The sequence below is a fragment of the Hydra vulgaris genome, chromosome 02 (assembly GCF_038396675.1).
Source record: "Hydra vulgaris chromosome 02, alternate assembly HydraT2T_AEP".
Classification (NCBI taxonomy): Eukaryota; Metazoa; Cnidaria; class Hydrozoa; order Anthoathecata; family Hydridae; genus Hydra; species Hydra vulgaris.
The window spans coordinates 17,410,546-17,482,634 of NC_088921.1; the positions used below are offsets into that span (position 1 = coordinate 17,410,546).

At 26.9% G+C, this 72,089-nt stretch overlaps 1 protein-coding gene across 1 annotated transcript; it reads right to left on the minus strand.

The window, feature by feature from the left end:
* Positions 1 to 7,016: 7,016 nt before the first annotated feature.
* On the minus strand, positions 7,017 to 51,861 carry LOC136076788 (NACHT, LRR and PYD domains-containing protein 3-like). Its single transcript, XM_065790239.1, has 5 exons — positions 51,595 to 51,861; positions 41,270 to 41,317; positions 36,643 to 36,684; positions 35,101 to 36,495; positions 7,017 to 8,117 (listed from the first exon to the last, which is right to left on the minus strand). The coding sequence occupies exons 1-5, from the start codon at positions 51,839 to 51,841 to the stop codon at positions 7,489 to 7,491; spliced, it is 2,361 nt and encodes a 786-aa protein (XP_065646311.1). The 5' UTR covers positions 51,842 to 51,861; the 3' UTR covers positions 7,017 to 7,488.
* Between the last annotated feature and the right edge of the window lie 20,228 nt (positions 51,862 to 72,089).

The window sequence follows — 72,089 nt, forward strand, 5'->3', positions numbered from 1 at the left end:
AGTCGTCGATTGAACGATGGAAGAACATACACCTTAAACTATTTTGTCGGCACAAAATCTCAGATCTTTTTTCTTTAGCCGTGTTTTATCGATAATCGATATTGCTCAGATATTGAAGTGCCAAACTATGTATCATTTTTTTAAAAAATTTATTAAGGTGCCCCAAGAAGTCCTTACGGTCTTATTACAGAGCACCTGTGATGAGCATTTAATTAGAAGCTCACTCCTCCTTTCAAATCAAAGTCGTGAAACTTGCCCGGAGGTGGGCTTTGAACCATGGATCCATTGTTTCCGAAGCAAGTGCGCTACGCCTGAGCCACCGCTGCTCTCAACATACAAAATCTTTAAACCATTTCTATAGAAATAGTTAACCCAACCGGCGCAACTCCGAAACTCTGGCTTCTGTTGCCTATTAATAATCTTTTAAAACAAAAAGAATGACACGTGCAAAGAATTGTTTTAAATCCTTGAAGTTAACTATTACTATTTATCATAAACACCAATTAAATTTACAAATTAAGTCTCAACGTTACGGAAACGTAGTAATATATTAAATTTCCGTGAGGAATGTGGAAAAAAACACGTGTTAAACTTAAGTAAAATTGCCCGTAACATACACGTGTTTTTGATCTAAACGATTGTGTCAAGATCACTGATCTCTATAATAACAGGAAAGCGTATCTCCTAATAAAACTCCTAATTTTTTGAAGCCATGCGAAGTCATATTGGGAAGCCCCAGAAATTAATATCACGTTGTTTCAGATTTCACATATAAGTGCAATTCCACTGTTACTTTCGGGGCATTTTGATTTTTCTAATGTCACATTTTTAGATCTATATTTTTTATTTTAACATATTAGATTTTTATATATTAATGAACCATCCCAAAATCATTTATTTGTTTTCCTGTTTATTGAAATTTCGCTCAATTAAAAAAACATTGCATTAAACCTGCTGTCTTCAGTCGAATATTTCAAACCAAATATTTAACCTACAAAAATCGGCTTCTTAAATTAAATTAAGTAGTTATTATTCTGCATAAAATTATTCAAAAAATTGTTTTAGCTATTTATTTATATATCTTAAATCAAATTACTTATCGTTACTTACGGGGACAATTTTACGCTTTTATCAAAATGTGGTTTAGCTACCATATGCACAGAAAGTATGACGCATGACACTGTTGTAAAAAATGACCAAAAACTACTTTGAGCTGACCCGAGAAAACCGCTTTGACAGGGTGAAACTACAATGTTTCCTGACTCCAAAAATGTAAAATTTGAAATCTAACTATTTCGTCCGAGAAAATAATTTTGATTTTTAGTTTTTAGTACTTTGCACAATAGGGCGAAATGACAGCTTTTCAAATTTTGCATTTTTACAGCATTCAAAAACTCTTCAAAATAAGCATTTATTACTCCAAAACATAACTGTCTAAAATTCGCTTGAATAATAGTTTATTCTGACACAACTGATATAGTTTTTCATTAACAAGATGGAAATAATAAACACTTTCTTAAATAATTCTTTTAGTTATTCTAAGCCAAAACACAAAAACAACCTCTTGATTCTAAACACATAAAGAGCAAATGGTACAAAAAATAAATTCTTCTCAATATTTGATTCTTCACAAATGCTTGCTGTTGTAGTCCACAACACATGAAAGAAGCCTCTTTGCATACAGGATGATTGCGGTCTCTTTTGTATCTCTGCCAATGAGAGCTGAAATTATGATGCATTGATTCTGTTGCCTGCTCACTAAAGATCCCCAAAGGAGCCCTTTTGATCTCAATGAATTGCTTCACATGGAAGAAAACAGCATGAACTTTTGGAGTCACACTGATGTTCATGATTGCCAAATATGAGTCTCTGAAGCGATCAATTTTTTCAGAAAAGTCATCCTCCAGAACAATACCAAAACATGCTGTCACCACAGACATAAACTTTCGAAGGGCATCAATGATTCCAAAGACTTGAAAAGCAGACTCAGTCTCTGCAATTCTTTGAAGGAGGTCAAGATTGCTGAGAAGCTTGTGACAGGCATTCCCTGCAAACTGCCCACCATGGTATGGTTCTTGTTAAATGTGGAGAGCTGAGGGCCACTTGACAACATTGGGCCAAACTTCTGTCATGGCTTTGTACATGTGATTGACCACACCAAGGAGAAGATGGAGTTCCATTGGTGGTATGAGCTCCAAGATGAGTTTGTTTTCAGAACCAGATAGCAAAGGCTCATGCACTACATTGCCAAAAGATCTTGTCTTTTTGATATCACCACCAGACTTAGCAAACTCTTGATAACAGACAACAAGTGAGCCTAGTGTCCTCAAAGATCCTGATTGAGAAAGATGCTTTGATTCTGTGTTGCACCAAGAGCAAGGGTGAGTACTTGCATGGCTCTGAAGGCCACAAAGGATGTTGGCAAGTTTCATGTCGCATGAGACAACAAAGTTGACTTTGTCTAACTTGATTAAAGACAAGATCTGCCTCACATTTTCAAAGTTTTCTGGTAGTCCTTCTGATAAAGCCACAAGCATTTGACGCTTTACACTACTGTCTTTGGCAGTCCTCTGAGTTAAAAGTTTTTTCCGTGGTGGTGACCTTGAATCACAGTGAGAATCCAACTCCATGATGCCAAGAGAAACTTTCAGAAATCCTCCACCTCCATCAATTCCCAACTTGACAATATGATTCTGGAAAACTCTTCGAGAAAGCAGGACTTCATTCAAAAGCTCGGCAAGATCCTTGCAATGCACAACCACAAAGTCAGTGGAGTTACTCTCTGATAAAACTTGGATGCTGGTTTGAGTAAAAAACTCAGACAACTGTTTGCCAATGGCTTCAAACTTAGCAAGAAAACAAGTCTCCACAATCTTGGTGTCACTGACTCTGTTGATGGTTGATGCCAATTTCTTCATGCCAAGGTTGGACAGTCCTGTGTTTAGCTGAACTTGTACAAGATCTTCAGTTTTGATGCTGGGTTCAGGAAAAAGAGCTCTTGCACTTGAGCTTCCTAAAAATGAAATTATATTAACACTTTTTGTAATTTTAAGTTTTAAAATTAAAGGTATTCCCTCTGAACCTGCCATCTTTATATGTATATATAAAAGTATCACCTGTTTTAACTCTAAGTGGTGGGCTGCCTTTAGGATGCGATATTTTGACAGTACCAACAGGTGTGGAAGGTTTAGTAGAGATGACTTGAGTAGCTATTTGCTCGGCAGCGAGTGGATGAGCTGTAGCTAGCTGCTTGAGATTCTCTCTAAAAGTGAATGGAGTGCACTGATGTGGCAGACCTCTTCCAACTAGACTCAAACAATCACCACATCTTTGAGGGGTACAATCTTCCACAGGTTTAGAATAGTCCACTGGGCTCTTCTCATTCAACTTCAAATGTCCAACTTGACAAATAAGACAGTTGCAACCTTGATCTCTTGTTGGTGGTCTAACTTTTATAGATGAGAAAGGAAACAAAGGTGGCAGGTTAACATCTTTTCCTTCATCTTTTCTCCGAAGAATTGTTCGACATGAGTCACAAATGCCTCTTGGCACTCTGGTATCAGTCAAATCAAGACTTGTATGGTAATGCTTGAGGCTCTTTTCAACAAGGAACTGTGTCAACTCTCGAGAGCACTTCTTCAGACACAAGACACAGACAGATTTCCGACAATCTTCATGATTTTTTGAAAAATTTGGCATTTTGAAATTTTTCTCACACAACTGATAAGTGAAACACTTTAAATAAACATGTTCACTGCCAATTCCCGGAATTTTTAGCTTGTTTACAATTTTGATGCAAAACTTAAAACAAACATGTTCACTGCCTATTCCCGGAATTTTCGGCTTGTTTACAATTTTGATGCAAAACTTAAAATAAACATGTTCACTGCCTATTCCCGGAATTTTTAGCTTATTTACAATTTTGATGCAACAAAATGTTTATAATATAGTTCAACCATGAAATTGTAGGTAAAATTTTATCTTCTGAGTTAAAATAAATACAAATTATACTTGCTATATAGACTGTTATGTTTTAGAGTAATAAATGCTAATTTTGGAGAGTTTTTGAATGCTGTAAAAATGCAAAATTTGAAAAGCTGTCATTTTGCTCTATTGTGCAAAGTACTAAAAACTAAAAATCAAAATTATTTTCTTGGACGAAATAGTTAGATTTCAAATTTTACATTTTTGGACTCAGGAAACATTGTAGTTTCACCCTGTCAAAGCGGTTTTCTCGGGTCAGCTCAAAGTAGTTTTTGGTCATTTTTTACAACAGTGAAGACATTAATTTGAAATTTAAAACAAAAAAACAAAAACACAAATAACATTATTGATCAAAATTTTAAATTTTGAAATATATGGCAATCCAATAATTACTTTGAATTTCTTTATTCATTTTATGGAAATAGCTCGCTTGAGCGTGGAATTGCCCATAAAGACAAAAATATGAGTGGAATAAAAAAAGATCTTCGAGTTTCAGAATTTTCTATTTATGTATATATATATATATATATATATATATATATATATATATATATATATATATATATATATATATATATATATATATATATATATATATATATATATATATATATATATATATATATATATATATATATATATATATATATATAGTCATAATTTAAAACGTTTTTTTTAGATTTGGAACATTTCACACGTTGTATTTAAATGGCCTCACGAACCTGTCTTGTGTAATTGTTTGAAATAAAAGAAAGCGTTTTAGGGTTTTCTCAGTTTATTTTACCATTACAATGTTGTGAATGTTCTACTATTCCATATGTTTCCCAGTTGGCTTTTGTAACATTATTTTCATGTTCTTGATTTCGTGTGGAAATCTTTTTTTCTTATTTCACCAATATAACATGCAACACATGTGCAATTAAGTTGGTACACTCCTAAATGACTATTCAGAGGTAGTTTAGACTTGTTTTGGCAAAATATATTGATCAAGGGATTACCAAAGCGGAAGACTGTTTTAACACCAACTTTACGAAACTCTCTTCTAAGAACAAGTGGGACCCGTGGTAAAATAACAAGGTTTTTGGTATCAATTTATCGAGAACAAGACGGATTTATGGAGTATTTATAATTTTTAGCAACACCTGAATACTGTTTATAGTAATGTCCATTTTCAGTAAAAATCTTAATAAGAAAATTAATTTTATCATTCATCTTCCCATAAAAAATAACACTTACTAATACAGAGATCAATTAGTTTATGAAAGTCTACCAAAGATAAATTAGTTCGCTGTATTAGATCATCACTATCATTGTTTAGCATATCAATAATTGACACAAGTTTTAATAGCTATTACAAAAAAGTTATTATTCCACATGGAATATCTTTACCTGAAACTAAATAGTCTTTATAGGTTGAATGTTAGGTATTATTGCCCCTTTCTAAACGTTTTTAGTTTTTTTTTTGTGTTTCCAATTTAGTTTATAAAGGTTATTCCTTTTGAAAAAAAAGATTTTTTAATCCCGCCCACCTCAAGCATTTGCTTAAGGTATAATTTTGAGCTTTTGCGCATAATTACAAGTGGACTATGATGGTATTGTGGTTTATCCTCCGCCAGCTAATCGCTTGTGGAGACCACATTATCAAGGCCCGCAAAGACAAGTTCTGCTCCCGAAAGAGCGTCATTACCTGCTCTACGGACCAAGTGTAAAGTGAGTTTTAGGAAGAACAAAGGTATATTAGAGTGAAAGATAGAAGAAGTTGTGATAGAAAGATAGCATAGAGAAAGCGGAAAGGAATTGAACACGATGTCAAAAGGTGCAATAGTACTTTTATTTGAACCAACGAAGACTTAAAGAATTCATGATATGAACCTTTCCTCAACTTCCTTTGTCATCCTACAAGCGGACTTTGATGGTATTGTGGTTTATCCTCCGCCAGCTAATTGCTCAAAGTAGCGTCATTACCTGCTCTAAGAACCAGTAGTAAAGTGAGTTTGGGAAGAACGAAGGTAAATTAGAATGAAATATAGAAGAAGTCGTGTTAGAAAGATAGCATAGAGAATGCGGACAGGAATTGCACACGATGTTAGAAGGTGCAACAGTACTGTTAGATGAACCGACAAAGACATGAAGAGTTCACTTGATATGAACTCTTCATCAAGTAACTTTGTCGTCCTACATGTGGAATTTGATCGATATCTAAGTGATCGTTTCTTTCGGAAACCTTTTATAAATACATCTTTTCATTTTTAAAATCAGCTTGCAAAAGATTGCAAAAATATTCACTGAAAAACTAAAAAAGAAAATATAGCAAAAACATTTGCTAAAAAATATAATCTTTTTTTTTTTACTAAAAAGTAGAAAATAAACTTTTTAATTTAATAGTTCAGTAAACGATAGATTGACAGGTATATTTCTATATAAACCTTGTGCAGACCTGTCAATCTTTAGTTTACTGAACTATGAAAGTTAAACAAAAAACTTTATTTTCTACTTTTTAGTACAAAAAAGATTATATTAATTTAGCAAATGTTTTTGCTATATTTTGTTTTCTACTTTTTATTTGGTACCTCAAGTAAAAAAAAACTTTCCTTTAATCCTTTGTATAAGAAAACTCATTTTAATTGTTTATTGAAATTAGAGAAAGATATAGTTACTAAATTTATAAATGCGTTTTATTGAAATATTAATATTTAAGTATATATTTCGGTACACAGTTATTTAATTGAAAATTCAACTTTCGAACAAAATAACTTCAAAGAAACATTCGAATATTTTTATTACGTTGACAACAAAAATCTTTTAAAGAAACAAATGGCGGACATTTTTAAATCTAAAAATAATTTTCATTAACATAAATTTAGATTGTGTAAATCAAAAACGAAAGTTTTAATTTTTCATTACAAATTTATATATCTACAAAATTACATAAAAATAAATACATAAAACATTAAACAAAAAATTTTCAATATAACTTTACAAACATTTTTTTAAGTTTTAAAACCTTAGAAAAATATTTAAAATTAAATAAATAAAATATAACAAAAATTAATCTAGTTTTTATTTATATTAATTATAATTATATATTTCACGATCAATGTAATAAACATTATAATTAATGTTAATTAAACAATAAACTTAAGAAAAAACTCAAATACCCATTTTGAAAAAATATAATATCAACGTTATTATTATTAATATTATTAAATAAAAACTATAAACAATTATAATATAAAATTATGACTAACAACGATAATAATAATAATAATAATAATAATAATAATAATAATAAATATATATATTATAATAGTTATAATTGATTATTATTAATATATTTTAAGACAAATTAATTATTTCATCCTTTAATAATAAAAATTTATTAAACTATTAAATATTATTAAAATAAATTCGTATATTTCAAAACTTATTTAATTATAAAATAATATATTAAATAATTCATTAATTAATTTATAATTATTGTTTATATTTTATTTAAGATATTAATCATTTTTTTCGTGTTATAAAGTTTTTTAATTTATCGAGGTTATGAAAATCTTTTCCACGGTAGAAGATCAACAACTCCTTGACATTCGAACAACGAATCCATTCACAAATCTCTTCAATGAAATCGATGTCGTCGTGAAGTAAAAGATGTAATATTTCACAAAGATTAATCCACGGAAGAAAATTTTCTTCAAAATCTTTTTTCGTTATTAAATAACGTGAGATGAATATCGCCAACCTTTCAATCTTATCTTTCGGTTTACATCCTTCGAATTTAATTGGACAATTAAAGGTGACTTCGCGAACATTTGTTGAACATTGAATTATAAGATTTTTTTCTTCATCACTTAAAATATTTTTATGAACAATTAACAACGATAACTTTCTTCCAGATTTAATGTAATGATTTACAAAATAATTATCACAAGAAGTTTTGTAAGAAGTTTTTCCAACGTGAATCAAAATCTTCCACCACTTTTGTTCATCGACGATAAATTTTATTTCATCAGTAAATGATGATTGACTTTCATAAAAACATTCAATGAATAAATTAACGTAATAAATTTCAAGGTGAATTTTAAGTAAATCGTTTTCATTTTCTCTTTGACGAGATAATTTAAGTAGACGATCTAAAGAAAAAATAAATATTATATTAAAATGAACAAATAAATAATAATATAAATAATAATCGAAATTATAAAACATAATATACATTAAAATAATCTAGATATTAATACATATATTTATATTAAATTATAATTAACTAAAAAATTATATACAATATATTACTATTAGATACATTACATAATAAAATTATATACATTAATATAAACACTAGGATCATAAATAAATAAAAATTAAACTAAACACATTAATATTTCATTTTACATTAATATTAAATTAGGATCGTATATAAAAAAAATTAAAATGATGAAACTTTCAATATAATAATTCTTTATTAAAAATTATAAAAAAACTTTCATTAGTTTGAACATAATTTTATCACATTTTTATAACAAAATAATTTCATTTTATCATAAATCTAACATACTATAAATAATATAAGACAAAATCATATTTATAATATTAATGAAAATAAATTTAAAAATTAATTTATGTTCAATCACATAATGTAATAAGACACCAAGAAAACAAATGTTATTTAAACACAGATTTGGAGTGAAATGAATGATTTTATAAATCGAATTTGTAATTTTAAATTTAGAACTTCGAAAATCTCCTTCGTCAATCATTTAAATTAAGTTGTGTGAATAAATTATACAAAACTCAAAGAGTGAGAGTTTAAATATTTGTTTATTCGAATTCGACGTTGATTGGAAACTTTAAAAAAAAAGCGCTTTAACAGTATATACTTTATATTTTTTTTAAACTATAACAGTATATACTTTATAATTATTGATAAATTTTATAACAAAAACATTTGATATAATATCCATACAATCGCAATAATAAACAATAATTTTATCATTAAAGCATAGCTACAAAGCTATGGTTACCAGGTATCCGATTTTTACGTAGAAGAGCAAAGTGCCAAAGCAAAATGCTGATTTTTTCGTAAAAGTGCCAAACCTATTTTTATTTTGTTCCTAAAGGCGCTCCAAGAAGCCTATACGGTCTTACCACTATTAAAATCAAGATTTTCACGATGCTACCCTACGTACAAACATTTATATGTTTTATAGTTGCTATAAAACATAAATGATTTTAGAAATAAAAAAGCAACAAACTTAGATAAGATAAAAATCGATAATATAATCAATCAAATTTAAAATTTCTTTTGTAAAAATATTTTTAAAACAAATATTACAAACATAAGTTTTATCAGTGAAAAAAATAAGCTATTTCACGACACTTACCATTTTATAAATATATTTATAAAATGGTATTTTTATGAACTTTAAATATTTAATATTAATTTGTATTCTTAAGCCAAAGTAATTAAGGCTCTAGGAGTATTTAAACATCTGTTGTAAGCAAAAAAAAAATTTAATGAACTTTCTGGAATAATGACTGAATTTAGATGAAATTGTACCAACTGTTAAATTAACAGTTGGTACATGTTCATTTAAATGGACAGTTCATACCAATAAAAAAAGAATAATATAAAAGAAAAAAGAAAGTCAATCAAAGATGAAAAGAAAGTCAGTGAAAAATACAGTCTGTTGAAAATACACTTAACACCCGAGTTATGTTGAAAATTATGTTTTATATCGATCTATATATATTATATTTATAATCGATATATAATATAAACTTTATAATTATTAATTTTATTAATTAATTTCCAAAAACAGTGAAAAACTTCAGCTTATTCTTTTTAATATATTAAGAAGAATAAGCTGAAGTTGTTTACTTTTTTTTGCACTTTTCTCTTGTTATTTTATAAAAAAAAAATTTACTTTATATAAAATTTATTTTTGTTTAAATTTAGTTTCAAAACAAAACTTTTTAAAATAAAAACAAATAATTAAATATATAATGAAATATACTCACGAAGTTTAAGAAGTTTTGTAACCAATGTCAATTAATAAACAATGATAACAAAATGACATTTTAAAACTCGATCATCGAACTTTAAAAATCTTTTGACAAATTCGAACAAAACAAAGGAAATTTGTATTGCTAATAGATATTGAAGTATATCGTAACTACCGCAACCGGTAAAAAAACATTTGTGATATTTCAGGATCAAATTTTTTGATCACATTTTAAAGTCACTAAGAGATAAGTGAAATTTTACACATTATTTTAAAAGAAAATAAATTCGCACGACTTTTTTACATTGATCAGATCCAAGATTAAAGTTTGTGTTTTTATATTGTCATTTAAACAAAATTAAATGCAATTCGCACATGACTTGTGTGAGATTTTACAAAAAAGGAATTGCCAATTACTAGGTTAAAAAAAATAGGGAAAACACACGGAAAAAAGGTTTTATAGAAAATACTTTGTATATGTGACTGCTTAAGACTGGTTTTTTAGGACACATTATAAGTGGTTAAAGCAAATTTTAAATTTAAGAATAATTTAAATTTATTGTTTTATGTTTGCTTAAAGTAAATATTTAAAACAACTTTGAGCGATACTAATTCGTTGATTGAACTTTTTTCGAACGCAGTTTGTCGTTTATTATAATGAAATTCCCAAAATAAGAAAAATAAAAAATGTTAATACTAGCCGTTTATACTTTTTAAAAATAATTATTAAACCTCAAATGTTTTAAAATTTTAAAAAATTTTAAAACATTTCATTCTAATACATTTTGCCTTTTTTTGTTCTCTCAGCTTAAATTAACATGTTTTTTTGTGATAAAGGGTCATATCATTATATTTCAACCAATTTGACGAAAACTTTGTGAGTCACCATCTCTGATTTTCCTGATTCTTACATATTGTTATGTGCATTATGTAGATACGTTATATTTGAAACTTCAGACATCCAAGTAAAACGGTTCAGAAAATATAGCTTTAGAAACATGACATGGTGGCACCCCTCGATTTACAAATGGTCAAAGTAGACTACTTTAGAGCTGTATGACTTTTTTCTCATATTCAATAAGTGTCTCATTTTTTCTAGAACTATTTTCTGGATAGTTCTCTCTTTAAAAAAGTGGTTTTTATTAAACTGTATTAAATTAGAAAAAAATTATGACCTCCTCAACTTTGGAGAAATTCCTAAATTTGCTAAAATATTCCAAAATAAAACTGTAGCATTTTACTATTCATCCAAAAGTCTTTACAGATAAGTTTTCTGATTAGGTACTACTGTCTGCAATAAGTGGGCAAAATATAGGCAGCTTGTCGCAGTTTAGAACTCAAATATATATAAAAGCAAAACATCCATTCGACAAAAAAGTTTTCTAACACTTTGTTTTGATCTAAGATTACCAGCAAATAAGACCATTAGACCCAACTATCTGAAAATGCAAACATCATAAACTTGTCAAATTCACACCAAAAATGCATTTTTAAATAACTCTATTTTTCATATATCAGCGGTTGAATGCTTTACTAGAGACCAGTGCCCCTCTAATATGCCTGCTGGCCTATTTGAAGAGTGCAACTAATAATAAGTCATTTCTTAATAAAAAAAAAGATATGGTTGGCTGCTCTCTCATTGATCTGGTCTTTGTAGAAGATAGGGGCACAAATAAAGGGGGGCAGTAACTTTTTTGCCCACTTATTGCAGACAATAGTAGCTAATCAGAAAACTTATCTGTAAAGTCTTGTGGATGAATAGTAAAATGCTACAGTAAGGGGGGCCACTATGTCATGTTTCTAAGGCTATATTTTCTGAACCATTGTACTTGGAAGTCTAAAATTTCGAATTCAACCTAACTACATAATGCACATAACAATATGTAAAAATCAGGAAAATCAAAGATGGTGACCTGCAGGACATTGGTTGAAATATAATGATTTAAAAATATAAAAATCATCTTTATGAATAAATTATTTACACTTTAAGTACAAAAATGTTGTAAACTGTCTAAATAAAAACAAAATAAGCAATGAATCCAACAACAACACAAGAAAACATATAACAAAAGAATTCAATCTCAATGTCCTTAAAAATCAAAGATAGATAAAATATATTTCTTGAATACCTCACTCTATTAATGTGAATAAAATTATGTATAGATAATCTCTCTCTCTCTATATATATGTATTAAATAAATAAATATATATATATATTTATATATATATATAGATTATCTATAATAATCTATTACAGATTAATATAATAGTATAATCATCTATATATGTTAAAAAAATAAATTTACATGTATACTGATAACATATTATATATTGTCATAATTGTCAAGTATTATATCTATATATTTACTGTATAAATTTCTTTATTCAGTTTATGTTTGCTTTTTAGCAGATATTTTTGCAGATATTCGGTTAGAAAAGAACTTGTATGCTTACCAATTTTCAGGGGAGGATCCAGCATTTTTTTTGAGATTGCGATAATTGGAGGATGGGAAAAAAAAAATATCAAAAATTTTGCCCCACACCCCTGCCCCAAACATGAGAGCTCAAAGGCTCTAATCATTGCAGTTTTTTTACAAAACATCCTAATTTGACATAAGTATAAACATATAAATGTTCGGAGTTTGACCTATGTCTGGAAGTTAGCTATCTTAAAGACAAAAAAATGCTGGATCCACCCCTGCCAACTTGTTAACAGGGGCGGATCCAGCATTTATTGGAAGAAGAAGATTAGAAAAGAAATGTTCGGAAACTTAGAAATATATTGTTTCAGTCATGCAATAAAATAAAACATAATAATATTATTCTTGTTTACACCAAAACAGGGAAAACCAAAAAAACTTAAACAACAAATGAAAAAAGTAGAAAAATTGCTACACAATACTACGTCAACCAATACCATTCAAAAATTCGTGTTTGAAAGAAATTTTTCTGACAAATATTTCCTATTTAGGGAAAATGATTTAATGGTGTGTTACCTCGCCAATATTTATCAGGTAAATTAGCTAAGAAAACTCGTGATGGAAACAGACGAGAAACAATGTTAAACGAAGCCATAAGAAGTTTTATTTCAAGTCTTTGAGCTACAGAAAGTCATTATGGTCGCAAGAAATGTGTAAAACTTTATCTTCAAACATGTTTAAAATGTATTAACAAGTTGTACAATATCTTCAAAAAGTCACTTTTGATTGATCTTTCTATTTCTTATAAGAAACATTTTCTATTTTTTATAAGAAACATTTTTTGTCTCTTACGAGAAACATTTTGTATACAAAATATTTTGCAGAGTATTTGTTGGTGAATTTAATTCATTTCTTTTCAATTCAATTTTTAATCATTTGGCAATGATTAAAAATTGCATTTGTATTGGAAAGGCTGATTATTTAACTAAGCTGAAAATTCACAAGAGTTACGATACAAGAAGCAATTTACTCAAGGCAACTTAGCTTGAATAATTTTGGCCTGTATGATTTGAATAGCAAATTAAACTCTTATACCTGGTTAGAATTCCAATCAGCTTGAGGATCAAATGATGTTGCCAGTGCAGTGTATCATTTTCTAACAAGACTTATGCCAAAATCATTGCATTTCCTTAATCATTTTGACACACTTTGTTTAGTTAGTAATGGGGGTAGAGGTCAAAATAAAAACAAAATTGTGTTAGCAATGACACATTTTTGGCTGTTTAGTTCATCAAATCATATGAAGAAAGTTAAGTTTTTCCAATGATAAAACATACTTATTTACCACGTGATAGATTATTTGACTGGATTGAAAAGATCTGAAAGGAAACAATGAAATACTAGAGCCCAGTGGTTTTTGTGCAACTTTTTCAAGTCATTGTAATACTGTAAACAGACTTAACTTAAAATAGTTTGTAAAAGACTGGAAAATGTCATCTATTTTGACATATAAACCTTTTGTTGGATTTTTACAATTTAAAAGATTTATATTAAGTAAAAAGTTCACAAGCATAGAAAATAAAGGAAAGAAACATGCGTTCAATCCAATAAATATATTGGAAAATCGTTTTATTAGTTCAGCAAAGGTAAAAGATATGCATTATTTACTAACTATTGTTTATGGGGCTGAATGGAAAACATATATATAATATATAAACATGGCCCAGGAGTTTTTACATCTCTCTGTCTGATACTGGCATTACTCTTCTTGCCAACTTAATACAAAATTTGTCATGTCATCCTGAAAACTCTTTTTTCTGGCATTTTTGTCAGGTAATTTTTTTTTGCTGCCCCCTAACAACTTGCCACCTTCAAAAGCAGTTGCTGAGCCTACCCTATTTAAAATAAACTCTTCATATTTATTATTAAAATAGCAAACAAAATCAGATAAAAATAGCATGATTTTTAAATTTTTGTCTGAAACATTCCTTCTACTATATCTCCTGATTTTTATCAGTTTAACCAATTGAAAAACTTTTTTACTAATATATCGGAATTAAAAAGAAGTGAATTATCAGGTTTTGCAAATACACTCCTCAAATGTTCTTATTTGTTTACTGCAACAACGAAAAAAGTTGTCAAATAAATAACTTTAGTTTTTATCGTAAATTAACATAAAAAATGTCAACTTATAGTGTATTAAAGACAGTATAACAAATATTCTTAGCTGTTTACCACAATAACAAAAAAGAGTAGGTTGTCAACCTTTTAGAACCTTTTAGATTTTGATTGATTTAGATGTACTAATGTAACACAGAGTACGATAGTTTATTATCATTTAGCTTGTTAATTAAAATGGAATCTCATTATGTAAAATTATCATCTAAATGAAATTATTTATCATTAACATACAATTTTAAAAGAAGCATGAACTACACAAACTAATATTTTCTTTTTAAAGAATATATGATGTTTATCCAAAAACATCATTTAGCAACTGATTTAAACAAATCCTAACCAAACATTACCTTCCTGAAAATAATAACACCAACATAATTGTGTCTCTTATGTAGATTATATATATTTATAAACAGATTTCAATTTTTATCAAAACATTTTCATCATAATTTATAAGTAGATTTCATCAAAATAAATTTTGATACTCAAAAGATACAGCTATATAAATTTTAGAACAGATTTCATATAATTTTAACACTTTTTTTTTTAAAAAAGTGTCTTTAAATTTGTTTACAAAAGTTTCTTTGATGCATAACTAAAATCAAAAAGGTTTAAAAAAAAAAAAAAAAATAAATAAATAACTTTAGGGTCATTCCATATCAAATGGCTCCAAGATAGCACCTCAGATTTGCTTCGAACTTCAACTACCCACATATTTTATGAAAAAAACAACAACAACAAACAAAACATAATCCATAAAATTTGAACTTGATCTGCTTAAAAGTTATGAATGGATGAATAATGTTTTGTAACCAAAACTTGAATATCAGAAATTTACAGTAGAATTTGTTGATTTTTGACAAACAATAACTTTATAAAAAAAAGAGGTTATCGCTTGAAATTTTGTATAGTTATAGTATTTTACCTAAATAATCCATTTCAGGTGATAATCTTTTTTATTAACAAGATAAAGTCAAAAATCTATAATGAGTTCTAGAAACTTAAATTTCTTGGAAATATAAATTTCTTAGTTAATATTGATTCAAATATAACTTTTGACAGGTTGGTAAATCAAGGTAAAAATTTTAGGATTTATTTTTTTACAAAATCTGCGATAGTTGAAATTTGAAACCATTCTGAGCAGATTTCATATGGAATGACTTTTTATCTAAAAAAATCTAAAAGAGCCAGTGATTTTGAAATTATTATTTATTCTTATCTTATGTCATCATACAAAAAACAAAAATGGTTAAAAAAAAAATCCAAAGTAAAAATAACTTTATCTAAAAACACCTAAAGGAGTCCATGTGATGTGATTTTAAAATCAATCTAATCAATGAAGTACATGGAAATTGAGTAATATTTTATGCAATAAAAAGTGATGCAATCATTATTATTATAACAACAATTATTATATACTCATTATTATTTTTACTTTTTTTAAATGCACCAATAACATACAAGATCACACACACACTAAGGTGTAATGATAAAAATTAAAAAAATAAATTAGGGCCCTAATGACAAGTTTTTTTTTTTGAAGTTGGGTTTTCATATTGGGTAAGTTGATCCATTAGGCACGGCACTGGATCAACATACCCAATATAAGAAAATGATTATGTGAGATGGATAGAGTTGTGTTACTAATGATCTGATTATTGCTTACAGTGCATATGATGGATTAAAGTCTAAACTTTATGCATAACTGATTGTGCATTAAATAAAAAAACAACCAAGTATTGTTCCATATTTTTTGTAATGTCATTGAAGATCTTAAGGAAACCCACAACAAAGAAGTATTCACTGTGGTAACAAATAATGAAAATTAGATAAAAAAAAAAAAATTTATACAAACCTTTTATTATATGGAATTATATGGGTGTTTTGCACATTATTTAAATCTTTTAAAATAGGAAGTAACACACCCAGATGTCATTAAATATGTGGTTGAAGTGCAGAAGTACTTTCACAATACACATTAACCACAACGACAGTAAATAATATTTTGTATTTGTGGATTATTAACTGCAAGTATAAAAAATATATAAAAGTTTAAGATTAACTATTAAAAAACTAGAAGCATGCATGCACATACAAAAAAAGCACGAAAGTTACATAGTTATTGGACATGTTTTAACTATTCAAATAAAAATCTGGAAACTTATATATTGTATTAAGTTGGTTCAAAAGAATAGTTCTGAAATTGCTGAGTTAATGAAACGAGTCGAAGAGAAATTGTAAGAAGATCAAAGAACATCAAGAGAATATTAAAATTTTGGAGATTAAATTAAGTTTAGTTAAAGTTGAAAACAATGCATTAAAGAAAAAGGTCAAGAATTTAGAAAAAAATTCTACAATGTCAGAAGAAAATCCAATATATAGTTTTAGTACCCTTTTTAAAATGGCAAACAAACTTAATGTTACTGCATTTGATGTTATTAGTGCAATGACAGTTGAGCCAAATGATATAAAACATAAAGAAAAAAATGTTGTTATATTTGGCATAACAGAGTCAAACAAACTTGATATTAAAGAAAAAGAATTGGATAATAAAGGGGCTGTTTTAATGGTATTTGAGGAGATTGGCACTGATAGCCAAGTTTTACATAGTAGATTAGCACTAAAACTTGAAGCATATGGGTTTACATCTGTCATTGAAGTGGATAATTTCTTTTTTAACTGATAAGAAGCAAAGAGTTGTACTTGGAAAAAGTGTATCATCATGGGTGGACATAGTAAGTGGTGTACCACAATGTTCTGTGCTTGGTCCAATTTTATTTTTAATATACATCAATGATCTTTCAAGTCAACTTACAAACCAACTGTTGTTGTATGCAGATGATTTTAAAGTAATAGCTGAAGTTAATAATGAAACGGATGCAGAGGCGTATTAATTTCAAATGACTTAAATTAGGAACCACAAATTAAAATTGCATCATCTATTGCAATATAAATTTGGTATAATATGCAAATCATTTAAGTATAAAGATAGTGAATTTATATAATTGCTGTATTGTAGTTAAATACGCCCACATTTAGAATTTGTAATACAGGTATGGAGTCCTTATCTTGAAAAAGATATAAACATATTAGAAAAAAATCAAAAACATGTAATGAAATCTGTACCTGAGCTATATCATCTATTATACAATGAAAGATTAGAAAATATTGAAATTGACATTTAAAATAACGAAAAATACAAGGAGATCTCGTACGAATGTACAACTAGTATTGTCTCTCTATATTATTGGCAAACTTAATAAAAGTGATGTCCCTTTGAGCATGTTTGACACAAAACCCTTGGCAGCCATTGCAAGAGAGGTAATGGCAAGAAAGAATTGCAGCACTTTTTTATAAGAAAATGTGAACAAACGTTTTAAACTTCAAGAGAATTTTGTATTTGAAAATATTGCATATTTTCAAATCAAAATACTCTTGAAGTTTTATAGAGATTTTATACAAAGATATATAACGATATTATAACCTTTAACAAACAAAATTTTTTTTAAAAAAGTTGAATATTCTGAAAATATCAAAAAATTGGGGGAAGTTAGTTGCATATGTGTCATGATTGAGATACTTATGTCATTTTAGTTTTACATTTCACGTTTTCTACAACTAAGTTGAGTTTGAGAAAAGGAAAATAAGTATATAACATATAATATAAAATCTATAGAACTATAAAGTTGTCTTGTTTTGCTTTTTAAGTAACAAAAATTAAAAAGTAAGCTGATGATTTGAACTTTCCACGCAGCGACCTTTACTTTTTTTATACAATAATAGGGGTTTAAAAAATGTTTTTTATTAAGAACATAATTGAAAATTTGAATTTTATATTTACAATACACCATTTTATTTAAATCAAAATTTTTAAAAATAATAAAAAGTCAACTTGGACGATTTTAACTGATAATGCACGAGACACTGCAAGTGAAACATCGCTCAATCTTCTATTATCATTACCATAAATAATATAATTTTTGAATATACTTTTATTTATAAATAGTATGCGCTTTTTAATATTTTAATCTGTTTTTAAAGTTTCTAAAATTTAATTTTTTAATGCTCGAAATTCGGACTTTTTTGACACAAAATAAAAATTACAATAAAAATATTAGTTTCAAAACTATATTTCTGAAATTTTAAACAGTAATGTACACATATAAGAGCTTTCATTTCACTCAATCCAGCTGCCTTTAGCTTCAATGACTTGCTCGATACGCTTCCTGAACCTGGAGCAGGCATGCTCCACCTCATCGGCCAACATGTTGGCAGCTGCAGTAGTAATTGCTCGCTTTAGAGATTCAACAGTGTTGTGACTTGATTTATCGGTCTCACATTCCAAAGTGCCCCAGACATAATAGTCCAATGGATTGAGATCTGGTGAGTTTAGAGGCCAAAAGTGCTTCGACAGAACATAGGGAGATTCTCTTCAAGCCAACCCTGTACCAAATTGGAGGTATGATCAGGAGCTGAGTCTTGCTGAAACACATATGGCCTAACATTGAAACACTTGTCCATCCAAGGTTTCACCACCTTAATCAGGAGGTCCAAGTAGACTTCTTTGTTGACATTTTGGCCCTTCAGGAAGAAGTGTGGTGGCATGACATGGTCTTTGCTGGAAACAGACATAAAGACATGGACAGAGGCTGGAAATTTTGTCTGGCCAATCACTGGGACATTTTCTGGGTCTTGAGCCAACCATCTGTCATTTCTTCTGTACACTTTGGCATCCACAGTAAAAATTTTCTCATCGCTGAATAAACGAAGTTTACCGGCAGTTTCATGTTTTATTGACGCTAAAAGAACGAAACACTTAGCCACTCCTTCATTGAAGCAGACAGCATCTGCCTGACTTTCAGGACATAGGACTTGTACCTAAGGTCATCACAGATCACTCTTCTCATGGTGTAATGAGACACATTCATATCTTTGCTCAGTTTCCTGATGGAGGTGCTGGGGTTTTGTTGATCAACTTCTGTACTCTGCTGATGAAGGCCTTATTCCTGATTGGTTTGTGAGCAGTCTTTTCTTTTTGTTCTACAGACTCTGCACCATCATTAAACCTCTTTGCAATATCATAAACTATGCTTTTTGGGAAGCCAAACCATTTTATAATCTCTGGGACAGAGTGCCCGGCGCGGAGGGACTCAACCACTGCAACTCTACGGTCATATTCCTTTGACATGATGTGCTAAATTTGCAATTTTTATTTTTTTTCCTGAGAGTACAATGTTTGTTTTGATTAATGTTTGAATTTCGCAACATAGAATTTAAAAACAAAAAAATGCCGGTAAACTTAAAATAGTCCGGATTTCGAGCATCCACCCTGTTAAAAGCTAAAGATGACCATGTTTTAAAAGTTAGCAAGTTGCTTTTTATTTTTTATTGGTTTTAAATAATTTTATGTTGGATATTCAATCATGTTTTATATGAATCTAATTACTTACAATGTTATTGTCTGATGGTGATAGCTAGATTTTATGAAGTTAAATTTACCTATAAAGAATCTTTTGAATTTACTTCTTAAAAAATTTATATGTTTTTATTTAGTTTCTAATTCAACATTTTGTACAAAATGTTTAAAATGGAATAACGATATTTAATTGTTATTTTAATTTTAGTAACATAGCTTATTACATATTGTTGCTTTAATTTCTAATTTATCTTCATCTTTAAAATTAATTTTGAAAAAATTTAATATTTTCTAATGTTATTCTGTTTTATGAGATATTTTACTAATGGTTTTATTGCTTTAAATTGTATTTAATTTTTGATTACCTGTATTTTTTTTTATATTTATTTTAGCCAATTATGTTGTAACAATCTCAGCAACAATCGTTGCTGCACCACCCTTATCTGTAACTGGTAAATAAATGATTTGAAGTTTTTATAGTTAAGTATGCAACTAAAATATCATTCAGCTATTTCAGCAATCATATGTGACGCATCTGACCAAAATCAGTCGAATGTCGCGTTATGTTATATTAAGAAAACCATCAAAACACCTCAAAAATTTAATTTTTACCATTATTTATTTTTTTGCATAACTGTTTACAATGTAAACAATAAATACAAAACAAAAAATAAATAATGATAAAAATTGAATTTTTGAGATGTTTTGATGGTTTTCTCAATGTAACATAACGCGAAATCCGACTGGTTTTGGTCAGATGCGTCACATATATAGAAATTAACCCTTATCTATATATCTATCACATCCTATAGTGTACACAGGGTGTGGGCCCATAATAGGGGAAAAAATTTACTTTGTTTCATTAAAGGGAAAGGGATTACCTTTACTAAGAGTAAATTGGGTGGAGTTAGAGTGGGCAGGGTAAAATATATAACTAGATCTACAAATAGAAGATGTAGGTAATGTTTTTAGTTTAATATGTATATTTTTAAAAATCTTTTTTGTTAAATTTTGTTTGTAAATATATAAATTTGTAAAAAAACTACTAATTTTGTTTCCTTTTTTTTTAATATTAAGTTATGTTTATAAAGAAATTTTGTTAAAAAAATATACCTTCTGTTTCTACACCAACACCATCAAAATTTTAGCAGAATATGTAAAATATTATAACAATTTGCTGCTGTGACGGTGTTGATGATTCTCTATGTCAAAATAAACATTTTATTGTCAGTTGAGATTTTGTGAATACTTCAAATCGCAGTTAATAATTTTCATAATAATTAACAATTATCACTGAATTAGGGGGTATCTAATAAATACTTTTAATGAAAATTTTTTTTTCAGTGTATGTACTTTTTGATGTGTCTTTACCTGTTCATAAAAACATTAATGTTTTTAATTAAAAGGATCCTATTTCTAATAAAAATAAACATTTTACTATATGCTTTTTTTATTTGTTTGTTTATATAATTTTACCTTTATTATCTCATCTTTATTATCTTTTTTATTTCTTTAGTTTTCCTTTTGGTGCTCTAATAACTATCATAAATTTTCTTTGTTAAAATGTTACTGTTAAAGTATGGTTTTAACTTAGTAAACTTTAATTTTTTTTTTAATTTACTGATGTTGATCATTAGCTAATAGTTATATATAATAGTTAAAAAGAAATTAGTTTGTTGTAATCAAAGTAAAAGTATTTTTATTTTTTGGTCAAATTACAAAATTTGCACTGATTGTTTATAAGTGTTTTTTATTTTAAGTAGCTGTCTTTGCAATAAATTTCTTTTATTTCTTTTATTGTCTTTTCTTTTAGATTTTGACTATTTTTAACAATGCTCTAGAAAAAAACATCAGCAAAAGGTAAATTAGTTTGTAGTGATATGTTATGCTTTTCATTTTTTTAATCATATAAATTTTTTCTTCAATTAAGATAAATCTTGCAATGCTTTTTTGGCATATTTCAGAGCGAATAAAACTACATCTTATTAGGTGTGGGCTAAAAGGCAAAGCTCAACCCTTTTTTTTTTTAATAGAGAGTGTGGATCCTGTAGAATGTACAATATTAGGAGAGAGAGCTGTGAGAAAATTAATATTTTTGTACTTGGTTAATCTAAACTGTTAATTTATGATGCAGCTGTAGTTGAATTTTTTTTGTAAACTTTTTTATATTTTTTTTGTTTTGTTATTATGAATAAATAAATTGATTTCCAGTTCTCCTTTGGTGCTCTAATACCTATCATAAATTTACTTAGTTTTATCTTTTAATTATCATTAACTATCATTGCGATAATAACTATCATAATTCTAGAAATTATCATAAATTTACTTTGTTAAAATGTTAAAATGTTAGTATGGTTTTAACTTAGTAAACATTAATTTTTTTTTAAATTTACTATGTTGATCATTAGCTAATAGTTATATTAGCTATAAAAATTAATATATTATATTAATATATTAGCTATAAAAGTTAAAAAGAAATTAGTTTGTCGCAATCAAAGTAGAAACAATTTTATTTTTTGGTCAAATTACAAAATTTGTTTGCATTGATTGCTTATAAGTGTTTGTTCTTTTGTGTCTTTGCAATAAATGTCTTTTGTTTTAGATTTTGACTATTTTTAACAATGCGCTAGAAAAAAACAGTGGCAAAAGGTAAATTAGTTTGTAGTGATATGTTATGTTTTTACTTTTTTAAATCATATAATTTTTTATTTATTTTTTGATACCCTTTTGTGCGCTAATAATTATCATAAATTTACTTTGTTTACTGTTAGTTTGTTTACTGTTTGTGTATTGTTTTGTTAACATTTTGTGTAACTATCTTTGCAATAAATGTCTTTTGTTTTAGATTTTGACTATTTTTTACAATGCTCTAGAAAAAAACATTGGCAAGTTTGAAGTTTGTAGTGATGATATGTTATGTTTTTACTTTTTTAATTTTTAATTTAATTTTTTTTTTCATTTTAGATAAATATTACAATGCTTTTTTAGCATATTGCAGAACAAATAAAAAGGAGCCTATTGCCGAACAGATAAAACTACCTCTTTGCAATAGCATAAACTGTGCTTTTTGGGAAGCCAAACCATTTTATAATTTTATAACCATTTTTTACATTTTATAAGCTCTTAGGCATTTCTTTTGAAACCACAATCCATAATGATTTATATTTTATTTATAATATTATTATGTGTTTATTTTTAAGGGATATATTCTATAATATCCCTTAGATATTATAGAATATATCCCTTAGTTATTATAGAATATATTATTAAATTATCTAAGGGATAAATTCCATATATTGAAAATATATAGAATATATTTTTAAGGGATTCTGATAAAGAATAAATATAGTAATTACTATATTAATTCTTTAAAACTATTTACATATTGCTTTTGTAGTAAATAAAAATAATTATCCAGGAAATAATATATCCGTAACAGTTGTATATCTTTTTGTGCAATTGTGAGCACCATAACTAAAATTAATCAAAAAATGTAAGATAAATGCAAAACCGAACTTGACGTATTAAAGTTTATTTGCTACGAAATGACTTCACTGTGCTAAATTTTTGTGGCTTAAATTTTAAATAGGTGTTTTAAGGTCATAGTTTTTAATGGTTATTATAGTTCTATATTATAGTACAGTGTCTGGAACAATCGTGAATTAATCTATAAAAGAAAAGTTTTGAATTTTAACAACCGGAAAACTATTGCTTTAATATTACTTTTTTGCAATAAATATACAAGCAACATAAATATATAAGCAACATAAATACATAAGCAACATAAATATATAAGCAACATTAAATATATAAGCAACATAAATATATAAGCAACATTGAATATATAAGCAACATAAATATATAAGCAACATTAAATATATAAGCAACATAAATATATAAGCAACATAAATATATAAGCAACATTAAATATATAAGTAGCATAAATATATAAGCAACATTGAAAAAAATATAAAATTTATTACAATAAGGAGAGGTCTCAAGCCTACAAAAACAACACTGATGACAACGCACTATACCAATGAGATATTAATGATTTGCGTTAAGAAAAAAAACAACCTACTTTTAAATTTCTTATAGGCTCTATGTATCTATGTATGTGGAAAAGGTAACAAAGAATAGATATAGAAATGATCGGTGTGGAATAGAAAAGTATAAAAATGGTTGGTTTTATAAAAACCATATTTTATGGGTCCTGAAAGCTAGGAAAAAGGAAAAAGGTCAATGAGCAAAAGACTTACAAAGACCCATATTTTTACGGGTCTATATTTTTACGGATCAGCTAGTGATATAGAAAAAATAACTTGTAAAATACCCCCTCAACATCCATGCTCTTTTAAATTTTCAGGTCCATCTTTATACATTCAAGGTAACAAACATCATTTATTTACAGATAAGAAATATTTAAATCGAAATCGTGAGAGTTTTTTTACAAATATATGCATCACAATGGCTAATGATTGCTGAAAAGCATGAATCTCAGAGTTCCATCAAAAGTTGTTTTTATTCATTTTATATAAATAAATATTGCTCTATTATTTAATAGTATTGAGCACTCTTAAACGCACAAGAACTTTTGTATTATTATTATACCATAGTAATACATTATCTATTATGTGTATATATATAGATATATACATATATATATATATATATATATATATATATATATATATATATATATATATATATATATATATATATTTATATATATACACATATATATATATATATATATATATATATATATATATATAATATAACTTTTCTTTGGGTTGCGTGAGAAAGGAAGGCATATACCTCAGCTACCAAACAATACCCGATAAAACTCTCAAATTGACAGTATAGAAACATACATAAAAAACTATCCAATTTATGTAGAAATAGTAGATAATCATGATATACCTATCAAAGTAAAACAATTATTGGAAATCGAGCAATATTTAGATAAGATAACAGTCTTCAAACCCAACTCAAAATATTTGGTGTTGTTTAAGACCAAGTATTTAATTTATTTTTATTAAAGATTTTAATAATATATAAGACTTTATAGGTGTAAAAAAAAAATAATTATAAAATTATGTTTATTAAATAAATAAATAAATATTTTTTAGATGCAAAGTGACAGCTGTCACCTATTCAAATGCATTGAGTTGTGGCTCTCACTTCTGAACAACCCTGAACGAAGTCATTACCACACAGCTATCAAGAAGAGATGTAGTGATGCTATGACAAGTATCCATCTTCTTGCATACATGACCAATACTTGCTTTTTGGGTAAAAATAAGTTTTGCATTAAAAAAGAAATTTATTTTTACAACAATATGCTTATCAGAATTTAATTTAATTTCATAGTTTAAAATCTGCTGATTGAAATTAAAGATGAGGCTGAATAATGGCTTTACAACCATTACCCTGATTTTGAACCTAGGTTGATTTTGCTTAAACTTATGGATTACGATGAGTTTTCGACAAGGATGTTGTGCAATCAAGTTATATCAACAATATTGTCCAGTGATTGGTGGTCTATCATGAACCAGAGAAATGATTTCATCAGAAATGATTTCATTTCAGAAAAAATTGCCTGAAGGATTTTGCAAATTTATTTCTAAACTTCAAACATGCCCTGCTAGCTCAGGATCAATATAAATAATATTTTCTTCATTTGGTTTCATCTGGTCAAAAGTTGGAAATATATTAGGAAGTGAAAAGGCGAAAATGTTTGTGCAAATATATTGACAGTATCAAAAATAAATAGTTGATTTTGTATAAGATATATATTAAAAATGTTGTTATTCTAATCAAAATGTATTTATTCTAAAAAATCTTATTAAATGAATCCAATTTGTTTGGTTTCAAAAAACATTGTGAACATTTTTTTATTAAAAATAATATTGTGTTTGAATTGATGCTTTCCCTTTATAGCTTGCAACTATAATATGCTTATGTTTTCAAAAATCTCAAGAAAAAACCAGATTGCCCAGGTTTAATTGGGTTTTTCTAAAGCCTGCTGTAAACCAAACCTTGAAGCCCTTTTTTGTCTAAATAAAATTGAATTACTACTTTCTAAGTTAGATAATACCAAAGGTACTGGTATTGATGGTATCCATCTGCAAAACTGTAGCAGAAGTTTTAGTGTACCGCTTTCACTTTTGTTTATAAATTCATTTGAGTCAGGCCTGGTTCCTTATGTTTGGAAACAGGCAAACATTACACCAATATTTAAAAAAGGTTTTATGCACAGATCCAGGTAATTATAGGCCAATCTCTTTGACCTCTACAGTTGGCAAACTAATGGAGAAAATTGTACATGATACAATGGTTGATAATCTGCTCTTGAACAATCTATATAACCACAAGTAGCCTCCTTATATGTAGAAGCCTTTTCGGCTTTGGGGAGGTGAATTATAAAAAAAATATAAAAAAATAAAAAAAATCTCTTGTCGCCACATCAACATGGATTTGTAAAACTAAAATCATGTGCAACTAATCTTCTAGAGGTGATAAATATTATTATTGAAGCACTTAGTGATGGATGTGCAGCTTTGCTGATTCTCTTAGATTTTGCACAGGCATTTAATAGGGTGTCTCACCACCTGCTTCAACTCAATTTGGTTGGTTATGGTCACTGTACAAAAATAATAGTATGGTTAAAAGACTTTCTCAGCAAAAGGAAGCAGCGTGTTGTTTTGCGTGAGGTTTGGATTGAGGTGTTGAGCCCAAGGCTCTGTTATTGGACCACTATTGTTTCTTATTTTTATCAATGATATGCCAGAACTTGCCAAAAATTATTGTATATTGTTTGCTGATGATTGTTAACTAGTTGTTGAATAAAAAAGTGTTCTTGATTTTGTCCATGTTCAGGCTGACATTCTTTAAGTGAGTGGTCTAAACTGTGGTGTATGGATTTCAGCATCAGCAAATGTAAAGTTTCACGGCAGATCATTGTATCTCAATGACTCTCTTTACAAGGAGGACAGTGCTTGAAATCAAATTCAACTTGAGAATACCTGTGTTGAACGAACACTAGAAGTTTATATAAACACCAAGCTCAAATGGACTGATCATATAAACCAAGCAGCACAAAAAGCTAATATGATATTAGGAATGCTCAAGAGAACCTTTAAAAAAAGGAATGTGTGTATGTTTCTCAAACTCTATACATCTTATGTTCGTAATCTGCTTGAGAGTACTGCGCACCAGTTTGGAATCCATTCCTTAGAAAAGACATTAAACAACTTGAACAGGTACAGAGGCGTGCTACTAAGTTACTGCCTCAGTTACGGAATCTGAGTTATAAATCACGTTTGGCTAAGTTGGGTTTAACAACTTTGGTGCGAAATTTAAAATCCATAGAGAGTTTACTAGGAATTCAACCAGACATAATTTTTTATGCAATCATGTAGTACCTTATTGGAAAAGTCTACCAGATTTTGTTGTTACTTCAAAGACGGTTGATCAAGTTATATCAACAATATTTTCTTGTGATTGGTGGTCTATCATTAACCAGAGAAATTATTTCAGAAAAAAATGCCTGAAGGTTTTGCAAACTTATTTCTAAACTTCAAACCTGCTAGCTCAGGATCAATAGAAAGAATATTTTCCTCGTTTGGTTTTATCTGGTCAAAAGCTAGAAATATATTAGAAAGTAAAAAGGCAAAAAAGTTTGTGCAAATATAGACAGTATCAAAAATAAATAGTTGGTTTTGTAAAAAATATATATTTGAAATGTAATTATTCTAATCAAAATGTATTTATTCTAAAAAATTTTATTAAGTGAATCTAATTTGTTTGGTTTCAAAAAATATCATTGTGAAAAAATATTTTATTAAAAATAATATTGTTTGAATTGAAGCTTTATCTTTATAGCAGGCAACTATAATATGCGTATGTCTTCAAAAACCTAAAAAAAAACCGGGTTTTATTGGTTTTTTTTAAGGCAGGTTTTATTGGGTTTTATTGAGCAGGTTTTTTAATGCCAACCCTGGTTCAAATTGAATTTTTGGCCAAAACCAATACCGAATTAGAATTTCGGTCAATCACTAGCCTTGATGTATGAGGACTAAAGATAGAAGGTCATCAAAGACTAATAAATAGTACTATTCTATTGGATCTTCAAGGCTTTTTGTATCTATTTACTCTTTCCATTGCCTCTGGGACAGAAGAGACACTAGAGCCACTACCACAGAAAGAGCTGGCAACAACCGACAGAGTAACTGACAACAGACTGAGTTTCTGTTGACAAGTGTAGAGGGAAGTGGGAGCTTATGAAAGAACCTCAAAAAGAGCTGCCACCATTGCATATCAAGTTAGGCTTCATCAAGATCTTTTTCAGAAGCTTTCTGAGGCTAAAATTAGAGCTAGTGTTTTAGTTAAAGTTCATGAAGATCAAAGAATATGATGCTATGAACATAACCATAATCACAAAGCTGAAAACTATATAGAGTTAGTTCAATTTCTTATAAAGATTTTGATAAAATGAGATGCAGGATGTGACTAAAATTCTTTATCATCTCAATAAAATCAAGGAAAACATGGGAGCTTACTTATAGTAGCAGGGCAAGAGCTTTCATCAATATATATTAGGTTTTGAACATCGTTAACAAGGATAGTAAAACAAAAATATGATGAAGGACTACATTTCCGGGCTACTTTAAAAAATTATTATTTTTTTAAATATCAAAAGAAACAACCAAAGAAAAAACCTCTTGCTTGAATGAATCAATAGACTTCAACTCATATTCAGATGCTGCAGAGCATTAAAACTTTGAAAATATTTCAAATGCGCTGGTGATATAATCAAGTGTCTAAAAAATGAGTCTCTTAAAAAATGAAGGTAAAGGCAAGGAAAATATCTCCAAAAGGTTTATGATCTTCTTTTAACAATTCGGCCAACTAGTGTTGAATCCGAAAGAGCATTTTCTGCTGCCAGTATTATTTTAAACAAGTTACGGTGCAGAATGGGCGACCAAACTCTGGGTGATCTTTATTTTTTAAGAGGTTACTTCCATGGAATAAAAGATAAAGATTCTAACAAATAAATCAATAAATTTGCATTCTTTTCAAGTTTTTATGATTATTAAATTTATTTACTTTGCTTTAAAAATTTAAAATATTTAAAACCAATTTTAATACCGGTATTCCTGTATTATATTTTTATAATACCAAAATACTGGTATTGATTTTTGACCGGTATTGGATACTCTAAACACAAACCTTGTTGTGAAAGTTATTAAAATTAAGTTTTAATCTTAAGCTTAAATGAAAGTATTCTTGAATTTTCCAAACCTTATTTATTAATCTGACAACGAATGTGGTTGTAATTGGTCACACTGAATAGCTTAGCACTAGTACAATTAACACTGCTGTCACTAAAGTTTAATTTTTTGTCTTTCGTGATCTACTACTAAGATAGTCAACTTTGTGACTCCCTAATCAATTAGCTTGAAACAAGACTGCTGTGCTGAGAAGCAGGTTGAGTGAAGTACTTCCAGATTTGGATGTGGGTTGGAGCTTTAAATCTCTTGATTTACATTACACTTTTAAATCTAGAAAATCTACTTGTTTCTGAAGCTTTTTGAATAATTTTTAATGTATTTGTCTATTTAACATGCAATAGTTATTTATCAGAATGTATGAAAATATGTAACTTTTCTTGTTCTGTCTCATTAATCACAAATTTTCTATGTACTATAATTTCATAAAACTAACAGTTTTGCAAGCAATTTAAGTATAACACTTTAAATTCAAAAATGAACAATGTGTTACAGCAGTAACGCAATCTCGACAGTTTGGGGTTTGAGGTTATTAATAAGCATGAAATCACACACAAGTTGCCGCACAACAATACTATCTGTTGATTTATTGTCAATGACAACATTCTTATTGATACTAAACCCCCTGTTCATCTGATGTCTTTATGTGACGCAGAGTCAGAATTAACTTAATGACAGATGACAGCACTATATACTTTTTTATGACAATGGCTTTGAAGTGAAAACCATTGAGCCATTTATTTTTTTTGATCATAGCTAATAAAAACGTACCTATTCATTGCAAATTCTGATGACAAACTTTAAGAACTCGTTGATAACTTTGTTCGAATAAGAAGCTGTAAATATTCCAAGTGAGATAAGATGATGCAGCAATGTTTATATTTGACTCCTATTCTTTTTATGAGTGACCTGAGCATAAAAATTTGAAAGCAAACAAATACTCGTATTAACAACCTTAGAATTAATCTTTTAAATAACTTTTCAGGAGCTAAAATCTAAATATGCATGCATTAAATTTTAAATTCTTTAATATTCTTCAAAATAACTACATTATTCTTTCTGAGCTTTGACAGTGATAATTTAGGAGCAAACCCAATATTAATTTTACTGGGATTCAAATGGTTCTCTTTATTTTATAGATCAATTTTGAGCAAGTCTCAATAGTTTCAGATTTAATGAACATGCTTAGAATACTCTTAATCAACTGCACATAGATTTGGCAGATGTCTGGCTTTTACAAAAGAAAACACAGTAAAAAAATTTATTTATACAGACTTGGCGCTGTATTCTTGATTCTAAAAGCCAGATGTATGGCAACTCTAACTGCGCAAGATCACCATTCATGTGAAGTAACATTGGAGAGCCTGTCTGATAGAGCATCAGAAAAGGTTCAAATATGTCTGATAGAGCCTCAGAAATGGTTGGCCTGGTAGCTAAAGAACTGGAATCTTACAAGGGAAAGTTGTTTTGCATATACAACAAATTTATATGATTTGCAAGATGGTCATTTAGTTTTAAGCAGAGCGTCAAAATAAAAAATAATTTATATTTTAGATAATAAATAAAATATATATTAAAAATGTAATTATTCTAATCAAAATTTGATGACCTTCTATCTTTAGTCGTCATACATCAAGGCTAGTGATTGGCCGAATACCAAATAATGTTTCTATTACCTTTTTGTCTTCAACCCAAAATGAAAGCAGAAACACAGAGCCTTTAATGATACTGATCAAGTCACTTCTTCTGACAGGAGAATTGTGAAATAAGGTAAAGTAGCTTTTAAAGGTTATTTTAATTTCCAATCAGTTGATTTTACTCCTGTTTTAAAAGCACCATGAATTATTTGTAGGGAATAGCAGCCTATGTCAATAAGTTTAGATAGTTCGTGTTCTTCACATTTGATTTGAATGTCTCTGTGAAATTTCAAGTTGACACTCGGCGGCCAATCTATAGAAGCCTGAATAATCTTGTTGATATTAAGATCACTTACCTTTTCATTAAAATGATTCAGCAAATCAAGACTGGTACACTTCAACTTGAATTTTTTCTTCATTACAATATCGAATGAGCAAATCCATTTGACAAGTTTGAGTTTTCTTGTTGAGGGATTCATTGAAGGACACAACAAGCCAAGGAGACAGGCTTAGATGTTGTTAAAGTAAAGCTTTAAAATAAAGAAAAGACCATGAGTAATGCTATATACAACTTTATTTGGTTCTATCTGAAAAGATTTAGCAATCTGTCAGAAAACATAGCTAAGAACAAATTAGTTGCATCTTTGTTTGAATTGCTAGAAATATTATTTAAGCAACAATGCAATGCCCACATAATTTCTGCACAGATTTTATTATAACTTGATACAATGAATGTGTCCTTTTAAGAAATCAGTTATATTTAAATTAGACTCTTCCACTGAATTAGGTGAATTATTATTTTATTGTAATGATTACCAGTAAAAACATTCAAAAGTTTTCAAAACTAGTTGAACCTTTAAAACTTTATGTAAATTATGTAACTTTAGTTAAAAAAGCCCAAAAGTTTTTCACTTTTAAGACACAAAAGTGTTAAAAGTTAAAGTTTACCTTAAAACAAATTATAGAAATAGTTTTAAGCGATTTAAGTTGGTCATAAAAAATATATACACTGCGACCATTTTCTATAGACGCATGTAGAATTTAGCGGATTTACAGTGTTACAGTGGTAATAAAATTGTTCTAACAGTACTTTTGAATAAGTATATGTAAGAAAACAATGATCCATTATGCATCTGATTATTAATTGTCTTGATTGTATTAAAATAATTAAATTTTTAATATTCTCGTGGCAATTTTCTATAGATGCACTAAAGTTTTTACGAGTTTTGTCGCAAATTTCTTATATTCTGTAGTATTTTTTATTTTGTGAGTCGAAATTAAGTTGAACTTAACCAAATGTAGAAAGGAAAGGTCTTTACCGATATTGAAAAAGGTCAAATATTGGCTTATCATCGAGAAAAAGATCCAAATCGAGAAATTGCTAGAAGATTGAAAAGATCAGATCACATTACCCATAACTTCTTGAAAAATCCAACAGATTATGCAACAATCAAGCGGAATCAAAGAAATCTAAAGCTTCAGGCCGTGAAAAACGCAGAATTGTTCGGCTCGCATCAAATTCATCAAAAAGTTTGAAAACAATTAAGTAAGATTTGGGTTTAAATGTTTGCAAGGAGACGATTAAGAAAGTTCTTAAAGACACCCCACACATTGTACGATCAAAAGAGAATAAAGCACCAAATTTAAAGCCCATTCACAAACAAAAATGGATGAAATTCGCCCGCAAAAACGTGGTACGGGAACAAGTATGAAATTTTAGGTTAAATTCTCATGAATACGTAAGATGTCTAAAAAGCTGAATATTTTTGTTTTCAATACCAGGTGATTTTTTCGGATGAGAAAAAGTTTAATCTTGATGGGCCTGATATTTTTAGTGGCTGCTAGCGTGATTTGAGGAGAGAACCCAAATATTTTTCGACAAGGAATTTCGGTGGTGGATCTTTGATGGTTTGGCTTGGGTTTTGTGCAACAGGAAAGTTAAATTTAGCATTTACATCTTGCAAAATAAAAAGTTCTGAATACATTGATGTGCTAAAATTATGTTTGATTCCATTTGAAAACAAATATCGACGCAAAAAGTTTGTTTTTAAACAAGACATCGCCAGCATTCACTCTAGTAACGAGACTAAACCTTAGTTTGAAGCTAAAAAAATTGAGCAAATGTGGTGACCTGCTCGCAGTCTAGATTTGATTGACCAATTGACTCTTCAATTCATTTATGATTGACCTCTTTTTAAATTTGATTTTTTTTGGTGATAATTTTCATTATTTTTTGATACTTTATTTATAATTTATTGAAATACACTAATTAAATAAAGTTAAGTACGTTTTTAAGACATAATCCACATGCGCCTATAGAAAATGATCACAGTGTATATATATACAGAAATAGTTATTTTTTTATAAATAAAAAAAAACAAAACATGAATTATGGTAATAAAAAAACATCAACCATAGATAATTTAATTAAAATGTGTTTATTGAAAATAATCGTTAGTAATAAAAAAAAAAATTGATACTTGACTCAAAATTATTTTGCATAATATAAATACATTTGAAAATATGAAAGTTTTAAAGTAGTTTATTCCAAATGTAATTTAATTAAGAGTTAAAATGTAATTAAGAGTTTCAATTTCTTTTGTTTACTTTATAATTTTCTTTTTCCTTGTGTTAAGAATTCTTTTCTTTCTATTTTTAGTTTAATTTGCAGTTATTTTCTCTAAAGTTTTTGCTTAGCTATTCAGTACATTTTTATTACGATTAAAAAGAAATTAAAAAGCAGCGGTCGAAATGTATAAATAAATCATTAAATGTGCATGGTCATATAAAAACGCGCAATCACACGGGATCCTATAAAACACTGTGGGGTATTTTTTATTCACCAATAAGTACATAATAGCTTGATCTTAAAATGAGTAACTTCCCTATCAGAATTCCCTGACTATCTGATTAAAAAAAAAAATCCCTAAAATTTCTAGGTTTTCCATGACTTCAGTTAAAATTAACTAATTTTCCATATTTTCCAGGAACAGTACGAACCCTGTAAACTGATGATAACAAGATCATTAGCTTTATTAAGTTTACAGAAGATGCACTAAGCATAAATACCCGGAATAAACATTCAGTGAGAGGCAATATCAGCAGAACAAAATTACAGATGAAATGTTTCTGAAAAACAAACAACTAGGACATTTGCTTAAAACATACATCCTTACTGTATTTTTTTTTGGCTGTTTAAATTTTAATGACTTTTAAAGACAATAGTTGTTAAAGGAATGCCTTAAATTTGTCTTTAGAGATAACTGGTTACTTTATTTTAAATTATTTCATGTTATGATGAAAATCAATATTTTATTCATGAAATATAAAAGCATTTTGTTCATGTTTTATTTTATACTCCAAACTTTAAGAAAAATATTTAAAGAAACAGTTTATGCAGATATAGACTTGTGCCAAACAACTAATGTATTTTTAAATGTTTTATTTCCTGAAAAAAAATTTTTTAAAAACTATAAATTATGAAAAACTAATTATATTTGATTATACCAAAAAAAGAATAGTCTATTATTATTATTATTATTATTTTGAGAAAACCAAATATTGTTAAGCATAAATATATGAAAGAATAGAGTCAATCATTTAGCAAAATAATGATAAAACAAATTAATCTTAATAATGTTAGATGAACTTTTGATTTTAATAAATCTTTTAATGAAATTTAAAATTTATTAAACTAGGAAAAAAAAATGTATTAACAGAAAATACTTTCAATATAATTTCTATATTATTTATATACTTTAAACACCTGTATCTTTATTTAAAATGACTTAAAATAATGCAACGAAACATTAAGGACTTACCTAAATTAGAAAACAAAAATAAAGACTCTTTAGAAGATATATATATATATATATATATATATATATATATATATATATATATATATATATATATATATATATATATATATATATATATATATATATTTATATAATATAGACAAAACAGATTAATAACCAAAACTTATCTAATTAATGTTGATAAACTTTTGATTTTAATAAATTCTTTTGATGAAATGATAAATTCATTAGCTAGGAAAAATTTTGTATCAACAGAAATTTTATTAAATATAATTTCGATACTATTTATATCCTTAAATATCTCTTTATCTAAATGGCTAATAATAGTGCAATTGTATTAAGGACTTACCTAAAATAGAACACAAAAATAAAGGATCTTCATAAGCTTTTCTTGAAGTATTAAGATTAAGAAACAAAATCAGTTTAGAAAATAAAGATTTTTTTGAAGTATTCAGGTTAACAAGAAATTTTAATAAACTATTTTGGTTTTTATTGGTCAATCCACAAATCATTGATAAACAACTCTCCAACCTTTTATCAGCCATAATCTCTTCACTACTTAAACAATTATATGCATATACAGATGCACAAAACTCCATTATTGTTAGATGTGCAAATTGATAGTAATAACCTAGATTTGTTTCAATCCTTTCTATAAATCCAAAAAAATTGTCGTTATTTTCATCAAAGTCAATGATAAAAGTTTGAATGTCTTCTTTAGAAAAAATTACTTTATTTTCAACAAACAATTGATATGCAATTTTACAAATATTTAAAACATATTTTTTATTGGAACTGTTTTCCATTATCTGATAAATCAATTCATTGTTTTTGAAGATGTGTTTTTGCAAAAAGTATAAAAAAATATTTGCATACAAATCTGTCATTGTTAAAAAAGAATTTTTGTTTATATTTTTTGAGTCACTAATAATATTACACATGGAAGATAAATAAAATGGAACAGATGACATGGATTTTGCAATTGGAGATTCCTTTAAAGTTGCTTTCATAACATCTTTTTTTTCTTCTGAAACATTATTTTCTATATAATTATTTATTCCATTTTCATTAAACCCCATTATTTGAATGGTTAACTTATCACTATGATCTGTTGATATACTTTGGTATTTATCAATTGCATAAACTCTACCAGCAAGTACATATTTGTATTTTTGAATTTCTTTTAAAGCAATAACAATTGGATAGTTACAACTCAAACTTGGATTTATCAATTCATTTAAATATTTAAACTCATCTAATCCATCAATTATAAACAGTGCAGGATGATTACTAATATTAAAATCATTTATAATGTCTTTGTAAAAAACATTTAGTAATTCATTAATATTAGAAATATTTTGATATTGATTGAGCTTCCTGCATTCCATATAAAACACAAGTTTGACATTTTTCCAAATTTGATCATTTGACCAATCAAGCAAACATTTTCTAAGCAACCATGTTTTCCCAATACCAGCTATTCCAGATATTAAAGATTTTTCTTTTGTAAATATTTCACTATATGGAATTGGTGTATAACGCATTTGTTTTTCAAGAAATTTTTTTCGTTCAACACTATAAACTGCATCTATTTCAGTATTAACTGTATCAACAATACATAGATCAACAAATTTATGCATTAGATCAACATTTGCAGGTGATTTTAATGGTGGCTGAACTTCATTAATTTTCGCATAATTTGTAAGATAATAACTTTTGAGTGCTGTACATATCTCAGATATATCTAAAAACAATAATTTAAATCATCATCATCTTCACCATCATCATTTAATAACTCTTAGTTTTATTAAGTTTTTTACACTGTTTTCTTTTTTAGTTAACTTCATTTTTTATGCTGTATATATAATATTAACTATAATTTAATAATTACCTTTCTTGACATTAGGTCTGATATCTGATGAATTTAAAGAATCTAAACGATAGTTGTGTAAATTTGAATTTAATACTTTTAATAAACTTAATAAAGTTAATTATAGTTATCAATTCTATATAAACCATAGTTATTAGTTATACCTATCGCGAGAATTTTTACTTTAACTATTTAACATTATTTCAAAAAAATAACTTTAATTATTAACTAACGGTTAAAAAATAATGCAATTGAGAGGGTCAAAACAAATGTATGGGGCTAAGCAGTAGGAAATTATTCATTGCTTGACCGCTGTGTAGAGAAATGTTAAGCAAGGCACTCTCCAGTGGAAATGAGATTTATTATTTTTGTTGTTTCTCTAAGATTTATTATTATTCTTTAAGTTGTAAACTATTAAGTAACAGTTATAAAAAATGCAACTGAGTGGGACAAAAACCAAATGTATGGCGCTAAGCATTAGGAAATTTTTCATAGGCCGTTGTGTGAAGAAATTTTAAGTGAGGTACTTTTCAGTGGAAATTAAGTTTAATACTTCTGTTAATTCTTTAATTTGTAATTTCAATTTCCATGTTTACAAAGCTAAAGCACCACTTTAATTGCATATAATAAAGACAAAAAGTACATTAATTTTTAGCCCTTTTTTATATAGTTAAGGAATTTTGAAATCTTCAATTAAATGCAATTTGATAAAAGGTTCAATTAAAAAATAAGAAATTAATTAAAAGGTTCTACAATTTTTTTTTATAAAAAGCAAACATTTAACATACGAAGAAGTTGTAAAAGTATATTTTAAAATGTTGAAGCATAAGTTCTTTAATGAAATTTATCAAAACTCATATCATGGAAATACAGTAACACGCATTCTTTTACTAAATTACAGCTGTATAAAAACTTTTTTGTGACAAGAAAAAATTAAATTATTACCAAAAATGCTTTTTAATAACCAATAGCATAACTTTACATAAACATATTGTGACCCAAAATTGATGTTGATAACTGGGAGGATGAGGAGCGAGCCACAGGTAGGAGCAAACCATTTACGCCATAGCTATAAAGGAAGTGACTAAGGCCCCAGCTCCGGATAAAAATTAGATTTTTTGCAAATCTAGCCCTGGCCAAGGCAAAATTATAAGATTTAGCAGGGGCTATCAACCAGGGCTAGAAAAAAATTTCTAATTCTTTGAATATTATAATTTTTACTTACATTTACAATTTATTAAATACTGGCATATTTATATATTTTTAAACTCTAATTTATTTCAAACAAGGTTGCAAGCAATTTCAAGCAAGGTTGCAATTAAGTCATGAGTTACTTTAAAATAGAGGATAGGTTAAAAAGCTAGGAATCAGTTAACTGAAAACTTAAAAAGTTGTAGGTTGTATAAAAAAGGAAAACATGAAGATGGATTAGAGTAATAAAGGATTTTGATGTGCAAGGAGAAAAACTGGATTAATAAAAGTTTTAAAGATTAATAAATTTTTGCATTGATAAAAGAGTCAAAAAAATAGTAAAAACTTAAAAATAATAAAACTTAATACTAGTCTTATATTATTTTAAAAATTGAAATATTTATGGCCATCTTTGATTTTTCTCTTTTTTATATACTTTGTCTCTATTATTTCAATAGGTTAAACTTGAAAGTTCAGAGTACAAGAGATACAAAGTACATAGTAAAAAAAATTAAACTTCTTTTCTTGTTAACTGAGAACAAAAAGCTAAAAAAACTGTTTTAATTGTTAAATAAGTAAAAAAAGTAGCAAACTATAATATTTTTTTTGCTTGTTTAATGAGGTAATCTGATTAAACCCACAAAATAGCAAATTTTTTTTTGCTATTAAATAACTATTGTTGAATGGAGTTAATAAAACTTATAATATTATAAGAACCCTGAAAAAAATTCTTTTTTTATAATGATGTTAATATTTTACATGTTTTTTTCTCTCAGAGCAGACGATATTTCATATTTTGGTAGACAAAATCTCATTTGTCTGAGAATGCCAAGGACACAAATTGCACCAAACATTTTGGGGTGTAGTCTGTGATCTCAGCTCGGGACACGGGTTGCCTCTACTTTGTGGAAGTAACCATGAGGTAGGGCTAGTGCAAAAGTGTACTGGAAAACAGGCTACTGCCATAAGTCCAAAAATGGTTTCCTGGTGGTGAAGAGTATGTCTTCATGTATAATTCGGGACTGTATCACAAAGCTAGGAATAGTAATGCATTCCTAGCTGAAAAAAGTGTGCACTTTTTGCCTTGGTCAAAGAATTCACCTGTTATGAACCCATAAAAAATCTAAGGGATTTCCCAGAACATGATATCATTAAAAAAACCATTATTACCAAGCTGAACGACATTATTGATACAAAAGGTGCCATTACTAATTATTAAGATTACCTAATTTGTTATTTTAACACTTTTTATATTTTATCATTTATATATATATATATATATATATATATATATATATATATATATATATATATATATATATCCCATTAAAAAAACCATTATTACCATTAAATCATTATTACTTCGACTAAAATAAAAAAGTTAGTTTTTCTTGGTATGCATTTATTCTTTTGTTTTAATCAAAAAAATTAAGCCAAAGCATTTTTTTTTTATCATTCTCTTTAATATGAACACCTGTCTCAAAGGGTGTGATCTCTTTATGGAGTTAAAAAATTTATTAAATTTGCGAGGACTTATATATGTCTGTGTATATATATATATATATATATATATATATATATATATATATATATATATATATATATATGATAAAATATAAAAAGTGTTAAAATAACAAATTAGGTAATCTTAATAATTAGTAATGGCACCTTTTGTAACAATAATGTCGTTCAGCTTGGTAATAATGGTTTTTTTAATGATATCATGTTCTGGGAAATCCCTTTGTGTATATATGTATATATACATGTATATATATATGTTAATATATCTATATATGTGTATATATACATGTATTTATATATATATATATATATGTATATACATATATATATATATATATATATATATATATATATATATATATATATATATATATATATATATATATATGTAGATGTCAAACAAAACTTTTTATCTTAGTAACTGATACTGCTAAAGTCTTTGATTCACCTTTTATTTTAAGAATCTATAAAGATCAATTATTTGGTATTTGTATTGGATATTAGTAATCTTTATAATATTAATTATATTATTTCTTTATAACATTAATTATATTATTAGTTCTTTATTTTTGTCTTGACAACTGTCAAAATATGCTTTATAAAAAAGGTCCTCAATATCTTAAAATTAAAAAAAAAAAGAAGTGTAAAGTTATTTTGAAGATTTCTTGAAAAAGAGTCGACAAATAATGAAGACCAAATCTTTGAAAAAGACACTGAACTAGTTTAAAAAAAGAGAGTTATACTTGTTGAAACACAACAGCCTTGCATGACCAGGTCAAAATCAAAACATAATTCTCAAATTATTTAAAAAGTACTGTGATAACCAAACTATTCAAAAAAATTTTGAAATTAAAAATTAGGCCTATATATTTGGTTATATGATTATTTTTAATATTTTGAGTTGTTTTATTGGGTTTCTTGCTTCAACATATGTAAGTATACATATTTTCAGCTTTCGAATAAACACAGAACCAAGTTTAAACAATTATATGTTTGAAACCATTTAAAATAAGATGATGATTTTTGGGATTTTCATAACTTATTATAATCTTTGAGTGGTGTGAAAATCAGCAAAATCTGACACCTGGGTTACATTCTCTAGATGTTGGAATTGCCCTGAAACAACCTTTTCTTAAAGCTATAGCTTTAAAGTACAAACTCAAGAAACTCAATCAACAGCCACTGCATGGATATACTAGCTGAGCAAGGTAGTACCAACAACAAACGTTTTGGTTCAAACCATTAGTTTTCTATATATTATGTTTTAAATGAATTTAATATACTATTTTTATAAGAAAAATCAAAATATCACTTGATTTTTGTTTTTTACATAATTTTTTTTTTATCACATTTTTCATGTGATATGTATCATATATATCATATTTTTATGATATATATCACATGATATCACATATGATATATAAAAATAACAAACATAATATCACATGATATATGATTATAAAAAACTTTATTCAAATTTTTTCAAAGAAACCAATAATATTATATTAAAAAATTTATAAAAATGATAAAACATCAAAAATAAGCCAACATGTAAAAGTGTATATATTATGAAATAATAAAAATATTTTTTTAATGAAACCAAATTAACATAAAAATAGATACATAATGAAAAAAGTTGAACTTGAAGTTTTAAAGTGCATTTCTATTTAAAAAAAAAACATGAAAAAAAACACTCCTAACCATTTATCTAACCCTTTTAAAACATTAAGGTATTCATGGTTTAAAAATAATAAATTTGAGGTATAGTATTTTACATCGTAGTAAAAGTCATAATAACAATGAATAATCACTGAGATAAATCTGACACCATTTTTACTTTTTAAGCAAACAAAGCACACTGAAACTCAATTGTTAACAATTATTTTAGAAATTAGTTAATGTTAAGTTTTTTAAATAAAATAAACATTACAATTACCTTTGTTGACAGAAAAACTGGTAGAACTTTCTGGTAAAATTGAAACTTCTAAATGATAAATTTAAGCAATTACCTAACAAATAAAAACTTTCACAAAGTAGAAAATATATAAAAAACAGAGACTGTTAGTGGTACTTATCCCTATAAGTTTATCTAAAATGCTAAGGTCAATTTTTAGATAAAGAAGGCATTAAAAGAAAAGGAAGGTATCAAAAAAAACTTTATTAAGACTTGTTAAAGTCAGTAAATATACTTCTCTCATAGATCCTAGAGTCCACAAGAGAACAATTCATGACACACATTAGCCCACAGACTTTAAGAAAAATTTTACAAAAGAGCAATGGCAATACAAAGAATCTATAATTTGAATTTAAATTGTTTGAATGCAAAAGAACCTTCATAATTTTCTTGTTAGTATTTTAGGCAGTACAAAATGGTTTACAAAGTTGTTCAACAAATAAATATTTTGTTGTTAAAGGTTGTTTACTTTAAACCTCCCTATAAATGTTCCAAATAAACAGACAAAAACAATTTCATTCACACATTCAAAAGATGTCTTAATAACTTGTCTTGATCATACTTTGCTAACTGATTTCAAACATGCATGAACATCTGCATGTCCTCTGGGTCAACTCAACCAAGTCTTAGCATATTCCATTTTGCTTTAAAAACTCAACTGCTGATTACTTTAAGTGCAATTTGCATTTCTTTCATCAAGATCCTTTTAACCATCTAACTCTGCACACACATAGTAGATATGTAGATATCATTCAAGATAAAGTTTTTGATTTTCACACATTTGGTGGTAAATATTGTGTTTCAACAAATATAACTCTCTTTTTTAAATTAGTTAAGTGTCTTTTTCAAAGATTTGAACTTCATTATTTCTTAATTCTTTTTCAAGAAATTTATCTTCAAACTCACTTTACACTATTTTTTGTAAAGAAATTTTAAAATATAGAGGACCTTTTTAAAAAATTGATAAATTTGCTCCCTGCCCCACTTTGAAACCCAAAAAAATATTTTTATTGGTATGAAAATTTATTTGTAAAAAATAAAAGTCGTCTCAAGCAGAGTAAAACAAATAACTAAAACTTATTTTGACAATATGCAACTTTTCTTCATTTTAATTTAAATTTAAATTGTACAATGACTGTATATGCATTGCGTATACATGTGGGGGTATATGTATGCATAAGTGAATATATGTGTGTGTGTATGTGTATGAATGTATGCGTGTATTAGTATGTGTATATGTATATTTATAAGTATATACATGGGTATGTATGTATATCTATTTGTGTATGTGTATATATGTGTAAATATATATATATATATATGTGTGTAAATATACATATATGTGTAAATATATATATATATATATATATATATATATATAAATATAAATATATTTACATACATACATACATATATATATATATATATATATATATATATATATATATATATATATATATATATATATATATATATATATATATATATATATATATATATATATATGTATATATATATATATATATATATATATATATATATATATATATATATATATGTGTGTGTGTGTGTGTGTGTGTGTATATGTATATATATGTATATTAGTGTGTGTATCTGTATGGATATATGTGTATAAGTATATATGTATATATTTATGTGTGTATATATATATGTATGTATATGTGTATATGTATATGTATGTGTATGTATATGTATGTATGTATATATGTATATGTATATGTATGATTTTAAAATGGTTCTTCCAGAATGGAAAGCTGTAAAACTAGTAATAAATACTCAGTACACCATTGCACTCACACTCATTGCACTCACACTCACACTGGAAATGTGGCAGAAATTTTTTCTACATCATAGAATCAAGTTTCCAAACTTTTGTCTTCTAATGAAGTTATGATGTGTATTTCTGGCTCTAATTTTGCTGTCGAACGCAATTTCAGTTTTGTGTATGCTTATGTTTCATTCATATATGTTTGTGTTTTGTCTGAACCTCTGGCAGGGTGCTGATCCACTCGTAAGTAACTTTATGTATGTAATTATGTTTGAGTTTTGTTTATGTATGTTTGTGTTCTGTCTTGACCTCTAGCACGGTGCTGATCCACTCGTAAGTCACTTTATGTATGTAATTATGTCTGTGTTGTGAAACAATATTGTCTAGTGTTAGATATAGCTCCTTAACTTAGAGTTTTGTTGAGCTCTATCCTTATGGGATGCGTCATTGCTGTTTGCCCACTACTCTGTAGTTTGTGCACAAAACAGTTTTCTTGTTTTATTGCTAGGATTTAGTCCCAAAAAATCATTAAATTACTGAAGAGTCCAAGAGAACGAAACAATATTGTTTGTTTCTCTTGAGTCCTTATACAAGGGGGATGGGAATAAATGGTGGGTGGGAATTTTAGTCTGAAAGTTTTAACATTTATCAGTTACAAGTATGTTTTTTAATTCATAAGGCCGATTTTCACTTGAATTTTTTTTTTAGTTTTGATATGATTTATGTTTGATATATAAATTTTTGTTGATAACAAGTAAAAATTAATAAACGAGAGGGGGGAGGGGTGGCTTAATGAGCTTAGGGTCGATGGGAAAATTTTCTAAAAATAAATTTATAAACACCCACCCCACCCACTTCTATTAAGTACTCAATAGTACATATATATATATATATATATATATATACATATATATATATATATATATATATATATATATATATATATATATATATATTTGTGTTCTGTCGTGACCTCAGGTGCAGTGCTTGTTCATCCGCAAAAACAGTGCGTGTTCATCACTTTGTATGCATGTTTGTGTTTAGTAACCAGAAACTTCTTGTATGTTTATTTCATAATTAGTTTTATTAACTTTGATGATTATTAAAAATTTCATTGAAAACGCATTTATTGTTGAAAGTCTTAACGTTTACAAAATAAATCATAAAAACTGCTTTAAAAGATTACATTAGAATAAAAACAGATACACAAAATTACATTTACATAAAAAATACATAATTTTCAAATAAAAATTAAGAATATACTAATAAAATCTATAATTTATAATAAACTTTCAAAATTATGAAACATTTATTTTTGTAAACAAATAATAATAGTTTAAAAGATTTATGGCTTTGCAGATGTGGCTCCAAGAATGAGCCATATTAAAATAATAGTTCGTTTGATAATATATTCTTAAAACAATTTATGCTAGAAATCTCAAAACTTAACAAATCTTGAACAATTCAATTTTTAAAATATTTCAACAGAATGCTTTTATAATGCAATAATGCAACAGAAACTTTTTTTCGCTTAGCGTATTTTTAAACCAATAGAATTAGTTTGTTTGTAAATTTAGCAGGTTTTTAGTGTTTGCTTTTTATACTTCCGCACCAAGATGTTTTGAGAACATTCATGGTTATGTATGTTTCTATGTATGTCTAAAAAACAAAATTTTTTTGTTTTACGGACATATATAAAGTTAGATGTTCTCAAAACGACTACAAAACCTAGCCAGTTTTTTCGCAACTAAACATTATTTCCGTGGTCAGTATTTGAGAGTGATCGCTCCCGCTTCCTGACCAAGCCTGTAATAATATGGCACTGCTTCAATCGCCTTCAGCTTGTGCTAGATAATTGTATCAATGAAATAAAACAGATAAATCATTTTAAACTCTTTATTGATAAAATATACGTCATTTTTCATCAGTCTAACAAAAATCAGATTGAACTTTCGAATTTATCTGAGCAACTTGATATCGATATTATAAAAATTGGTTGAGTTCCAGGGCCACATGCAGCTTAAGACCAATTTTAGCTGTTTGGCGTGCTTACCAAACTCTAAATTTTTTACTTCAAATAAACAATACAATAGCATGGCTACACGTTTAGTAAATAAACACTTTTTAGAAGATTTGGCGTTGATGATTGATATTTTGAATGAAATTTCACTTTTGTCCAATGCATTGCAAGCCCGAAATTTAGAAATAATAAAAGCTGAATATTTAGTGATGAGAGCGATTCAAACTTTTCAGATGCTTGAGAAGGAAAAAGGGGGTTATAAAAAATAAGTTGAAGAGTTGATTGCTACTGAAGCATTTAAAGATATTCCTTTTGTTGATAATCAAAAATTTTCTGCAATTCCTCGGCAAAAGCTTCTAGAGAACATTGTGGTTCACATGAAGAAAAGATTAATGGATTGTGATCATTTAAAAACGAGCAATCACGGCCAAAACAAGTTGGAGATTATTAAAGTTTTTGAACCGAGTTATTGGGATCTGAAGTTCTTGTTCCATGGCCAGCATTCGAAGAACAATTGCATTCATTTTATAAAATATTTAAATATGCAGTTGATAAAAATGAGTTTCGTGACTTAAGAATGTATTAAAAAATTCTGAAAACTATAATATCCTGGAAAGTGTTCGAAAAGCCAAAAATATTATAAAAACCATCACAGTAAGTTCCGCGGAAGCAGAGAGAGGATTTTCAAAAATGAATACCATTTGTACCAACAAAAGAAGTCGTTTGACTGTGTCAAATATTTTCAATATATTGACAATTAGTCTAACTGGTCTACCTCTTAAGGACTGGAATTCCGTTACTGTTGTGAAGAAATGGTTGCAAATGAATCACTCTGCTGATGATCCTCGTGTGAAGACATTTAAAACTACTAAAGATGATAAAAATCTACAGGCGATATGGTGTTATTTAAAATAATTTTTCTTTGTATGTTATTTTTATTTATATAATAAATATTTATATAATTCGTTCATTTTTGTAATAATTTTTCATTTTGTGTTATTTACTACTATATTATAAATATTTATATAATTTGTTTATTTTTGTTAACATGCAATGTTCAATTATTGTTAAATTTCTCTTGGTGGAAAATGTCTTTTGATCACTTGAATAAAACTATCCCAGATTCTTAACTAGTTCTTAAATTTTTTGAATCCCACCACTGATATATATATGTGTATATATATATATATATATATATATATATATATATATATATATATATATATATATATATATATATATATATATATATATATGTATATATATATATACATATGTGTGTATATATATATATATATATATATATATATATATATACATATGTGTGTATATACATATATACATATATATATATATATATATATATATATATATATATATATATATATATATATATATATATATATATACATGTGTGTATATACATATATATATATATATATATATATATATATATACATATATATATATATATATATATATATATATATATATATATATATATATATATATATATATATATATATATATATATATATATATATAAATTGTGTTTGTGTATTCTATAAATCAATTTTAACAAGAGTGGTATTTTTGCACTGTTGCAAATTTAATTTATTTGGAATAATATTATTTATTTTGTCTTTTTTAATTTTACTAATGTGCCACAGTTCACTTTTTTGTTGAAGGTACTAGTAGCCTACAAGGGAGTTTATTTTGACAATTTGGTTTATGAGCTTTTAGTGTGATGAATGCTTGTGCTGGTACAACTGATTCAATTCTAGTTTCTAAATTAATTGTTTTAGCAATGTTTTGGCCTTCTAAATTAGTTTAGGCTTTAGCGTAATTATTAGAAATATTATCGCATAGTAAATTATGGGGATTATCTGGGGCAATTTGGTATATGTTGTTTGTTTTATCAGCAAAAACTAAAATATTAGGTTTGATTTTATATTATTAATATCTAATTTGAGTTCTATTTGGAAATCATTGTTAATATTTTGAAATTTTATTGTTTTAATCAACTGTGGTAAATTGTTATCAAAGTTTTCTAGGTTAGGAATAAATGGTGAGGCGTTTTTTGTTTTGAATCTAAAATTTTCTTTTTTGATTGTTTTCAATTATAGGATTTTATTTTTTTCAGATTCTAACAAAAAATGGGCTTTCCAAAAATGTCTTTAAATAAAATTTTCTATTTTCTTCCTGATGGACCTACTGACGGTAAAACATGCTGTTGAAGACAACTAAAAATTAGATAAGTGTTTTTACTAATTTATATATATATATATATATATATATATATATATATATATATATATATATATATATATATATATATATATATATATATATATATATATATATATATATGTATATATACAATGGAAAAAAAAAATATATATATATATATATATTTTGGAAAGCCCATTTTTTGTTAGAATCTGAAAAAAATAAAATCCTATAATTGAAAACAATCAAAAAAGAAAATTTTAGATTCAAAACAAAAAACGCCTCACCATTTATTCCTAACCTAGAAAACTTTGAAAACAATTTACCACAGTTGATTAAAACAATAAAATTTCAAAATATTAACAATGATTTCCAAATAGAACTCAAATTAGATATTAATAATATAAAATCAAACCTAATATTTTAGTTTTTGCTGATAAAACAAACAACATATACCAAATTGCCCCAGATAATCCCCATAATTTACTATGCGATAATATTTCTAATAATTACGCTAAAGCCTAAACTAATTTAGAAGGCCAAAACATTGCTAAAACAATTAATTTAGAAACTAGAATTGAATCAGTTGTACCAGCACAAGCAGCTCATAAACCAAATTGTCAAAATAAACTCCCTTGTAGGCTACTAGTACCTTCAACAAAAAAGTGAACTGTGGCACATTAGTAAAATTAAATAAGACAAAATAAATAATATTATTCCAAATAAATTAAATTTGCAACAGTGCAAAAATACCACTCTTGTTAAAATTGATTTATAGAATACACAAACACAATTTATATATATATGTATATATATATATATATATATATGTATATATATATATATATATATATATATATATATATATATATATATATATATATATATATATATATATATATATATATATATATATATATATATATATATATACAATGGAAAAAAATACAAAAAACTAACAGTTTTATATTTGTGTTAATAAGTTTTATAACTAATAATTTAATATTTCACGACCAGGAGGTAATCCACTGATTTAGGGTGGTAGCCCTACTATTAAGATCAAATGGCTCTTGGATCAAACCATAAAAAGAAAGTGAAAGAACTAATTGCTTTTGCAAGTCAAGATAGAGCTAATGGAGAGGATTGACAATATGTAGCAAATTGCCATTGATAAAGAAGTTGTAATCAATAAAATGAAATTCAAATCCTTGAGAAAAACAAAGTTTGTTTAAACGACACTAACAGTTAGATTTCAAAATATAGCAACTTTGCAGCAGCCTTAGCAAAACCAGGATCACAAGCTAACACACCTCTTGTTAGTGCCATTTCTGCAAATGTTAAAGCCACTGAAAAAAAAAATAAAAAAGCTATTTTTGTAGGCATGTTTCCCTTTAACACTTTAGACCAGATTGCGGACAAATCCACAATAACCCAAAAAGTAAAAGAAATAGTATCATCTTTAAAAATTAATGCAGAGATTGTGTCTACTCGAAGAATTAAGTTCAAATTTAGTCCAACTAATGATGCCGTAAACATCTCAAATACCAGAAACAGCCAAAATTCAATTTTTGTTGAATTCGACAGTGCAGAATACAGAAACATGGTATTAGCAGCAGCATCAAATCTTTCCAAAACAGAACACAAGAATGTTTTTATCAGACCTGATCGAACAATTGCAGAGCAAGCTGAGTTTAACAAGCTTAACTTTGAGAGAAAAGAGGCAAACAGAGATCTTGAAAAAAATGGTAACCTTGATAAACCATTTTGATTTGTCATCGCAGCAATAGGGTCCACTGCATCGATGCATCTAAAACCCTAAAAATCAATGGCCGTTCAATACACCCATTTGTTGAATGGCAAAAAGCCCATATTGCTCGCTCGAAACCAGTCAATACACAATAATATCAAGTTTGCTAATATACCATCCACCTCAGCTCAAAGCTATTCAAACCAGCTATTAAATACTTATATACGCCAAGAAAGTAACTCAAATCATTTATATTGTTACTAGACTAATGCTTGTTCACTGAAAAACAAACTGTTTTTGCTTGAAGCCCTGGCATACACTTAAACATTTTGCTAGGGTGTATGTATAGACCTCCTCCTAAACACAATGATGATATCAATGCACGCTTAAATCTTGAACAAGCAGTGTTAGCATCATTAGTTTCGGCAATCAATGCAGTCCAGAATAAAAAGTTTAGTGGAATGTGTTTAGCCAGAGATTTCAATTTCAAAACATCAGTAGGAGCCACTTTATCAGATCATCGATTTGTACATACTCTTGAAGATTGCTATATATATATTTCAAGTGGTTAATTTTTCTTCATTCTGCAACTCAAATAGCGAATATAAAAGTTTTCTTGATTTAATTCTTACTGGATCATCCAATTGCATCTACAATATTTAACCTCTTCCTCCGTTTTGTAATACCTCCTGTCTATTGAATGGCATCTGGCTACCACCGACACTATAAAGACTTCTTTTTGTGCGATCGAATTTGCACTATAAATTAGCAGACTTCAAAAATCTGAATCTTGATTTCAAAAATATTGACTGGGATGTTTTGTTTACTTCTAAGAACACATCACAATGTTACGAAATTTTTCTCATTGAGTACAATCGTTTGTGCAATAAATGGATACCTTGTAGTAAGAAATTAATTCGTAAAACTCAACCACCCTGGATGAATGATCAGCTATGTAATCTTATTGCAAAAAAGAAACATATATGGATTTTAGATCCCGTATTATACCAGTTCTCAATGAATATAAGCAGGTTCGCAAACTAATTAAAAAATACACTAAGCAATGCATCAGAAACTATGAAAATACAATAGTTCACAACAATTCCAAGAAACTACTATTTAGCTATGTAAAATCAAAACAAAAAATAAAAAATCAAATCAACGCAATGTATGATTCAAACAACGATACTATTACCTCAGGTCCTGAGATAAGTAACCTTTTAAACTCATATTATGTCTTTGTTAACAAAGATCTTGTTTCTCCAATGCCGGACTTTAAACATCAAACCACAAGCTTTGTTTCGGAAGCAGTGGTTCTTTAGAAAAAGTAATTTTAAGTCTCAGCAAACTAGTTCAATATAAAGCTCCAGGTGAAGACAGTGTGCACCCATGGGTTCTTAAAGAATGTGCTAGAACAATAGCGTACAATCTGACAAAAATATTTCACAGCTCACTTCAAGAAGGTTCTGTACCCAATGCTTGGAAAATTGCTAACGTGACGCCCTTGCACAAACGCAAAAGTCAATTAAATGCAGCTTACTACAGTCCAGTTTTGCTCACATCTGTACCATGCAAAGTCCTGGAACGAATTATACTTTTGGTCGACGGACATATCTAATATTATCAGATCAAAATAACATAAACTTAAATTCATCACTAAAAAATACTTCAAATCACTGTTTTCTTGCCCAAATCAAATGTTAATTAGCAAATCTTAAGCGTGCTTTTTGATTCTTTATATAAATAAAAAGTTTCTTTGTAGGACGTCTTCTAAGTAGATTTGCAGACCTCAAAAGACGTTTGATTGTGTCAACACCACATTTTTCATTATAAAGTTTTTTAATTTCAGCATTTACCAAGACAGCATTTTGCGTGGAACATTTTTCAGGGATTGAGGATGGATATTTTAGCAGGATAATGACTCAAAAGACACTTTAACCCTTACATAAGACTTTTTCAAAAACAAAAAAATTCAATTATTGGAATTGACATACCAAAGTCCTGACCTTAATTCTATTGAACATCTATAGAAACACATAGATTGACGAATTTCAGGTTGAAAATCAGCAAGTAAATTTGATTTATTGAATATTCTGAAACAAGAATGGCGAAAAATCAAAATTATTGTGATTATGAAGCTGGTATATATATATATATATATATATATATATATATATATATATATATATATATATATATATATATATATATATATATATATATATATATATATATATATATATATATATATATATATATATGTATATATATATATATATATATATATGTATATATATATATATATATATATATATATATATATATATATATATATATATATATATATATATATATATATATATATATTGTAAATATGTTAATATGTTGTAAATATAAGTATAAATATATATATTGTTTTAACGCAACAATGTGACTTCAGACAACAATGTGAGTTCAGAGTAAATAAACCCGATTGAAATAGCTTTTAAATAATATAAATAAAATATTACTATTAAACTCACTAGAAAAATGTTTTGCCAAATCATTCCTTCCTATTGCGTTAAGTGCCTCAACAAACCCATCATAGTTATCAACCCCTAGAAGCCTTTGATGTTCTAAAGCTTTAAAAAAATCAGTTGGTCTTTTAATCATTTCAAGAATACCATCACCAATTTGTTGTGAATAATAATATTTTATTTCTTTAAAATTTTTTTCCAACAAACTATCTCCAATCTTTAGCAAAATTCCTTTATATTTTTTATCATCCATTTCTTTAAAATACTAATAAAAAACTTTATACATTTTAAATATTTAAACATTATAGAATTGTATAATAATATTAATAACTGTTTATTAAAATTTAATATAAAAGATATTGTATATTAAAATGATAATAGTGTAATATAACTTAAAATACAGGGGACATATTGAACGATAAAATTTTACAATAATTTGCTTAAAAAAAAATTTTTTTTGTAATAAAAATTTGAGAGCGTATTTATTTGGTTATACTTAATTTGCTGCATCCTGTATAATATATAATATATTATATGTATAATATGTAATTAAAACTTTAAAATTGAGGCTTTATAAAATGTTTACAATGTAAACATTTTATTCTATTGCAAATACTAAAACATATAATTGTATAGTTGTTAAATTATTATAAGTCAATTATGAAAAATTAATATAATAATACATAATTATACAATATATAAAACTTAAAGATACATTAAATAACTAAATGCTTGATTAAAAAAAAAAGTTGTCTACTCACTGCTCAACTTTCTGCTAAAAAATCTCATTATTTCAACTTTCTGCTAAAAATGCTTACATTTTATTAAATTTTTGGTTGTGGTTTCTTACTTATAAACTTTTTAAAACTAAAAACAAGAACCAATATCCTATCTTCTGATAAGCAGCAGTCTCTGCAACAGGCACTAATATCCGCTTAGATAAAATATATTTAGCTGTTTTGGTACCAGTATTGTCCGATTGTTTAATCTAAACGTAGTTTTCAACAAACCAAAATCTATTGAAATGTTGTGGCAAGTTAAATAAATTTATATATAATATTAAATATTAGGCTGTTTTATTCCTGGTTTCGGACTAAAAATTTAATGAATGTTTTAAGAATTTTTAGTGGATAGTTAAACGTAAGCTATCATGTTAAGAGAGAAACATTTCAGTTTTAAAGAAAGTTCAAGTAGTTTAATTTTTAAATTCTTTATTTTTATTTGAAAATTACAAGGTATCATAATAATATAAAAATATATAATATATATTTATATATCAAAAATCATTTATATAAAAATACAAAAAAAGCTAAATTTTGAATTAAAATTTTCACATTTATGATGATAATTTTTGTATTTAATCGGGACAATAAAATAATTTATGTGGCTATCTAATTTATGTGACTAAATTTTATAATATTTTTTCAATACATTCACGATTCCACCTGGGAAAAAAATTTGAATGTTAAAAAGTAAATAGACAGGGGAGAGGAAGGATGCAGATTGAGCTAGGGCTATTTAAAAATTGAGTTTAATTCAGGCTTAATTAAAGACTTATTTCTTGTACTGATTATGAAATACTTTTAAATTCATACACACTTTGTATTACAATATATAATACAAACTAAATCACAACAATAACTTTATTTTTATTGCTTTTAATGCATTTTGGGTAATTTTCATTGTTCTGATTTTATAACTTCCCCATGATTAACCACAATTTTTTTTTCCTGAAATCACCATAATAAAGTCTATTAAATTAGAAGAAAAAAAATCTTATTAAAATCAGTGTTGATCCTAGGTTACCAGTGGTTTGAAATGGAGGCACATTTTCCTAAGTTTTAGCTGCAGCCATTTTTAGAGGTCCATAGTTTTTTACTGAATTGTATCTTATCAGTAAATTTCTAAAAATTTAGAAGCCTACCATATATAGAAACTAAAAAAATATTTCTTTTCACTTCTTAAACTGCAAGTTTTGTATATTGACTCATCAAATATCAACCTTTTATACTTCCAAACAATTTTTTTGGTTTTTTAGGTAGCCATTATGGAAAAAATGTGACATTCAAGAATTTAATGTAAAAGTTTTACTAAAGTAAGTCTAGAGTTGTAAACAATAAAAAAAACTAGAAGGTTTTCTGAAATTTTTTAAAATATAGAGCTTTAAAGTATAAATTAAAATGTTTATGCTACTGAAGTTTTTATTTTTGGAAAAAATAGAAATTTCAAATGATCAAATCTCATGAACCACAAAAGATTTTATGCAAAATTTTCAGGAATCGCTTTTTTCATTGGTATTAACAAACCCACTAAGTTTCATCAAAATCTGAGGGGGTCCATGTTGAAATCCTAAATTTTCGTTCCATTTGGCGTGGAATGACTGAAATAAAAGTTTTGTTATAATCCAAAATATTTGTCTCTTCAATACAATAAGAGTTCATTGTAAAAGCTTAAATATCGTTTTCAATATTTATAAACAGCAATGCTAAATCAAATAATCAACAATGAGAACCATTCAAGGATAATTGAACCTCACTTAAATGAAAATTCACCATCAGAAATAGCAAATATTCTTGGATTTAAACAAACTACAATTTATTCAATTATCAAAATATATAAAAATGGTTTGCCAATAGAATGACAATTAAATGGTTCTAGAAACAAAAAATTCTGGTCAACTAAATTTGCTTTTTAGCGGTTTTTTAAAAAACGACTAATTTGTAATTATATCAATGGTTTTTACTTTCTGAAAACACGCAAATGTTGGACAAAAGTCAAAAGTAATTAAAAGTGACGTATTTGTTGGCATCATTTTTTTCCTACCATACTCCCAAATGCAACAAACTATAGAACTATATATATATATATATATATATATATATATATATATATATATATATATATATATATATATATATATATATATATATATATATATATATATATATATTTATATATATATATATATATATATATATATATATATATATATATATATATATATATATATATATATATATATATATATATATATATATATATATATATATATATGTATGAATTATTATAAAATCACTTGACAAAAATTTTGAAAAAACATGGTAAAATGAAAAAAATTTTTGTTAAGTGATTTTCTACAAATTTATATTTGCTCTGTTTTTTTAAAAACATTGAGCACTCGATTTTGTAGAATATGTATATATATATGAAGACCTCAGTGGAAAAACCGGCGTTGTCACATTTAAAAAGTATTGAGAAAGTATTTGTTGATCATTAATAAATGTCTTTATTTAAAGCAAAGAAAAAAAAAATTTTGTATAAAAAATTACAAAAATGTTTTGTTTTTGAATAAATTTTAAATAAAAAAATTATAATATAAATTTTTTTAAATTGCTTAGTTTCATTTGCTTTAAATAAAGACTTTTATTAATGATCAATAAATACTTTCTCAATACTTTTTAACTGTGACAACGACGGTTTTTCTGAGGTCTTCATATATATATATATATATATATATATATATATATATATATATATATATATATATATATATATATATATATATATATATACATATATATATATATATATATACATATACATATATATATATATATATACATATATATATATATATATATATATATATATATATATATACACACACACACACACACACACACACACACACACACACACACACACACACACACACACACACACACACACACACACACACACACACACACCTAACTGGTTGTCAGAAAGTTTTTCCGTAATTTGTTGAAACAAAAAAAAAATTAAAATACAAGATCGGAATATTTTTTTTATTACTTGATAGACTGCCTGCCCCAACCAAACCTTCAGTTGATGTAGCAGCACTTCTTTGCGAGTCAAGCTATTTGTCAATCGATGCAGCAGCACTCCATTGCGAGTCAGGCTATAAGATAGTCATTGTAGCAACACTCCTTGCATGATTTATAGTAAAAAAAATAAAAATAAAAACATTTTATTAAAAAAAACAAAGGTTAAAACATTCAGAATGTTTTAAAATCATTCTGGTTAATTAAATTTACATTTTTGCGTTCTTTTGAAAAAATGATTAATTTGAAATTAAATTAATGGTTTTAACTTTCTGACAACACGGAAATGTTGGATGAAAGTCAAAAGTAATTAAAAGTGACGTATTTGTTGGCAAAAGAATCACTTTTTACCTTAACGTACTCCTAAATGCAACAATTTATAGAACATATATATATATATATATATAAATATATATATATATATATATATATATATATATATATATAAACATATATATAGTACTATAGATTGTTGCATTTGGGAGGACAGAAGGAAAAAAATGATTCTTATGCCAACAAATACGTCACTTTTAATTACTTTTGACTTTCATCCAACATTTCCGTGTTGTCAGAAAGTTAAAACCATTAATTTAATTACAAATTAATCATTTTTTCAAAACACCACAAAAACGCAAATTTAATTGACCAGAATGTTTTTAAAAACATTCTGAATGTTTTTAATAACATAAACAATGTTTTTATTTCTATTTTTTAATAAAATATTTTTATTTTTATTTTTTTTACTGTAAATCATGCACGGAGTGTTGCTACATCGACTATCTTATAGCCTGACTTGCAACAAAGTACTGCTACATCAACTGACAAATAGCCTGACTCGCAACAAAGTGCTGCTACATCAACTGACAAATAGCCTGACTCGCAACGGAGTGCTGCTACATCGACTATCTTGTAGCCTGACTCGCAACGGAGTGCTGCTACATCGACTGAGGGTTTGGTTGGGGCAGGCAGTCTATCAAGTAACAAAAAAAAATTCCGGTCTTGCATTTTAATTTTTACTTTTTGTCAAAAAACACAGAAAAACTTTTGGACAACCAGTTAAGAGTTTATTTTCTTTTATTTTCTAGAAAAATTATACGTATAATTTTTATCGGAATAATATAAATATAAAATACTTTTTATGATATTTACTAAAAATGATACAGCAATTCAATTTTTTTACTTTGAATTTTTTTATTTGAAAAAAGATTTCTTTATATACATACAACCATTCCATCTGCAACCTGCAAGTTTAACTTATCTATTGATTTTTATACTTATTGACATTTGCATATAAAATTATGTATATAAATATAAACTTAACAAAAATTCCTGAAATTTTTATTCTCGTAAAGCTGACCAATTACTGAGTAAAAGCAATTGCTCATTTTTATTCACCCGGCCTATTACTGTTATATAAAATCTCTTTTCAATTAACTTTAAAATAATAAATAAATTCACTAAATTAGAGTAACCCGCTTGATTTCTACGCCCTGCTTGAAACCTACTTGAAAAGTGTTTACTAATGGCAATCTGTATTTGTATTTGGTTTGTTTTTTACTTAAATCTATATCCGAGGGTTAAAATCTACTCATCAGTATTACACATTTTTTACTTTTTTTTTTTTTTTTTTTTTTACATTTGTTTTTTACTTAAATCTATTTCCGAGGGTTAAAATCTACTCATCAGTATTACACATTTTTCAATTTTTATACTCTTACTAATTTTTATACTCTATTTTAAATATATATTGCAAAAACTTATGATTGTTATAAAAAAATAGGTTCCATATACCAGATGCAAACTTAACTTAAACTAAAGACGTTTACAATTACAAATGTTTTTGTGTAACGCTATGCAAATGGAACTTTTACATTTGCTTAATTTTAAATGAAATATTGTAATTAGACACACATTTACATATCTGTATGTATATTTTCTACACTCTTTATATAAAAGTACTATAAATATAAAAGAGACTCTTTCTTGTAAATTATCTTAGGTGTAATGGCTGCTTTCAGCTCCATGTCAAAATGTATGTGTATGTAAAATAGATTTCTATACCGTATTGTTTACATTTCCTATATTGTTGATATTTTTATCTTAGACAAGGTCCAAAAGCATTGTAAATGTTATTGGATTTCCTTTATCTCCCCTGTCGTAATGTTGCATCTGTTTCTTTTTTCCAAAAAATATTATCATAGTCCTTACTCAAACAAGCTATCATCTCTAGTTTAATGAACTGAAACTTCCTTCTTGCTTGAGTTGTCATTCAGCAAAGACTCATCCACTTACTGTATCTGTCTCTTCATGCTATAAAAAATTATATCATCTAGTTTATTTCCTTGCGCATCAACGAACCTAAACCTAAAAACCTAAAAACTTTTAACCACCTTCCTAAAAACTTTTAACCACCTTCTTGTTTTCCTGACTTATACGCCTACAACTTTTTAAGTCTTATTTTCTCTTGTTTACTTGCTCTTTAACCTATTGTTTTCTAGTAATTCATAACTAGTAAAGTGTTTGCATGCCATTTTATATATATATATATATATATATATATATATATATATATATATATATATATATATATATATATATATATATATATATGCAAGCTTTTAAAAAATATTAAATGAATGCATAAATTTACTATGAGCATCACAATCAGAAAACAAACATGATTTAATCATTTATCACAAAATATTTACTTAGTTTTAATAAAAACTAATTTACTAATAAAATCTATTAAATTAAATCTCTCATATTTAAGAAAATTTAGATTATAGCAAAAGCCTAACTAAAGTTTTTTTTTTGGTAACGATTTATTCACTAATTCATACAGATAAGTTTATTAATAAAAAATAAATATTTTGATGCTTGGTCGTGTCAAACAATACCCACTAAATTCTCCTGCATTTTAATAATACACTTTTCATTCTTGCTTGGTATAAATCTTTTCATAAAAAATTTAAAAAATTTTATTTTCCATTTTTCAAGATCTAATGATTTTAACAATATATCTTTATAATGATGCAAAACTATCAAGTATCTGATCAATTTAAAAGTATCAATCCTTATACCTAGTAATGTCACATGCATAAACTATTGTGTGTAAAATATATGCATTAAAACCTTAAAACATCCTCGATTGCGATCAATGTTTTCACACTGCTTAAATAAACCACATAATAACTATTTGTTTTTAATAGTAAAATTGAAACTAAATTTTAAAAAACTTTTTGATGTGAAGCACACACACACACAAAGATCGTTGTCAAATTTTATGGGAATTGAGGATTATTAATTTGAATGAACTTAAAATACGAGGTCCTTGCGTTTTAATATAAATACAAACTTAGAAAAAGAAAATTTATTCATTATCAGGGAATAATATTTTTTTTTTCATAAATTAAAGCTTTTCGAGTCAAATACATATGTTAAATATGTTTGACACAGCTAAAAAAAATAACAACAAACTTACATTCATATTGCTTTAATATAATATTAAAAAAAAATTTTGTGCGTTTTAATAATTGCCTAAAAAATAAAATTATCATACAAAAATAAAATTATCATACAAAGTATATTTTAGTATATTTTCGCAGAAAAGCTTGTCATGCACCAAATGGAGGTGTGTGGTAGAAAATTAGATCACATGAAATATTAGATCCACTGCCGTAAAACTCAAAGCGAGGATGCGTTTTTAATATATTATATTTAAAAATGTTCCTTTGAGTCTGAATATTTATATTAAGACCACTGATCTCAAAATATAACTGGATAGCTGGTTCTATTGTTTTTTCTGAAAAAATAAATTCAAAAAAATTGAAGCTAAAATTGGCCTCCCAAGATGGCGGCAATTTTAGTTCCTAGCGGTGAAACCGATATACATTTTAAATGGCTATATCAAATTACAAAAAAAAATAATTAAATAAGCTTATAAATTTGTTAAAAATAAAAGAAAACAAATGAATTTTATAAATATTAGAGAAAAAAAGAAATTATTTTTTTGAATTTATTATTAAATGGCATTTACAAATTTAGTTAAGTCTTTTGTATAAGTATTGAGAAGTAAAAACTGTCTTATAGTTTTTAGTTCCCAATGCTGTATGCTAGAAGGTTAATAACATAACAGAATGATAAACGGCAATCATTTCTACCCTCTATATTATCTACTACTATATTCTCTATTTATTGTAGCAAGATGCCATTTTATACAAATTCTACATGAATTGTTAACTGAGTGTTGTGAGTATACAAAAACTTAGGGGTTCCTTCTAGAATTAAATTTAACTTGAATTCTATTATTGCATAAACTTTTTAATAAATTTGAATAAAATATTATTAAGTGTCACTTATACTGGTAAAAAAAAAAACCAGGTCTGAATTAGTTATTTATAACAACTTTTAAAACAAATAAAAAGTAAATAATAGTTTCTTATAGTTTGAAGGATAATCACTAAATATAATTGAAGAAACAAATGTATATAAAAATACATTTGTTTGAAAAAAATTTATTTATATTTTTATATAGTGTATTATTAATTCTATATTTGTTTTTCTCACACACTTTGTAAATATCTTTACTCAATATATATACATTTGCAAATACCCCCGAGGGTATAATAAACATTATGAACGTTATATACAATGTAATAAATGACACACCCACAACGTTCCTTCTGTCGCAATACAACAATAGTTTATATATATACAGTTATTTACACTAATTACATATAGAAATGTTCAAAACATATCCTTCTCTTTGAAATAACTCCTTAACTTTAATTAAATATCCTGCTTACCTGCTGTTAAGTATTATGGTTATATATTACAGCTTGCTGACTTTTTTATATTAATAAACTGTAAATAGCTGTTAAATAATTTTATAAATATGTTGTTGAGTTTATTTGCATAATATTGATTATATGACATTAAATTCAAGAAAATGATTTGCTAAAGAATATCATTAGTCTTAAAGAGATTACTGCTACACAAATGATCTTGTATAATCGAAAAACTGATTTCATTGGATATTTGGCAGCAATTAAATCTGCTCAAGGTATTTCTTGACTGGGTTGAAAAAGAAGGTTCACCATTAAATTATTTATTATCATTTAAGCTCAGTCAAAACCATCTAGAGCTCTTTTTTGGTGTTGTGAGATCTGCAGAAATGTTTAACAGCAATATCAATTGCCAACAATTCACATATAAATAACTTTTTATGCAAAGTACCGTTTAATTTTTAAACGAAAACTGCAGCATCAGAGATAAAACATATATATGTTTTAGACGATTCTTTTGGTGATTTTAGTACTAAAATATCTTTTACTGAAATTGAATTAATAAGAAAATATGATTTGTTGGAGAGAGAACCAACAGTTAGTGATCACAATAATGCAGATATTCCAAACTGCAACAATCTCTTTGAATACAAAAAAACTTTGATCCCATATATTGCTGGATACGTAGATAAAATGACTTCAAAAAAAAATATCCTCATTAAATGTCAGAATACACTAGTACTCCCTTTTTATTTAAAACAAAATAGCTTTTTAAAATTCAAAGACATAGGAGGTTTAATTAAACCAATCATTAGTGTTATATGCAAAGAAACAGAAAGGTGTTTCCAAATTAATTGGTTGTTTTAATAGATTGCTTCTTTCCAAGTGAAATTGGAATTCAAAATGCATTAGCAAGTGCTACTTTGAGATCAGTCGATTTCTTGAAAATAATAATTGATCTAGCTCCCCATGTTTGACTCAACTATAAGTGATGACAATATATTTTCCTTGTTTTTTGGCTCATTTGGCAGTTTAGCTGCCAAATTAGCCAAAAAACTAGAAAAATAAATATGTATATATATATATATATATATATATATATATATATATATATATATATATATATATATATATATATATATATATATATATATATATATATATATATATATATATATATGTATATATATATATATATGTATATTAGGTACGTAAGTAAAAAATTTCAAATTGTTTGAATACTATAATGTTATATATCATTAGAAAGAGGATTATTACAGTATTTTAAAGGTGAAAAAATTATCAAAATCGAACAATTGGTTCAAAAGTTATGACGGTTTAAGTAGCGATTTTTTCTATATATGGATTTGTTGAAGAAACTGTGGTCAAAATAATGTTTTTCTTCACTTAAATTGTCATAACTTTGCCAATTCTTATCGAAATACAAATATCTTGGTGTCAAAAGATAGGTGTAAGAGTGGGTTACAACTTTATGTTAAACTCTAACTACCGGGTGTATCGGATGGACAGAGGGGGCACCAAACCACCACCTCGCCCGTATAAAACTGGACACTTTTTTCAGAAATTTTTTTTTTTTTAAATTACATAAGCAATATAAATACACAAAAAAGTTATTTTAAATTTATAGTAAACCACCAAAATATACGAGAGGTGAATGTTAGCAATAGAGGTGGGTGTGGTGGCGATTGGTCTATCACACCCTAGGATCAAAAACGACTTGATTTTATAAATATTTATATCTTTACTATAATGAGTAAAATTAGTACACAATATAAAATTATGTTATACAATCTTACGTATAAAAGTGGTGTTTCTATTACAAAGGGGCGTATGCCCACCACCTGCCTACCCCCCCCCCCACACACACACACACACACACACCTCTCCACCCAACCTAAAAAAAAAAAAAAATTTTTTTCAAAATTTGAACAATAAATTTAAAAAATAAATTAAAAAATTGGAAATAAATTAAAAAATAAATTCATACCAGACAACCACCAAATATGGGAGGTTAATGTAAAACTCACAGTAAATATGTTGATGATGTTTTAGTACTATAATATCAAAAAATGTTTCAATTCTTGAAATATCTGATTGAATATTTAAAGTACAACAACAAAGAAGTAAAAAACATATTCGACTAGATTAAAAGATACATTAGTGGTGCATCCATGGTCATAAGAGAGTGGAGTTTAAAAAAGGGCGTATCCAAATATGTCATAAGAAAGAGGCATTCTAATGCCCTTTCCACTTCTTACCAAAAATTATTATTTAATTGGATATATATTATAAAAAAAATTATACAACTACCAATGTTGAGCTATAAGTCAATTGGCTGTAAAAAACATGTCATCTTTCTAACCAAGTATAGCAAAAACATATAATAAAGTCTTTCATGTGATTATTACATTAACAGAAGTAAGGACCATACAGTATAGTTAACGAGCTAGCCATTTTGTTTGGTTAACAAACAAATTTTCTGTTTCAAAATAAAAAATAAATAAAATATTAAAAAAAAATAATAATAATATAAAACTATTTTAAAGAAAATACAATATATTTTTGTCTTGGCTTTTAGTGAATGATTAAAATAATTAATTCCAAAAATGAAACTGTTTTAACCATTTTTAACGATAGACACCACGTGAAGGTAAGCCGGAGTAAGTCACAACACTTGCTGTATTATTTAGGCAAGTCACAACACTTGCTGTATTATTTAGGCAAGTCACAACATTTGCTATATAATTTATGCAAGTACAACACTTGCTATATTATTTAGGCAAGTCACAACACTTGCTGTATTATTTAGGCAAGTCACAACACTTGCTGTATTATTTAGGCAAGTCACAACACTTGCTGTATTATTTAGGCAAGTCACAACACTTGCTATATAATTTATACAAGTCACAACAATTGCTGTATTATTTATGCAAGTCACAACATTTGCAATACATTTTTGGCAAGTCACAACACTTGCAGTGTTATTAAATTAATTAAATTGTAACTCACCGGAAACAACATCAGCAGCAAGCTGGATCTTTTTCATGCAATAGTCAACAGCTTCATTATCAGTTTCATCATCTTTCCAGTAAGAAATGGTGTAAATGAAGTCATTTTTTCTTTTATTAACTTTTTTTACTCTGCCGCGATATAAAACACTTTTGCATGTCTTTGGATCGTACCATTCATGTTCTAGTTTCTTCCCAACAATTCTATCTGATATGACATCTTCTAAATCAAATAGTTGGTCATTGGATAAGTGCTTATATGAATTAATAATCTCTTCAAAATTTAATTTAGATAGGTCACGCTCTAACTTTCTTTTTTCTTTTTCATCCATTTTTTGGCGCTTGATTTTTTGTCTTTTGCAAATCTCATCTCCTACTTTGCATCGATAGAGTCGATTTGTAAATCTGTTTTTACGTGCTACATTAATTGACCATTTAACAATCTTTTCTCTTAAACTTAAATCTAGAGTGTCTAGATAGTCAACAGTCCTATTCTTTTTTGATCTAAGAACTGTATTTGATAAAGAACTGTATTTGAAAACTAATAGTAAATGACTAAATACTAAATTAATTCATATAATAGGGATATAACTGACTGATCCTCTGTAAAGCAAGTTCATCTAAACAAATTAAATTAACTTTATTTTTACAAAGTAATAAAAAAATTTGCATACAGTAAGTCATTTGTATATATATATATATATATATATATATATATATATATATATATATATATATATATATATATATATATATATATATATATATATATAATGAAAATAACTACCGAGCTATTGAAAAAAGAAAGTAACTAACTGATAATGTTGGCTGACGCCATTTCACAACTTAGAGCATCTAAAACAGCGAAAGAAATATTTAAGTTATACATAAAGGTTTAGATAGTGGCCAAATAATAATTAAAAATTAATTTAATAAATTTATATAAAAATAACTTATTTATTAGTTATAAATTATAATCTAAAGGCTTTCCTTGTTAAATAAAGACAACGTTCAAACTTCAAATAAGATATGATTCATAACTAATTTGATTCATATATAAACTATATTATGAATATGATACAAAATACTATGTGAAACCTTTATTTTCTTTCTCCATTTTGTTTCTAAATGAAATATAAAATTTAAGTCTTATTTTATTATTTACTGAAAATCCTTTTAATTAAACAATTTTGTTTAAATTTACATATTTTTAAATCATATTTTCACTATAAAGTATCTAGGTTTATAATATAAATTTATGAAATAAGTTAAATATTGCTAATAACATTATTAATATGAATGTTATATATAAAAAAATATATATATATACAAATAATCAATGGACCCCTCTGTCTCCCGCGCTAACAACAGGGAAAATGTAAATTAGGTAACAAAAGTGCAGCAAGAAATAGGGTGACTGCTACATAATATTTTTCAACGAAATTTGGCAGGTGCATAGATAAATGAATAACTTAAAAATAAAAATTGAATAGATAAAATATAGACTATATCCTGGACATTAATTTCACCACAGAAGTACAACTAAAACTTTGACATCAATAAACTCGGTAATATATCAATTGAGTATAATTAAAACCAAATTAATAATAAGCTTCAACTATTCTTCTTTCTAAAAATACTCTATGTTGATAACGAATACTAAAAAGTGATTTCAGAAAGCCTTCCTCAAGCACGCTAACTTTGAAGAGACTGCGAAAATCGTGGCACAAAATTTTAGCACAAAATTCGGTTCCGTAAAACGCAATTGTCACGTACCTATGTATATATGTATATATGTATATATATATATATATATATATATATATATATATATATATATATATATATATATATATATATATATATATATATAATAATAATAATAATAATAATAATAATATAAGACACAAATAGCTATATAAAAAAATTCTAGAAGGAACCCCTGAGTTGTGTGTACTCACAGAGCTCAGCTAATAGTTCATGCAGCATTTGTAAATTTGTGATATCTATTTAAAAAAACTAATTTCATAATAGTTTATTTTATAAAGATATTTAGCTGCCTACCATGCACAGGTAGTTAAGAATAGCACACAGCATTGCCAATGCTGTGTGCTATTCTTAACTACCTGTGCATGGTAGGCAGCTAAATATCTTTATAAAATAAACTATTATGAAATTAGTTTTTTTAAATAGATATCACAAATTTACAAATGCTGCATGAACTATTAGCTGAGCTCTGTGAGTACACACAACTCAGGGGTTCCTTCTAGAATTTTTTTATATAGCTATTTGTGTCTTATATTATTATTATTATTATTATTATTATTATATATATATATATATATATATATATATATATATATATATATATATATATATATATATATATATATATATATATACATATATACATATATACATAGGTACGTGACAATTGCGTTTTACGGAACCGAATTTTGTGCTAAAATTTTGTGCCACGATTTTCGCAGTCTCTTCAAAGTTAGCGTGCTTGAGGAAGGCTTTCTGAAATCACTTTTTAGTATTCGTTATCAACATAGAGTATTTTTAGAAAGAAGAATAGTTGAAGCTTATTATTAATTTGGTTTTAATTATACTCAATTGATATATTACCGAGTTTATTGATGTCAAAGTTTTAGTTGTACTTCTGTGGTGAAATTAATGTCCAGGATATAGTCTATATTTTATCTATTCAATTTTTATTTTTAAGTTATTCATTTATCTATGCACCTGCCAAATTTCGTTGAAAAATATTATGTAGCAGTCACCCTATTTCTTGCTGCACTTTTGTTACCTAATTTACATTTTCCCTGTTGTTAGCGCGGGAGACAGAGGGGTCCATTGATTATTTGTATATATATATATTTTTTTATATATAACATTCATATTAATAATGTTATTAGCAATATTTAACTTATTTCATAAATTTATATTATAAACCTAGATACTTTATAGTGAAAATATGATTTAAAAATATGTAAATTTAAACAAAATTGTTTAATTAAAAGGATTTTCAGTAAATAATAAAATAAGACTTAAATTTTATATTTCATTTAGAAACAAAATGGAGAAAGAAAATAAAGGTTTCACATAGTATTTTGTATCATATTCATAATATAGTTTATATATGAATCAAATTAGTTATGAATCATATCTTATTTGAAGTTTGAACGTTGTCTTTATTTAACAAGGAAAGCCTTTAGATTATAATTTATAACTAATAAATAAGTTATTTTTATATAAATTTATTAAATTAATTTTTAATTATTATTTGGCCACTATCTAAACCTTTATGTATAACTTAAATATTTCTTTCGCTGTTTTAGATGCTCTAAGTTGTGAAATGGCGTCAGCCAACATTATCAGTTAGTTACTTTCTTTTTTCAATAGCTCGGTAGTTATTTTCATTATATATATATATATATATATATATATATATATATATATATATATATATATATATATATATATATATATACAAATGACTTACTGTATGCAAATTTTTTTATTACTTTGTAAAAATAAAGTTAATTTAATTTGTTTAGATGAACTTGCTTTACAGAGGATCAGTCAGTTATATCCCTATTATATGAATTAATTTAGTATTTAGTCATTTACTATTAGTTTTCAAATACAGTTCTTTATCAAATACAGTTCTTAGATCAAAAAAGAATAGGACTGTTGACTATCTAGACACTCTAGATTTAAGTTTAAGAGAAAAGATTGTTAAATGGTCAATTAATGTAGCACGTAAAAACAGATTTACAAATCGACTCTATCGATGCAAAGTAGGAGATGAGATTTGCAAAAGACAAAAAATCAAGCGCCAAAAAATGGATGAAAAAGAAAAAAGAAAGTTAGAGCGTGACCTATCTAAATTAAATTTTGAAGAGATTATTAATTCATATAAGCACTTATCCAATGACCAACTATTTGATTTAGAAGATGTCATATCAGATAGAATTGTTGGGAAGAAACTAGAACATGAATGGTACGATCCAAAGACATGCAAAAGTGTTTTATATCGCGGCAGAGTAAAAAAAGTTAATAAAAGAAAAAATGACTTCATTTACACCATTTCTTACTGGAAAGATGATGAAACTGATAATGAAGCTGTTGACTATTGCATGAAAAAGATCCAGCTTGCTGCTGATGTTGTTTCCGGTGAGTTACAATTTAATTAATTTAATAACACTGCAAGTGTTGTGACTTGCCAAAAATGTATTGCAAATGTTGTGACTTGCATAAATAATACAGCAATTGTTGTGACTTGTATAAATTATATAGCAAGTGTTGTGACTTGCCTAAATAATACAGCAAGTGTTGTGACTTGCCTAAATAATACAGCAAGTGTTGTGACTTGCCTAAATAATACAGCAAGTGTTGTGACTTGCCTAAATAATATAGCAAGTGTTGTACTTGCATAAATTATATAGCAAATGTTGTGACTTGCCTAAATAATACAGCAAGTGTTGTGACTTGCCTAAATAATACAGCAAGTGTTGTGACTTACTCCGGCTTACCTTCACGTGGTGTCTATCGTTAAAAATGGTTAAAACAGTTTCATTTTTGGAATTAATTATTTTAATCATTCACTAAAAGCCAAGACAAAAATATATTGTATTTTCTTTAAAATAGTTTTATATTATTATTATTTTTTTTTAATATTTTATTTATTTTTTATTTTGAAACAGAAAATTTGTTTGTTAACCAAACAAAATGGCTAGCTCGTTAACTATACTGTATGGTCCTTACTTCTGTTAATGTAATAATCACATGAAAGACTTTATTATATGTTTTTGCTATACTTGGTTAGAAAGATGACATGTTTTTTACAGCCAATTGACTTATAGCTCAACATTGGTAGTTGTATAATTTTTTTTATAATATATATCCAATTAAATAATAATTTTTGGTAAGAAGTGGAAAGGGCATTAGAATGCCTCTTTCTTATGACATATTTGGATACGCCCTTTTTTAAACTCCACTCTCTTATGACCATGGATGCACCACTAATGTATCTTTTAATCTAGTCGAATATGTTTTTTACTTCTTTGTTGTTGTACTTTAAATATTCAATCAGATATTTCAAGAATTGAAACATTTTTTGATATTATAGTACTAAAACATCATCAACATATTTACTGTGAGTTTTACATTAACCTCCCATATTTGGTGGTTGTCTGGTATGAATTTATTTTTTAATTTATTTCCAATTTTTTAATTTATTTTTTAAATTTATTGTTCAAATTTTGAAAAAAATTTTTTTTTTTTTTTAGGTTGGGTGGAGAGGTGTGTGTGTGTGTGTGTGTGGGGGGGGGGGGGGGGTAGGCAGGTGGTGGGCATACCCCCCTTTGTAATAGAAACACCACTTTTATACGTAAGATTGTATAACATAATTTTATATTGTGTACTAATTTTACTCATTATAGTAAAGATATAAATATTTATAAAATCAAGTCGTTTTTGATCCTAGGGTGTGATAGACCAATCGCCACCACACCCACCTCTATTGCTAACATTCACCTCTCGTATATTTTGGTGGTTTACTATAAATTTAAAATAACTTTTTTGTGTATTTATATTGCTTATGTAATTTAAAAAAAAAAAAATTTCTGAAAAAAGTGTCCAGTTTTATACGGGCGAGGTGGTGGTTTGGTGCCCCCTCTGTCCATCCGATACACCCGGTAGTTAGAGTTTAACATAAAGTTGTAACCCACTCTTACACCTATCTTTTGACACCAAGATATTTGTATTTCGATAAGAATTGGCAAAGTTATGACAATTTAAGTGAAGAAAAACATTATTTTGACCACAGTTTCTTCAACAAATCCATATATAGAAAAAATCGCTACTTAAACCGTCATAACTTTTGAACCAATTGTTCGATTTTGATAATTTTTTCACCTTTAAAATACTGTAATAATCCTCTTTCTAATGATATATAACATTATAGTATTCAAACAATTTGAAATTTTTTACTCACGTACCTACTTGATTAACTACTAGTTCCTTATTTGTTCTTTACTAATGTTTAATAAACTAATTCTTAATTAAAAAAAAACTAAAAATTTTTATCTTATTTAATAACATTTATTTATCTTTAAAAAAGCAAGATATTATTATAATATCTTGCTTTTTTAATAATAATAATTATACAAATTATTGTATATATTTTGTTAAACAATAGAGAAATTTACGTCAATATGTAATATTGCCTTTTTTTTTAATTATTGTTATGTAAAACCAAAAATTATATTTGAGACATGTACATTTCATAATATTTATATGTGTAAATGACATATAAGTTCGTAACAAAAATTTCTTCATTTGTAATCAACCGAGACCGTCGCCATCTCGGGAGGCCAAAACTTTGCCGCATACGCTATCCAGTTATATTTTGAGATCAGTGATTAAGACATTAGGGGTCGTCCATAAAGTACGTACGCCAAAAATTTTGAAATTTGACTCCCCCCCCCTCCCCCCTGTTGCCATGCGTACTTTTATGTTCCCACCCCCCCTTAAAAGTACGTACGTTTCTCAAATACCCCCCCCCTTACAGATCCCCCCCATCCCTCCTTTATTTTTTTTTCTCAATAAAAAAGTTTATTTAAAAAAAAAATGGAGGGTACCTTAGATACTATATACGACCCCAAAGCTCTTTGTTTGCGCATTTTAAAAACGTCTTCAAGTATATATGCAAATAATAATTTGAATAAATTTAAAATACATGAAAGGTAAGTGTGTATTTGGGCGAGAGGTTAATGCGGCGGGAATAGTCGACGAAGATCCAGAATCGATTCCCCGTTGAAATCCATGTAAACTTTTTTTTTTTGTTTTAATAACGAATCAAATGTAAATAAACTATACTTATGGCGGACTTTATTTTCAGGCACCCCTCTTTAGTAAGTAAAAAACGGGTCTTTCGTGAGATCAGTAATATTGAAAACAAAGGGTAAAACCCAGTGGGAGGGGGCAACAGCAAATTTTGTGCCCTTTTGCTAATTTAAGAAGCTTTTTATTTTAGCAAAACCTAGCGGTCAAATTTGGAAGATTTTGAGATGCCATTGACACGTTTTTTGGGGGGTGACTCCGTCCCATCAACCACGGCCCTCAGGTCTTACTCAGGGCCAGTATATAAGGGTTGGAATGTGTGCATGGGCCCCCTCACGATTTTTTGATGTTCCAGATAGACTTTCACACATCGTGCAAACTTAAGCTTGATAATATGCCAAATGAGGTGGCCTTGCAAAAAATTTGGATGGCGGAGGCCTGGGAACAAAAAGCCCTAAAGCGTTTGCCTCCCCCCTTCCTTGCCCAAACGTGAGGGAAATATGTAGCAAAATTTTTAGCTTTAACATCTAAAACTAAATTTAAATTTATCGACAGATTTTAATTTTTGTAGAAAAATATTGTAAATTACAAAAAAGTTATGACCATACAAAATTTACACCCCTCTCATTTTGGGGGTCGGGACGGAAGGGTTTTAAGGCTTTTTGTTCACAGGCCTCCGCCATCCCGATATTTTGCAAGACCTCCTCATTTGGCATAGGTATAAACAAACTTAAGTTATGAGTTTGCACGATGTGTGAAAGTGTCCTATCTGGAACATCAAAAAATTCTGAGGGCGCCCATACATGTGTGTGCATAGAGGAAAACTATACCCTTTACTCCATATACCATACATCTTTTTATGTTGGCAAACTATAATCTTTAGTCAGAATGTAACTTTTCTAATGATTAGCTGGTTAATTGTGATAAATTAGAAAATCGAAGTACGTACTTTTAAATTGAACCCTCCCCCCCCCCCTCCCATACGCTTTCGTACGCTATTTGAAGACCTCCCCCCTCCCCCCTATGAGCGTACGTACTTTATGGACGACCCCTTACGAAAGACGAAAAGAGGAACTAATATTTTTTTAAAGTTTTAATTTTTTCCCATAAATACATGATTATCAAAAACACACAATAAGTGTTTATTATATATAATGCATGTTTTATAATATCTGTGTTTACAATATTTTTATATCATATTTGAAATCGGTACAGTCTTTAGAGTATTGAACAAAGGAAAAAAACGTTTATTTAACAATAATAGTGATGTATTTTATAGAAAATAAAGATGTATTACGTATAATTATTTTTAAGTAGAAAATTTATACATAAAACTTAAATACTGTATGGTTCACAAGCTTGCAATATTAACAAGAGCGACCATAAATAATATAAAAGAATGTTACTAGTAGACAACATCTATAGCTTTATAAACTTATTTACAAATCATTTTACACCGTTAATAAAATAGCTGTTTCAAAAATGTTACAAAAAGGTAAGGTTTTAATTTATTTTGAAGTTGATTACATTCCATTATTACAGATTTTGTATAATAATTTTGTTCATTGAATATTTCAGGTTTGAAAACTTAATGGTAAGCAATAATTCAATAAATAATTTTTAACTAATTTTGATTTATTTATTCTAATATATTTTATTTACAAATAAATTATTTTAAATCAATTCAAAAATTATTTACAAAAACAAATATATTTTTATTTTTTCTTTCGATTTTCTTATTGCATCTTTCTTTTAACTTCTAAATTACAATATCACAAATATAAATATAAATTTTTAGAAAAATTGGTTTGAAATTTAAATTAAAATAGGTTTAAAATTCATATGAAAAAAACATTGTCTTTTTGCTATTTGAATTTAATCTATATGAAAAGGTACAACAAAATATATTACCTATTCTTTTAGATAGAAATCTTTGCGCATGTAAACAAACTTTTTTTCTCTTTCACATACAT

Bases quoted from the DNA above. Each gene is read 5' to 3' on its own strand.
- LOC136076788 (XM_065790239.1), bottom strand. From the start codon at position 51,841: ATGGATGATAAAAAATATAAAGGAATTTTGCTAAAGATTGGAGATAGT. The intron at 41,318-51,594 runs GTGAGTTTAATA...TTTATCATTTAG, and splicing joins TTTGGCAAAACATTTTTCTA to AAGTTTCAATTTTACCAGAA. The intron at 36,496-36,642 runs GTAATTATTAAA...TATTGTTTTTAG, and splicing joins CAGACCTAATGTCAAGAAAG to ATATATCTGAGATATGTACA.